Source organism: Bidens hawaiensis, unplaced genomic scaffold, assembly GCF_021521415.1.
Source record: "Bidens hawaiensis isolate Kalapana, Puna unplaced genomic scaffold, B.hawaiensis_p1.1 tig00028325_1, whole genome shotgun sequence".
In the NCBI taxonomy this organism is placed as follows: domain Eukaryota; kingdom Viridiplantae; phylum Streptophyta; class Magnoliopsida; order Asterales; family Asteraceae; genus Bidens; species Bidens hawaiensis.
The window spans coordinates 36,036-108,124 of record NW_027494627.1 but is presented as its reverse complement, the minus strand read 5'-3'; the positions used below and the strand labels follow the sequence as shown (position 1 = coordinate 108,124).

At 37.7% G+C, this 72,089-nt stretch overlaps 3 protein-coding genes across 3 annotated transcripts; 2 read left to right on the top strand and 1 right to left on the bottom strand.

The window, feature by feature from the left end:
• Positions 1-14,471: 14,471 nt before the first annotated feature.
• On the top strand, positions 14,472-16,013 carry LOC143576869 (putative protein phosphatase 2C 65). Its single transcript, XM_077060870.1, has 5 exons — positions 14,472-14,660; positions 14,734-15,066; positions 15,258-15,372; positions 15,452-15,675; positions 15,759-16,013. The coding sequence occupies exons 1-5, from the start codon at positions 14,472-14,474 to the stop codon at positions 16,011-16,013; spliced, it is 1,116 nt and encodes a 371-aa protein (XP_076916985.1).
• Positions 16,014-42,372: 26,359 nt separating this feature from the next.
• On the bottom strand, positions 42,373-43,006 carry LOC143576868 (uncharacterized). Its single transcript, XM_077060869.1, has 2 exons — positions 42,779-43,006; positions 42,373-42,690 (listed from the first exon to the last, which is right to left on the bottom strand). Exons 1-2 carry the CDS (start codon positions 43,004-43,006, stop codon positions 42,373-42,375), a joined length of 546 nt encoding a protein of 181 aa, XP_076916984.1.
• A 3,898-nt stretch (positions 43,007-46,904) lies between these two features.
• LOC143576867 (uncharacterized) lies at positions 46,905-47,637 on the top strand. Its single transcript, XM_077060868.1, has 2 exons — positions 46,905-47,063; positions 47,176-47,637. Exons 1-2 carry the CDS (start codon positions 46,905-46,907, stop codon positions 47,635-47,637), a joined length of 621 nt encoding a protein of 206 aa, XP_076916983.1.
• The last annotated feature ends 24,452 nt before the right edge of the window (positions 47,638-72,089 follow it).

The following is a 72,089-nucleotide window of genomic DNA, read 5'->3' as shown; positions in this document are numbered from 1 at the left end:
ACTCTGTCCTTTGTTCCTTCCCGCCTAAGGTTGTCTGCGCAGTTCCACGCGCCAGACTCCTTACAAGGAAGCCTGCGTGAAGACCATCTGTTGCTGCGACACGCGAGGCGAACTGTCCCCGCAGCGCGCTAAGGATTATAGTTCTTCCCGCGACGCGCTAAGAGATATAGTTCTTCCCGCGGCGCGCTAAGGATTGTGGTTCTTCCCGCGGCGCGCTAAGGTTGGTTCTGTCTGCCTTCGCGCTCGCGCACTCTTGACCTTCTGTATCAGCCTTCTCGCGCTGAACCCTTGAGTCTTTTCTTCTGTTTAATCTAGCCGTTTACTTTTGTGTTGTCTTATCTTCTGAGCTTTTGACCTAACCTGTCTTATGTCTGAAAAGCCACTTTTGGCGCAGCATGCGCACCAACCCCATTGGTTGACAGAAAAAGTGACTGACATTATCTTTTGAGATCTGCTTTTCCATGCTTGACCAGTACCTTTATCTGACCCTCCCATGCCTTTTTACTGTTCCCTGTCAGCTTTTCCTTTGTCCCCTGCAGCTGCCATATCTTTTGATATCTTTTGCTTTTGGAATCTTTTACTTTTTGAGATCTTTTCCCCTTTTCTAGGGATTGTGTTCCCTAGGGTTTCCCTATAAATAATAATGCTATTTTCTTAACACTACACACACAAACACTTAAATCTTCTCCTTGCTCTATGCTGTTGTCCTTCAGCCGTCTCCTCCCTTTGCATTCGTCTTCTCTCCTGTTCTGCCCTGTCTTCCGGTAATATATAATTTATAATATATTATAATTTGTTAAAGTTACTTATTAATAATGCTAACATATATTCAAGACCTAAAACCAATCATTAAAACGATAATCTTTATTTATAGGTTAACTTGTGCTTGTTTAAAGTTGGTTCTTGCATTTATCTTTCAACGCATCTTTATCAAGTGAGTAATCTCGTACCTAATCCCTTTTTATTTTTAATGTTTTGGGATGTTCATGTGTTCATACAAACTTAGAGTCTTAAACTTGTTTATGAACTTTAGTCGCGCAGTATCCCATGTGTTGAGGACGTTTACTTGGCTGTTTATTTGTATGTGTGTATCATTAACCGCTTTGTTCGGCCTATTCCGAAGTTTTCATGGATCCATTAGATGAACACGGGAGACCTATCGTTTACGGTTTTCTTTGTTTACACTTGCACAGATGTTTTCTTGTTTTTGTGCTCATTTGGGAGCACGGATTGAACTATGAACTATGATCTATTTAGGCTTGGTCACAATCTGATTACACCCTTGTTAAACACCAGACATACACGTGTTGCGCGCAGTGATTATTGTTATCTATTATTATCTATTAAACTTGATTTCTCACCAACACGCAAGTGTTTGACGTTTATTTTAACACATGTTCAGGTTTGCTGTAGCTACATTTGGAGCTTGTGGACACGTAGGACGTTTTTACTTTTGGACCTAGATTAAAATGTATCAAGACAAGTTATTGTTGTTCGAATATTTTGCCTTATAATATATTGATTTATGTTGATTTATGATTATCTTGTGTTCACGTTGCGCGTGCGCGAATAAAATGTATTTATTAAATATTGACACCAAATAGTGTCACGAGTAATGAAACAATATGTGGCGCCCCGATGTATAATCCGCCTTTGGTCGGGGTGTTACAGATTGGTATCAGAGCTCGTTGACTTTAGGATAGGTGGTTAGACGTAACGGCCTAGAATACCTAAGAGTCCCTTCTCGCGCATGAGAGAAATCTCATGTTTGCGCGTTTATTGTTAATTACTCGTTATTTATAAATATGCTTGCGCAAACGCAGCGTATGGTTTTATGTTTTATTTCGATTTTTTTATTGGTTTTACTTACATATTCGCTTGTTGGGATTGAAAATCCGAAAAGTCATGGTGATACATGAATAGTTGATTTTCAAATTCTATTTACGATTATGTTCTGAGATTGGAGACTTGAAAAGTCATGGTGATACATGAATTGTCAACCTCCAATACTCATTTTCTTGTATATTTTATATTGAGGATTGAAAAGTCATGGTGATACATGAATCGTCAATCTCCAATACCCGTTTACTCGTTATTTTAAATGGAGAATTCGGAAAGTCATGGTGATACATGAATTGTCGATTCTCGATTCGAATTTGTTACCTGTATTAAGTTTGCATTCAAATTCATGTTTTACTTTAACTGTTGATGGTATCTAACCCCGCGAAACCAAGCTTTATAAGATTATACTATGCGCTAAGACATTAACCAAAATTAAAACTTTTATAGAATGCCTCCGCTATCAGCTCGCCATCTTAGGAGGAAAGAAGCCGCGCGCAGACGTTCGCTGCAACGTTCCCAGGAAATGGCCGCCGCAATAGCCCAAGCTTTGAGCCAAAACAATACCAACACCTCCGGTTACAACATTAAGTCCTTTAATGCGGGTAACCCTCCGAAATTCACAGGACTTGAAGGAGCCACCGTGATGCTCCAATGGCTCGAGAAAATTGAAAACACTTTCCTCCATACCCAATGCCCTCCTGACAGACGAACCCTATATGCTTCCAGTGTCCTGGAATCTAGAGCGCTTACATGGTGGAATGGAGTAGCTCATGCGAGTGGCGCAGAAGCTGCTTCTAGCATGCCCTGGGAGGAATTCAAAGAAATTCTGACGCGAGAATTCTGCCCTCCCAACGAAGTTAAGCGCCTGGAGGAAGAATTTTGGAATCTCAAGCAGTACAGTGGCGAAGCGCGCGAGTACGCGACGCGCTTCCATGAACTAAGTTTGCTTGTCCCTCACCTAGTTACCCCTTATCGCCGAGCCATCGAGAAGTTCCTTGGGGGTCTCCCCATGGAAATTCAAGATTCTGTATGGGCCAGAAACCCAGTAACCCTCCCTGACGCCATTGAGTTGGCCGCTGTGCTCAGCGACAACCATGTCAGAGCAGGAACCCTGTTCCTGCGGGGAACTGAGAAGACCAAACTCACCAAAACTGTCCCTGAACCCGCAGAAACCAAACCAGAACCCTCAAACCATAACCCCAAACGTAGGCGCAGACAAGTTTACGCGCTTACCAACCCACCCATAGTCCAGCAATCCACCTACCAACCTCCAGTATACGCCCCTACCCCACTGTCAGCCTACCCAACTCCCCCTATAGTCCACAACTATGCCCTAACCAATCCCGCACTCCCTGCCCCGCCAACTAAGAAACCTTACACAGGAACTCAACCCTTTTGCCCAACCTGTAGACTTCATCACCCAACCCAAACCCCGTGTCGACAATGTAACCGATGTGGCCGCGTTGGTCACTCTGCCGAGTTCTGTAGAGTTCCTCCCGTCAACCCAATCGCACAAACACCACCAACCTACCCGCAAAACCCGCAACCAGCATACCCAAACCCACGGCCTAGGTCGTGCTTTAACTGCGGTGATCCCAGTCATTTCCGGAACGCGTGCCCGAGGCTACAAGTACAAATTACGCAAGCGAATCCGGTGAACCAAATCTCGAACCAAGCGACGCGCGGACGAGCTTTTAACATAACCGCGCACCAAGCGCAAGCGAATAATGACGTAGTTAATGGTACATTTTTGCTTAACGGACAATATGCATCTATACTTTTTGATACTGGCGCCGATAGAAGTTTTATTTCTCGCGCGTTTGAGCAGAAGCTTGCGCGACCGCGCAACGATTTAAAAGAAAATTTTTCAGTTGAATTGGCTAATGGCGAAACTGTTTTAATAAACTCTGTGATCAAGGATTGCATGCTTAACCTTAATGAAAACGATTTTCTAATCGACCTCATCCCCATGCCTCTTGGAAGTTTTGATGTTATTATTGGTATGGACTGGCTCTCGAAGAATCGCGCAGAAGTTATTTGCGCCAAGAAGTTGATTCGCATTCCTCGAGAAAATGGTGATCTTCATATCTACGGCGAGAAATCCTCCAACGGTCTTAAGCTTATGTCTTGCGCCGAAGCCCAAAGACTCATGCGGAAGAAATGTGTTGCATTCTTAGCACATGTGGTCAAACCTGATGAAGGAAAGAAGCTTCGCGAAATCCCTGTTGTGCGTGACTTCCCTGAAGTTTTTCCCGATGATCTTCCTGGTATCCCTCCCGCTCGTGAAGTCGAGTTTCGTGTTGATCTTGTCCCTGGTGCTTCCCCCGTAGCCAAATCTCCTTATCGTCTTGCACCCGCTGAAATGCAAGAATTGGCAAGTCAACTTCAAGAGTTGACCGCTAAAGGATTCATTCGCCCTAGCTCTTCGCCCTGGGGTGCTCCGGTGTTGTTCGTTAAAAAGAAAGATGGTACGTTTCGCATGTGTATCGATTACCGCGAGTTGAACAAACTCACCATTAAGAACCGGTATCCCTTACCGCGTATTGACGACCTCTTTGATCAACTCCAAGGTGCCTCTTGTTTCTCCAAGATCGATCTCCGTTCTGGTTATCATCAGTTGCGTATCCGCAATGAAGATATTCCCAAGACTGCTTTTCGAACTCGTTATGGCCACTTTGAATTCTTGGTCATGTCCTTCGGTTTAACCAACGCACCCGCCGTTTTCATGGATCTAATGAATCGGGTGTGTAGGCCTTTCTTGGACCGATTTGTGATCGTATTTATCGATGATGTTCTGGTGTATTCTAAGACCAAGGCCGAGCATGAGCAACATCTTCGGTTGGTGTTGCAAAAGCTTAGAGCCGAGCAGCTCTTTGCCAAGCTTTCCAAGTTTGAATTTTGGTCTGATGAAGTACAGTTTCTTGGTCATGTTGTAAACAAGATGGGTATTCATGTCGACCCATCCAAGATTGAAGCAATCAAGAACTGGATTACGCCATCTACTCCTACCGAAATCCGTTCCTTTTTGGGCTTAGCTGGTTACTACCGGCGATTTATTTCGAACTTCTCAAAGATCACATTGCCTTTAACAGCTCTAACGCACAAAGGTAAACCGTATATTTGGGGCTCGAAGCAAGAAGAAGCCTTTCTGACGCTCAAGCGATTATTGTGTGAAGCTCCTGTTCTTGCGCTACCTGAGGGTAATGATGATTTTGTCGTGTATTGCGATGCATCCAACCAAGGTCTCGGTTGTGTTCTTATGCAACGAGGCAAGGTTATCGCTTACGCATCAAGGCAACTCAAGGTTCATGAAAAGAATTATACAACTCACGACCTCGAACTAGGCGCAGTTGTATTTGCCTTGAAGATCTGGAGACACTACCTTTATGGTACTAAGTGTATCCTTTACACCGACCATAAAAGCCTTCAGCATATCTTTGATCAAAAGGAACTTAACATGAGACAACGCCGATGGAACGAACTCATCAGCGATTACGATTGTGAGATCCGGTATCATCCTGGTAAGGCTAATGTGGTAGCCGATGCGCTCAGCCGCAAACCCTGCCAGCTTAACTGTATCTTGCCGCGCACGCAGCTTCACTTTGCGCCGATTCAAAGCAATCTTGAATCACGCATTCGTGACGCGCAGCGCGCATCCATCAGCAATGGTAACCTTCGCGCCAAGTTAGCGTGTGGCGCGGAAGCGCACTTTGCCCCCAATCTGAGTGAAATTCTCTGCTATCTCAATCGCATCTGGATTCCCAAGGATGAGAATCTTCGCTCTGTCCTACTGAGTGAAGCGCATAAATCTCGGTATTCTATTCATCCTGGCGCTGATAAGATGTACAAGGATTTGCGCATTACTTATTGGTGGCCCGGTATGAAAAAGGATATTGCTATGTTCGTGGCTAAATGCCTGACTTGTTCCAAGGTAAAAGCTGAACACCAACGCCCATCTGGTTTGCTCGAACAACCAGAAATTCCTACGTGGAAATGGGAATGTATAGCGATGGAATTTATTACCAAGTTACCTTTGACAGCAAGCAAACATGATAGCATTTGGGTAATAGTGGATCGGTTGACTAAGTCTGCTCACTTTCTGCCCATTCGTGAAAACTACCGTGTTGAGCAACTCGCGCAGCTTTATGTCAAGGAAATTGTCTGCCGTCATGGCACTCCTTTGAGTATCATATCCGATCGCGATGGCCGTTTTATATCCCGCTTTTGGAAATCTCTCCAATCTGCGTTAGGAACTCGCTTGGACATGAGTACTGCATATCATCCTCAGACTGACGGACAGTCTGAGCGAACTATTCAAACCCTTGAGGATATGCTACGATCTAGTGTTCTTGATTTTGGAGGTAATTGGGATTCACACCTACCTCTGGTCGAGTTCTCTTATAATAACATCTATCATTCCAGTATTGGTATGGCCCCATTTGAAGCACTTTACGGTCGTAAGTGCCGCTCCCCGATTTGTTGGAGCGAAGTGGGTGAAGCTCAAATCACAGGACCCGAACTTGTTCAAGAGACAACCGATAAAATCGCCAAGATCCGTGATCATCTGCTGACTGCCAGAAGCCGACAGAAGAGTTACGCAGATCGCAGGCGAAAGCCTCTCGAATTTCAAGTTGGTGATCTTGTTCTCCTCAAAGTGTCGCCCTAGAAGGGTGTTGTCCGCTTTGGGAAGAAAGGTAAGCTTGCTCCTCGTTATGTTGGTCCATTCGAGATTCTCGCGCGTGTGGGAAAAGTTGCCAACAGACTAGACCTGCCGCCCGCGTTCAGCAATGTGCATCCAACGTTCCATGTTTCCAATCTCAAGAAATGTTTAGCTGACGAGAACCTTCACATACCACTTGATGAAGTTCAAGTTGATGAATCTATGCATTTCGTTGAGAAGCCTGTTGAGATTATGGATCGCGAGGTTAAGCAAACCAAGCGCAGTCGTATCCCTATCGTGAAAGTTCGCTGGGAGTCCAAGCGCGGAGCCGAGTTTACATGGGAAAGGGAAGATCAAATGAAGATCAAGTACCCGTACCTGTTCTCTGCGCAACCTACTTCGAGATAAATTTCGGGACGAAATTTCTTAAAGTAGGGGAGACTGTGACATCGGCCCCGATCCGACCCGACCCAGGTACCCGTTTCTCTAATCCGATCTCTCTGTTATGATTTAATATTTATTTATACTTATATTTTACTTTTTAATAATAATAATATTTTCCTTCCCGCCTCTTTCTCTCTCTCTTCCTTTCCGCCGTCTCGTCCCTCTTCTTCTCTTTCTTTCCGCCTCCTTGAACCCTCTTAACTCTGTCCTTTGTTCCTTCCCGCCTAAGGTTGTCTGCGCAGTTCCACGCGCCAGACTCCTTACAAGGAAGCCTGCGTGAAGACCATCTGTTGCTGCGACACGCGAGGCGAACTGTCCCCGCAGCGCGCTAAGGATTATAGTTCTTCCCGCGGCGCGCTAAGAGATATAGTTCTTCCCGCGGCGCGCTAAGGATTGTGGTTCTTCCCGCGGCGCGCTAAGGTTGGTTCTGTCTGCCTTCGCGCTCGCGCACTCTTGACCTTCTGTATCAGCCTTCTCGCGCTGAACCCTTGAGTCTTTTCTTCTGTTTAATCTAGCCGTTTACTTTTGTGTTGTCTTATCTTCTGAGCTTTTGACCTAACCTGTCTTATGTCTGAAAAGCCACTTTTGGCGCAGCATGCGCACCAACCCCATTGGTTGACAGAAAAAGTGACTGACATTATCTTGTGAGATCTGCTTTTCCATGCTTGACCAGTACCTTTATCTGACCCTCCCATGCCTTTTTACTGTTCCCTGTCAGCTTTTCCTTTGTCCCCTGCAGCTGCCATATCTTTTGATATCTTTTGCTTTTGGAATCTTTTACTTTTTGAGATCTTTTCCCCTTTTCTAGGGATTGTGTTCCCTAGGGTTTCCCTATAAATAATAATGCTATTTTCTTAACACTACACACACAAACACTTAAATCTTCTCCTTGCTCTCTGCTGTTGTCCTTCAGCCGTCTCCTCCCTTTGCATTCGTCTTCTCTCATGTTCTGCCCTGTCTTCCGGTAATATATAATTTATAATATATTATAATTTGTTAAAGTTACTTATTAATAATGCTAACATATATTCAAGACCTAAAACCAATCATTAAAACGATAATCTTTATTTATAGGTTAACTTGTGCTTGTTTAAAGTTGGTTCTTGCATTTATCTTTCAACGCATCTTTATCAAGTGAGTAATCTCGTACCTAATCCCTTTTTATTTTTAATGTTTTGGGATGTTCATGTGTTCATACAAACTTAGAGTCTTAAACTTGTTTATGAACTTTAGTCGCGCAGTATCCCATGTGTTGAGAACGTTTACTTGGCTGTTTATTTGTATGTGTGTATCATTAACCGCTTTGTTCGGCCTATTCCGAAGTTTTCATGGATCCATTAGATGAACACGGGAGACCTATCGTTTACGGTTTTCTTTGTTTACACTTGCACAGATGTTTTCTTGTTTTTGTGCTCATTTGGGAGCACGGATTGAACTATGAACTATGATCTATTTAGGCTTGGTCACAATCTGATTACACCCTTGTTAAACACCAGACATACACGTGTTGCGCGCAGTGATTATTGTTATCTATTATTATCTATTAAACTTGATTTCTCACCAACACGCAAGTGTTTGACGTTTATTTTAACACATGTTCAGGTTTGTTGTAGCTACATTTGGAGCTTGTGGACAAGTAGGACGTTTTTACTTTTGGACCTAGATTAAAATGTATCAAGACAAGTTATTGTTGTTCGAATATTTTGCCTTATAATATATTGATTTATGTTGATTTATGATTATCTTGTGTTCACGTTGCGCGTAGCGCGAATAAAATGTATTTATTAAATATTGACACCAAATAGTGTCACGAGTAATGAAACAATATGTGGCGCCCCGATGTATAATCCGCCTTTGGTCGGGGTGTTACAACCCATCTTCTTGCAGAAGTGCATGTTATATTGTTAGATGGTCGTAAACACTTCCCATGGTGCCTTCTGCCACAAATCTTGCAAACCAAGCGGGTGTATGCAAACCTTTCTTCCCTCTTCCTCTCGACATTTCTCATTTTTCCTTCAACAATCTGTTTTCCGTCATCCTTTTAACTTTCATCCCTCTTCTCGATCATACCATCCACTAAATATCTAGCTAACTCTATTACAGATTATGTTGTTGATGGCATGTGAGAACGAACCAAATCAACATTTCAATTGGCAGCCCAAAAATATAACGAGACACTTTGTTAAATTCAGGAGTGACTAGATGAGGAACAATCCTACAGTTGACGAGAAATTTGGTATTGTATTCTTTGAGATTTGTTCCAATGACCTTGTGGTTCCACAACTTCTTTGAATTTGAACTACCTCGTGGATTGGACAAAATTTCTTCAAAATCATGAATTTAAATGTTTTCCATACTAGATTAAACAAATTTTCTCTACCCTTAACCTCAATAAGGGTATACCACCACTCTAACGCTCTTGGGAGGAATACTGAATATTCTCTCTTTTGGTACACTTGCTGAAAACTGCAATGGATTTCATTTCCTCCAACAAACGGAGAGTCGCAATTTCTTCTTTATCTCCATAAAGTTCCTTTAGGTTATAAACCTTAAAGATTTTGAAATCACATTCTTCTTGAATTTTTAATTTCTTTTTTTTATCCATAATCTCATTTTCGGCAGTCAAACTATGATAACTTTCTTCTTCTTTCTTTTCCAATTATTTATTTGTATCTGTTTTTGATTACACTGTTTCACTTTTACTTCGACTAAGTCTTTTGTTGGAATGAGAAGCACTCCTACTTGGATCATTTTTAATTAAATCTATAAGCGGATTCACAGCTTCCTCAATTATATCATGAATACCAAGTACATATTCACTTGGTATTGATCGGATGATATCTTCAACCAAATTTTCTTTATTGTTAGTTTGGATTTCAGGGTTTATGTTGGCTTTCTCTTTTCCATACATACTACAAATAGGTAAAACAAAGTTTTAGATAAAAGAAACACACCGTCTCTATATTACATTATTTATAGTACAAGAAAGAAAACACAACAACATACAACGATCCTTAACAACTATTTTATTCTTAATCCATAATCCATTTCTTAACAGATTCTTCATTTTATCACATTTCTTGATAATTTTCACTCCCACTTTCTTCTTTTCAACTTTATCATTCCTCAGTTCATCCATCACTGCATTTGGTGGGTTTGGATAACCCATGGGTGTAGATGAAGTTGGGAAGAGATACACATTTTCCCCTAGGTAGAGATGTTGGTCGGCAACACAAGCTTGCATTTCCTCATCGGGAATATTGTTGGTATAGAACTTCTCGATAAAACAAGCTTGTTCACGAATCTCGTTGGCTTGTTTGGAAATTGTGGTATTGGTCCTATATATGGTGGGAAGTGAGGATTTTCATTTTACCTCGGGTTCTTGACTCAAACTTGCCATAGTTTATGGGGCTTGGTATTGATAATTCGGTGGTGGAAATCCAAAATGCCACTTTCTTTGATCGGAGTGACAATCCATCCAACTTGATGAATCAGAACATCCAACTTGATGAATCAGAACTGGTTTCTGTTTGAACCTAGTCTGAATTTCAATTTCCTCTAAAGGGTGGTATGGCGGGATTTCTGACGGATGATATTGTGGAATGTTGTCTGTAGTTACGTCACAAATTTCGATTAGTATTTGTTGGCTTCCCGGGAGACACACTGGTATACTCCCAAAGGGTTGCATCGGAACTGTCAGTTGCTCCTGACCAAATCCTTGTTATTTCTGACTAAACTTAGTTACCTGCAATATGGGGGAAAATGCCTCAACTATATGCTTGTGAAATGTTTGAGTCTAAAAGCAATTAAACTATAGTTACAAAACAAATAGAGTTTTCTGTACAAGCTTAGCAGAAAGTATTTCATTTCTGGAATTGTACCACTGCCCTACACATACAAAAGTTCCCTGAGCCACGTAGCCCCTGTTGAATAACTGGTTATGATTGTTAGCCCACGACCATGTAGCCTTTGCATGTTTAGGCTAGACAATTATGTTTGGATCCATATGCATGTGTAACATTTTAGAGATCACGTAATCTCATGTAAATGTTTGGCTGACTCTATAAGACAAACAACCTGTTTATTTTGTAGTGTATAAATATGTCTTGATTGTTTGTAAAGGTTTAACGTATTCACCTATACCGTCGGTGTTCGTTTGAAAACCGTGTTAATATGAATGAGAATGATGTTAACCTATAAATATATAGGTTTGTATAAATATATGGATTGTGTTTCTTGATTAAGTAATAGACCTTTAGGTCTAATTTAACCTTGATAAAATCGTTGCATATATATTTGAAAAAAATTGATTTATTGTCACGTTTGATATAACAAGCTTTGGCCTAATAGGTTCTAACACATTGGTGAGTTACTCCAGGTATATAAAAAAGTCCCGCGGTTGATTGGGATTTGTACGAAATACTTTCCTTAAGCAAAAAACTCACTACTAGTGATATCCCCTTCCAGTTACTACATGCCCGTCAAAATATAGTTTTGTTTACATTACAATCTTCATGAAGTTCCGTATATGAAAATATTTATGAATGCTTTAAAAATCCTTTCAGGGTTAAAGGCCTTGACTGATATCTACGATATAACTTAAATAACTTCAACATAGCTCCTACCTTAACGGTTATTCAGGAATGACTATAATAAGAAAAAGAGTGACAACTTGTTGGTAGTATCTTGGTATAACAAAGAAACGCTTGAAAACCTAGCAGCGCTCTGGGACTTCGATACTTGCATGGATTACGAGAAAACAACCTGTCGGTTTGTCATAGCAATCAGGCACGCTTCCCAAGGCTATGTGTGTGTTTTTTAAAGGTGTGTTTGGTGATGAGAGTGGCTCAACCCATAAGCCCCCTTATATAGCCAAATTTTGGCTTGGATTGCATAACGCGATGGAGCTTTTTATAGTGGCCATCGCGTATCGCATGGCCTGTCAAAACTTGCCACATGTTGACTCGTGGTTAGACACGTGTACTCGGTTGCTTAGCAGGGTCATCGCATAACGCGATGATCCTATGGGTTTGGCCATCGCGTAGTGTGATGCCGCCCAAGTATCGATTTTAGTGAAGATCCATAGCGTAAAGCGATGGGTCTGTGCTTTGTCCCGTCGCGTATCGCCATGGATTAGAATTTCCATTTTAAGTCCCTAAACTTTTAAAATTGGTGTTTTTGGCTAATTCTTAAGTTGGAAATTTTCGAGGTGTTTCATTCATATCCAGTTCATTTAGAACTAGATTTAAAATATTAGTTTCTTGAGTTGTTAATTACACACAGTTAATTTTATTTCTATTTTAATTTGCTTTCAAATCTTTGTGTATATCAGTGATGAATTATCATATGTTAACATGCAACTTTTTGAACTTTCTTTTATACTTCATCATCTCTCCTCACCGTCCATAATTCCACAAAACATTTTTCTCTTCATTTTCTGTAAGTAAGAATACTTTAACAATTCAATTTAATGGCACACAGTATAAATTTTTGATCTGATTCTACCTAAATCGAAGCGGCATTTGAGATTTTAGCCAACCAAATCAAGTTTGCGATTGAGCTTTTGGTCATCCAGATCGGTCATCGGTTTTCACCAATTAACCGAGTTCGGAAACTGACGCATAATCGAGACCAATTATCTACTATAGATCCTGTCTTCAGTTCACGATTATAAAAATTTCAGGTTTTCTGTCTAGGCCGAATGTTACGCTGGTAAGGTCGGGTTTTCTCAACATATTTAAAAAAACACTTAATGTTGTGACTTGTGAGTAATTCACCTAAAAGTGTAATGAAGATGTGTCTTTTCATGATTAGGGGTGTTCGGATATCCGAACTTCAGATATCCGGTCCTTTTGGATAGTGGATTTCACTATCCGAATCCGAATCAGAAATTTCTGATATCCGAAGTTCAGATATCCGATCGCATAGTGATTCGGATATCTAAAACCTTAGAATAAAATAAAACAAAAACACTTTCTTATAGATTTGGGCAAAAAAACACAGGGTTGTAGGATTATTATTGAGAAATTTGGGATGGAATAATTTGATGCATAAGATCGATGTAATACTTTGTTCAAAAATCACTAAATCAAACTACCCTTGATACAAATTTGTATAACAAAATAAAAGGTACAATAAATCACCCTTGATGGCTATAGATATGCACAATTTCACTATATATGGAGAAGGAACCATTGATTTATTATTTGTAGTAGTCAAAGATTGATGATTGGTATCTGGGTTTCTCAGAAAGAAGCTGGAAGCGACTAATGGATATGAAGTGGACGAATGCCTGATATGAGAAAGGTTTTTAGGGTTTTCAATATATATTTACTTAAAATGTTAAATTTAATATTTCGGATAGTTAGGATATCCGAGCTTTCCGAAAAAATTGAAGATTGCTATCTGAATCCGAATCGGAATTTTTGGATATCCGGGATTCGGATATCCGAAATTTCGGATAATTCGGATGTGGATTTTCAGATAGTTCGGATACGGATTAGAATTTTTTTGAACACCCCTAGTCATGATTGGTTCCATATATCAATATTTATGGAAATAATTATTTTATCAAGAGACAACTTTATTGAATAGTAGTCTAGTTTCAAGAGTTTTTCAATTAAGTCACTCATATTTTATTTTATCTCAACTAGGTCACGCAACTTTCAATTTTATCTTAATTAGGCCGGTCAACTTTCAGTGTGTCTCAATTATGTTACTCAACTTTGAATTTTAGCTCAATTATATCACTCAACTTTTAATAAATGTTTTAATACTATCTTTTTACCTTCATATTGTATGTTCATAAATAATTAAAACGTCATTAATACCTACATTTTTTATCAGAAAATATATCACTTACGATAATATAGTAGTTGCCCCTCTCGTTTTAAAACACAAATTCAAAGTTAAGTAACCTAATTGAGACAAACTGAAAACAAAACATTATATAAGTTACTTAATTGAAACAAACTTGAAACTTGGTTACGATTATATAGTGTTTCCCTTTTATCAATGTTCAATACTCTTTGGTCAAACTGGTTTCGTGTGCCTTATCATGCGTAGTAATTTCCCAAAATATGTAAATTTGAGAGAAATGATTTTGATTATTACAAATGTAAGGATAAATTATGCATACGTACCTCAACACGCTTTTCCAATTAATGGATGTATCCTTGTGATTGACAAATTTAGTGATCCTATTAATTAATAACTAATAATTGATAATTAAAATATGAGGTTCCTAGACAGAGAGAGGACAAAAGAGAAACATGAAGATCCATCAAAAGAATTACCAAAGTAGGGCCATTAGCATTGCCTTGAATGACCTTGTTCTTTTGCCAAGGGTCATCATAGCAAGATCTCAATTTTGACATTCATTTGGCATTTGGCTACAACCATTCCAACTTTCTTGGAACAAAAGAATATCTTCATGTTCTATACACATTTGAATTACGTTTCTTGATTATTTTTAAAAATTTTATGTTCATCGATACGGAGAATGGGTGCATGTTGTTCGTGCCAAATGGGTGTGAGACATCGAGGGGGTGTCTCTTATGACCATTGTTCTGGACATAAAGATAACAATGGCCAAGTGATCGCCATTGGTAATCGTGGGGCTCGTATAAGGTTACAAGGGTCTACCAAATTTGTATCCATGTTCACTAGACAAGGCCGAAAAGGGACCAATCAAGACGCTATGACCGTTTGGGAAGTAAGAAGATTTTAAGCCTTATATTTTGGATCACAAAACTTCTAAATTATTAATATTTTGATGTGCTTTTTAGGACTTTGGTGGCAATAGCGGAGTGTTCTATTGTGGTGTATTTGATGGACATGGTCCATCAGGTCACAAGGTATCACGTTATGTACGTGATACATTGCCATCAAAACTCTCGTGGTTGTTTATAGATTCACATGTTCATCGGAAAACTTATTTGAGACACGATCACGGTTCTGATGATAAGGTGATCAATGTCAGTGATAGCAAAGATCCCGTTTTATCTTCATGGAAAACAAGTATAGCAAAATCCTTTAAAGAAATGGATCACGATCTAGAAGCAAATTCGCATATAAATAGTTATACTAGCGGCACAACATGTGTATCCGTTCTCAAACATGTATGAATCATTACAAAAGTATACGCATTAGTTTTTCGTTGCAAATTTTGTCGCTGATACCTGCTTTTAGTTTAGAAAATTTTAAAATTTTTAAGGTTTCTTCTCATTGTGAAAATGTTAAGAAAATGATTTTTATTTAACTGAGTTGTTATAAGTTTCTAATATACTGACTTAACTATTGGTGTTTACAGGGTGACAACTTAATAATTGCAAACTTAGGAGATTCTCGAGCACTTCTTTGCACGAGACACGGTGATGAACTGCATCCGATCCAGCTCACAGTAGATTTGAAACCGCGGATTCAAAGTAAGATCTTCTATTGTTTGATTGCAATGGTTACTTGCATGAAAACATTATATATTACACGATTATGCATGTTAACTAGGTGAATATGAAAGAATAAAGAGATGTGGCGGGAGAGTACGAGCAATGGGATACGAACCAAGCATATATCGGCTATGGATGCCTGATCAAGATTGCCCAGGACTTGCAATGTCACGTGCTTTCGGGGATTTCTGTTTGAAAGATTATGGACTTATATCCGTCCCGAATGTATATTATCATAAACTTACAGACCAAGATGAATTTGTAGTCTTAGCAACTGATGGAGTAAGATTTGTTAGTCAACTTTCTATTTTAGATATCATATATACTTTTGAAAAATGTTTTAAGTATGTTTTGGCTTGATTTAGGTGTGGGATGTGCTTAAAAATGATGAAGTGGTAAACATTGTTGGGTCAGTAAAAAAGAGATCAATGGCTGCAAGATTTGTAGTTGATTATGCAGTGCAAGCTTGGAGACACAAGCATCCGAGTTTGAAAACTGATGATTGTGCAGTTGTTATATTATTTTTCAAGAAACGACCATCGCTAGCCAAGTCGGCGCCGGAAGCAGAAGCAGCTAATCTAAGTTCAGGTCCTGACTTGGATTTTGTTAATGGAAAATAATGCATTTTGACATGTATATATTAAACGACATTCTTTTGAGTTTCGAGTTTGCATACATCCATTAGAAAAAAAAGAAAGAAAGATAACTTTCATAGTAAAGTGTCTACAAGGTGTTACCTAGTAAAGATTCTGATACAATAACTTTGAAAATACAACCTAATGTATTAAAGTGTCTTTAATATGTTAATCTAGTGAAGATTCATCATTCATTCATTTATAGTTCTCACACAACAACTTGAAAAACAATATTTCATAAGATGATTAAACTACTTTTAATGGAAATTAGCCTTCACTTGCTCATAGAGAAATAGCCGGAAAAAAGCACCTTCGAGAGCCAACATTGGAGTTTGTCATTTCCCAGCCTAGGCCTTCCTTATTGCATTCAACATATCACCAACAAAAAATGACAGTAAGTAAAACTGTTAAATGATGAAGGATTAATCTTGAATATTAATAAAGTTAAGGGTTTATTATGTCATATTTATTTTACTTAATTGAATTGTAGTAGGTTTACGAAAGGTAATTTCTTTAAGAGCAAGTTTAGTGGATCTATATATTTGGTCTAGATTATTAATAATATGAGAGTGTTAAGAGAGAGTCAAGAGAGTCTTTTCTCATTCTATGTTCGTGAAGTAAAGTTCGTTTGTTGTGTTCGTTTGATTATATGAAAAGAGTCATGGGTTGTCACCTCAATATCGTGTGTTCGTTTGTTTGATAAATTCGTTTGATTCAATTGTTTGATCCGTCTGGACCAACAATTGGTATCAAAGCTACGGCTCGTATTCACAGAAGGTTTCATATTAATTCAGTTTGTTCGGCTTAGAGGATTGTTATTAAGTTTGCTCGGTTATTCATAATAGAAGCAAGAAGGAAAAGGTTGTTGCACTTATTTCAATATATAGTGTCCCTGGCTATTATTTTGTGGTTCAAAAGAATTACAATTTTTGTTTTGGGTTGCTTGTCGTGACTTCCAACTAAGGAAAACAAATCAAGTATTGGAGCTGTCATCTTTTTTTTATTTATTTGTTGGTTTTAGTACCCCGGCTTAGACGGAAACGTCTGAGTGTAACGTACAGATTGCTCAAAACACATGTGACACTATTAAGTGACAATCTTATCATTAATTAATTTAAACGTCAAGTACACAAGTTTGTAGCAAGAAATACAAGGAAAATACAATAACAATCTAACAACTTGTAGCATACATATAAAAGAATGTCAACTAAATACCCTAAGTTATAATGTCTTTGTCATTTCATCTTCTAATAAGTGTACCTGTAGCATACATATAAAAGAATGTCAACTAAATGAATAGTTAATGAGTTCACACAAGTTTTGATATAAATACATAAAAATCTACAATTCCATGAACAAGTGTAAATAAGCAAGTAAGGTCCTTTACAGTTGGGATTGTGCACCAACGTACTAGGATAATAACGCAAGTAAGTGTCTTTTCCGTTGGTAATAACCAACGTACTCGGAACGGGGGTCCCTATTTCACTCATAACATCGAGGTCATGAGTGCATAGGGGGGCGTATGATCATACTTAATGAGGAAACCATGAGCACGTAATCTTTGAGCAAGTAAGAAAATAAACACAAAAGTCCATGTAACGAATTGTAGTTTGTAAATAATGAATTAACGAAATTGTAATGTTGATAGGATATATATGCTATCCCCAAAAGTAGTAAAAGAAGAAAAAGGGGGTGTGAGAAACTCACCTTTGAGATTGAAGATAACTTGAAATAATAACCAAAAACGCGTTTAAGGAAATTGAAACGATCGAACATCACGAACTATAAATAAAAAGGAAATACAAAATTTAAAGACTAACTAATAATATTAGTTTTAGAAATTAGGCATTATTTTAATATATATATATATATGTATATATATATATGTATGTATATATTTCATTAACTTATAACAAATGGGGACTTGGGGATTTTAATGAGGTTAACAAAAATAAATAAAGTTTATAAAAACATTTGATGTTTATTAGTCGAAAAATGATTTGTAGATACAAAATTATAAATATTTAATATAAGATTAAATAACAATATTAATAGTAATTTATGATTAAACATTTTTTTTTTCAAGTAACATAATTAATTAATTTACTAATTAATTAATTAAATGTTTTTCATGAAATTATTTTATACATATTATGAATATTAGTTTATGTTTAAATACAATAAACAAGATTATTTAACTCAATTGTAAATTTAAAGATATGAAGTAAGTTATATCTATTGTACAATAATTTAAATAAAAGAAATTTTTATAAATCATCATATTTAGAAGAAAGTATATAACTTTATGATGATCAACAAATCATAAGATTTAGATAAATATATATTCATGCTTTTTCTTGCAAAATAACTAGGTTTGATCTAGGATTTAGAAAAAAATCAAAGTGTTTATATTGGATATCCATGATGATTCTTAAAACCAAAATATAAGATTTTTATTATAAAAGTAACATGATCATGAAGAACAAATTATGAACATTCAACATTAAATCAAAACAAAAACAATAAAATGCATGGAATCATAAAACTTACTTGTTAATGCTTTCAATCTTAAGAAGATAGTGGATTGAGGAGTGAAAATAATGGAGGATTTGCCCTCCTTTTATAGTGAAATTATGGAGTTGTTATGTCTTATGGAATTTATGAAAATTAATCATATTTAATATAATTAAAAACAAAAATTAAAATGGTTTAAAAGGTTTTCAAAGTGTTTAACTCTTTTAATAAATTTTATTTAATTAAAACATTCATTAGTTTTTTATTAGTTAAGTAACATAATATGAAAATATGATAATAATAATAATAATAATAATAATAATAATAATAATAATAATAAAAATTAGTAGTAGTAGTAGTTAAATAATAATTCTAGTAAATTGCATGAGACATGTATATAGATATTTGATCTTGATTATGATTGTTTTAAATGAGTATGTAATAGTACAAGGGTGGTGAAAAGTATAATTGCATAGAAATGATCACATAAAATAAATCAACGAAAATTGAGATTAATTAATAATATTATAAAGATATAAAAATTTAAATAGAAACAAAACCGAAAATTTAAAACGGGCCGGGTTTTCGGTTTTGAAAATTAACGAATGTTACAGGATTCACAACTTTTAGAAATTTCGTACCGAAATTAAAATAAAATAAAATTTTAAAAGAACAAAACAACTAGTACATGTAGTTGTTAAAAGTTTAAACATTTTTATATAAACATATTTAGATAAAAAAAATAACTCTGATCTTTGAATGAACCGAAAGACGCCACAAATGGGAAATATGACAAGGACACTTATATATATGGATGTACCAGCGGGGTATCCACCATGGCCTTATCATATTGCATTTGTCCCGTTTTTCTAAAATCATTCCAAGTTTTGAGTTATCGCACACAACAGTCATTACTATGAATTCCATGCGAGGACTTTGATAATTACGTGTGCACCCGCAATTACTTAGTTCGTCGCATGGTCCACATGATTTGTCCTATTGTGTGGTTTTGCAAGACATCAATAAAAGAGAACTTTTAATGTACAAAAACTTTATAATTCAAAATCACATATTTGATAAATGAGATATTGGGGATCGAAATAAAAAAAATAAATGAAACTTTCGAAGTCAGTAATACCGCTATAACTGTAAACATTGAGGTTCAAGAATAATAAAATCGATAAGTAAGACTTTTGATGCTTGAAATAATACCACAAAAATCAGGAGAACTTAGCTTATCAATAAAAGCACGGATAAAACATCAAAGTCATGACCATCACAATAATTAATTGTAAATAATGGGGTTGAGAATAACATGACAATTAAATGTAGCATTGAGCTAACAAAATATCAACACGTAAATCGAAGCATTGACATAAAATAGATAAATGAAACTTTAATATCGAAATATCAAAATAGTTTGAGTTTTTGGAGTCAAACAACGTAAAACATCAATTTGAAACTTCGCTTAACGAATGAAAATTTCCCTTAAAACAGAAACTATTGAATAACAACAAGATTAACCAAGCATATATTTGAAACTTCGAAATCAAAGTAAAACATTAGCCTCAGATTGATGAGACACCAAGAAAATAATTCGGTGAAACATTGGACGAAAAGAGAAGTAAACAAATAATCAAAACAATTCGTGTAAAAGTAATATAAATTCAACATGTACCTAAACATATTTGAAATCCCAACTTCCACTAAACGGTTAAGTTTATAAGAAATCAGTCATAAAATGCGAGATTGAAATAATATTAAGTAAGTTCAGCAATGCAACAATGAATGACAACAAAAATGGCTCAGCAATCACAAATAGCCAAACACAGTTATAAACTTCATGAATAATCCTCGAAAATATTTTATACATAAAATTGATTTGGTTATACTCAACTAGGATGATATATATATATATATATATATATGAAAAAAAATTAAAAATAAAAATAAAAAAAAGGCGAAACTTGTGATACTTGTCTTCTCGACGGTAGGTTTGAGGTATGAAGGTTATGGTGAAGGTGGTGCCATGATTTTTCAACTGGAATGGTTGGCGTCAACGAAGGGGAAGAGGAAAATGAAGACTTTAAAATTCGTTTAAGTTAATGGAAATCGAAAGAAATGTGATGCTTTTATAATAATAACTTTTGAAAAACTTATAAATATAATAATAAAAATTTCTTAGCTAGTGCTAAAGTTTATGACACTTTATGAAATTTCTAATGTAAAATAAAGGTTTCCCATGGCGGGGTCCTATGAAAACTTTAAAGAGAATCACCAACTAAAAATGACTCGTTTTGTTAGAACTGTTATGATGATAATATAATAGACTCAAGGCTTAGGATTTGTTTGAAACAACGATTTTACTTTATTTAACATTTTCATTTAACCTTGAAAAATTAGATATATAATAAGAATTATAGTGGTAATAATAATACTAGTGACCATAATAGTAGTAATGAAATAATAATGATAATAGTGATATTTATAATAATAATAATAATAATAACAATAATGATAATAATATTAATAATAATAATTATGATAATGATAATGATAATAATAACCATATCTTTGACTTAAAGTCTTTTTGAAGGACATCAACTTGATTTAAGTACTTGTTAATTAACTATTTTTAAAATAATTTGAGGATTTGAAATTACAAGTATAAGATATTCGTAAAAATATATATATATATTGAATGCGGAGAAACGTCATGATATTTTTTTAAACAATAGAAATAAGTATGTTTGATGAGTACGAAGGGGCTAAGTAGGGGTGTAAGGCTACGAGTGAGCTCCAAGTGGTCAGAGGATGCGGTTTAAGATATTGCATGACGAAAAAAAGTTAGGACTTTTTTGAGTATTGCGGGGGTACTCAGGTCACTGCAATGATAGCATGCATGAAGTACGAGCATAAGACATATAGTTGGGATAAATGGTTGTGTAGCAGGTTGTGGGAATATGTATAGGTTTTTGGTAAGAGGTGGTGGCTGAAATTATCACACTTGTATGTTAATGGAGTGGTGGGATTCACACATGTTATATAAAGGGTGTGTCCCTGTGCCAAGCTTTATGTTGGGGTACGTTTCAGTGTCCAAAAGTTGTGTTGGGGTTTGGATCGGTTCAAGCATAGTTATTGGATCTACTGTCATGGTTAATATGGGTTTTGGGTCATGGTTGGGATCAGGTGGCCAATAGTGCGATAATATGAGTTGTCACTTCGCGAGTTGGGTTTTGAGGGCGACGTCGAGGAAAACAAGAAGACATGCTGCGAAACGTGAATGATTTGCATGACATGAGACGTAAGTATGAAATTCGTTTTATAGACTTAAAGAAACATCAAAATCAATCTATATAAATCTTTAAAGAAAACAAGTAAAGATATAAAATCACATGAAACAAAATTCGAAATAGAAACTGAAACAATCATTTCCATAAAAAAATCTAACAATTTTTTGAATAACAACATGGAAAACATATCAAACTTAGTATAAGTAATGAAGTCGAATTGAAATCCTACACCATGATAGTAAATGAATATAATAACATAATCGAACTGAAATTCGACTATTCGTGTACCACCATGACTTTTCGAAGTTCCAATTTTATATCGTAATAATAATGAATATATATAGGGAAAATAATCAAATTGAAACTCGACAATTCATGTATCACCATGACTTTCGAAGTTTAAATTTTAAATCGTATTAAAGCATATTTAAAGAGGACATGGTCACGTTTGAAAACATAAAGTTGTGATTCATATGGCGTTGAAAATGGTATGCTTTGGCTTAATAGAGTTCATGCCCTTTCCTAACTCTCCAGGTAAGCAACCGGGTCCCGCGTCTGATTGGGATTTATGCGCATTGCTTATCCTTAGGTTTAAATAACCTTGGTGTTAAGAGTTTCGGAAAACAAGCAGGGACCCTTTACAGTTTACTACATACCCGCCATAAAGAACCATCTTTAAGAAGAAGAAATATCGGAACACCACAATAAAAAACGATAAATGTTTGAAAAATCTTTGTTTTTAGGCATAAGACTTGGACTTATGTGTTCTTTGTGTACATGAGGCGAAGTATAACAACATTTGTGTACATGAGGCATAAACAAATCAATAATAACCAAATAATGTGCATTGAACAATCAGTTAGGGACCACATAATTTATAATCATGCAACCCTAAATAAATAAAATATAACCAACTAGAACACTATGTCTAATATCCTATCTTATAGTCACGGCTCTGATACCGATCTGTAACACCCGGGCTTAAGCGGAAACGCCTGAGTGTGACGTACAGATTGCTCAAAACACATGTGACACTATTAAGTAACAACATTATCATTAATTAATTTAAACGTCAAGTACACAAGTTTGTAGCAAGAAATACAAGGAAAATACAATAACAATCTAACAACTTGTCCTTTTATTTAAAATACCCTAAGTTCTAATGTCTTTGTCATTTCATCCTCTAATAAGTGTACCTCTAGCATACATATAAACGAATGTCAACAAAATGAATAGTTGGTGAGTTCACACAAGTTTTGATATAAATACATAAAAATCTACAATTCCATGAACAGGCGTAAATGAGCAAGTAAGGTCCTTTCCAGTTGGGATTGTGCACCAACGTACTCGGATAATAACGCAAGTAAGTGTCTTTTCCGTTGGTAATAATCAACGTACTCGGATCGGGGGTCCCTATTCCACTTATAACATCGAGGTCCTGAGTGCATAGGGGGGCGTATGATCATACTTAATGAGGAAACCATGAGCACATAATCTTTGAGCGAGTATGCAAATAAACACACAAGTCCATGTAACGAATTGTAGTTTGTAAATAATGAATAAACGAAATTGCAATGTTGATAGGATATATATGTTACCCCCAAAAGTAGTAAAAGAACAAAAAGGGGGTATGAGAAACTCACATTTGAGATTGAAGATAACTTGAAATAATAACCAAAAACGCGTTTAAGGAAATTGAAACGATCGAACATCATGAACTATAAATAAAAGGAAATACAAATTTAAATACTAACTATTGGGATTATAAAAGTTAAATAATATTAGTTTTAGAAATTATGCATTATTTTAATATATATATATATATAAATATTTCATTAACTTATGACAAATGAGGACTTAAGGATTTTAATGAGGTTAACAAAAATAAATAAAGTTTATAAAAAACATTTGATGTTTATTAATTGAAGAATAATTTGTTGATACATAATTATAACTAATTAATATAAGATTAAATAACAATATTAATAATAATTTATGATTAAACGTTTTTTTTTCAAGTAACATAATTAATTAATTTACTAATTTATTTACTTAAATGTTTTGCATGAAATTCTTTTATAGAAATTATAAATATTAGTTTATGTTTAAATATAATAAACAATAATTAATTTACTCAATTATTAATTTAAAGATATGAAGTATGTTATTTCTATTGTAAAATATTTTAAATAAAAGAAATTTTTATAAATCATCATATTTAGAAGAAAGTATATATGTTTATGATGATCAACAAATCATAAGATTTGGATAAATATATATTCATGCTTGTTCTTGTAAAATAACTAGGTTTGATCCAGGATTTAGAAAAAATCAAAGTGTTTATATTGGATATTCATGATGATTCTTAAAAACAAAATATAAGATTTTTATGATAAAAGAAACATGATCATGAAGAACAAATTATGAACATTCAACATTAAATCAAAACAAAAACTATAAAATGCATGGAATCATAAAACTTACTTGTTAATGCTTTCAATCTTAAGAAAATAGTGGATTGAGGTGTGAAAATAATGGAGGATTTGTCCTCATTTTGTAGTGAATATATGGAGTTGTTATGTCTTATGAAATTTATGAAAATACATCATATTTAATATAATTAAAAACAAAAATTAAAATGGTTTAAAAGGTTTTCAAAGTGTTTAACTCTTTTAATAAATTTTATTTAATTAAAAATTCATTAGTTTTTTTATTAGTTAAATAACATAATATGAAAATATGATGATGATGATGATGATGATGATAATAATAATAAAATTAAAATTTGTAGTAGTAGTTAAATAATAATTTTAGTAAATTGCATGGGACATGTACATAAATATTTTATCTTAAATATGAATGTTTTAAATGAGTGTGTAATACTACAAGGGTGGTGAAATGTATAATTACATCGAAATGATCACATAAAATACATCAACGAAAATTGAGATTAATTAATAATATTATAAAGATATAAAAATTTAAATAGAAACAAACCCGAAAATTTAAAACGGGTTGGGTTTTCGGTTTTAAAAATTAACGAATGTTACAGTTTGCGTCAAAACAAATCATAATCATATATGTTTTTAGCCTCCATAGTTAAGAAGGCTATTTGATTTTAAGTTAGGATCTTTTCTTGTGTTGAACGAGGAAAAAAAATCAAAGCAGAAGGAAAGTTAATTATTTTGTGTTGGATTTTTTCTCTATTTCTATCAATATATTATTATATATTGCAATTAAGTTTTGATTGTTACATGGCCTGTAATAAAGAAGCAGAGAGTTCGAGAACAATGAAAGAATCGATTGGTAGTTTTGTGTTACAAGCACCGAAGTTAACTTCAACCAACTATGCGTCATGGTCGGTTATGGTTAAAGTTATTTTAGGTTAGAACGGTTTGCATGATGCGAATGATAAGGAAAAGGGGACAAGAATTGAAGATAGAAAGAAGTTTATGGCCTTGAGTGTTATCTTTCAAACCCTGCCTGAAGATGTGATGCTTCAGATGGCCAAGTATTCAGAAGCGTTAAGAGTTCGTTATCTTGGTGCAAAAAGAACTCAAAAGGCTCGTGTTAAAATGCTAAGAACCGAGTTAGATGGATTGAAGATGGGGGAGAGAGAAAGTATTGATGATTATGCAGCGAATTTGGGTGGAGTAGAATCAAAGTACAAGAGCTTGGGAGCGGTACGTGAAGAAAAGGATTTGGTAAGAAAATTCTTGAACTCTATGTCGGATAAATATTTACCCGTTGTTTCTTCCATGGAGCTACTCGTAGACATCAAAACAATGGCGTTTGAAGATGTGGTTGGACGTTTAAAGGCATACGAAGAAAGAAAAAGTTCAAGAATGTGAATGGAAGTTCATCCCAAAGTCAGAGTCAGCTCATGTTCACCTAAACCGAAAAGAAAGTTGAAAACTACCAAGGACACGGTAGAGGCCGTGGAAGATACAACAGATGGGGAAGAGTGAACCAAATATGGAATGGTGAGCGTAAGAATGATTAACGGGGTGAATACCGAAAAAGAACCCTGGAGAATGGGAAGATAGAAGGAAGTATGTAACATGCTACAACTGTGATAAGATTGGGCACTACTCGAATGAATGTAAGGAACCAAGCAAAGGGAATGATGAAGTGAATTTGACAAAGAAAGAAGATGATGTTGATCATTCTTTGATAACGGCAGTTTGTTCAATAAAGAAAGTAAGTTTGAATGAAGAAAGGGTTATCCTTGGTGTGTTTGAAAAAGATGAAAAGAATGAAGGAACATGGTACTTAGACATTGGTGCAAGTCATCATATGTCATGAAATAAAGAGTTTTTTACTACCTTGGATGAAGGAGTTTCGGGTCAAGTGAAGTTTGGTGATGGATCTGAGATCGAAATCAAAGCTATAGGAAATGTGATTGTGGTAAGTAAGACTGGTGAAAAGAAAACGTTTTGTAATGTTTTTTATATCCTTATATTGAAGACCAATCTTCTTAGCTCGGGAAAGTTGGATGAAGAAGGATGTAAGATTGAAATAGCCAATGGGATATTGAAGCTATATGGTCAGAAAGAGATTGTTGATAAAGGTTCAGAGAAATCTAAAAATGACATACAATATCAAGCTTCAAGTATGTTGTAAACATAATAGCTTTGAACTTGAAAAAAAGAAAGTTTTGATGTGAAACCGATTATGAAAGTGAAGGATACTCGGTTCGGAAAATCTCGAATGATTTGTTTGGAGTTCGTGAGAGTATTGGTCAAGAACGAGTTGATGAGAAGAATCGATTCGAGAAAGAAATGACAATGTGGTTTCAAAGTTAAGTATAGAAGGAACTAATGATAAGTTTGAAGAATCGGTGAAGCAAGTATGCAATAGTCAGTTGAAAAGGAGGAACAAATGCAAGAAGAAATACAATCCATGATTAAGGGGGTGAATGAAGGATTAATATTGAATATTAATAAAATTAAGGGTTTATTATGTTACATTTATTTTTACTTAATTGAATTGTAGTAGGTTTAGGAAAGATAATGTCTTGGAGAGCAAGTTTAGTGGGTCTATATATAGGGTCTAGATTATTAATTTTATGAGAGAGTTAAGAGAGTGTCAAGAGAGTCTTTACTCATTGTATGTTAATGAAGTTTGTATGTTAGTGAAGTGAAGTTCTTTTGTTATGTTCGTTTGATTATATGAAAAGAGTTTTGGGTTGTCACCCTAATATTATGTGTTCGTTTGTTTGATAAGTTCGTTTGATTCAATTGTTTGATCCGTCTGGGCCATCAAATGATTCTCAATGAAGCTTGAGTACTAAAATGAATGTCAAATTAGGAACGGACAATCATTTAGTACATGTAAAACGGGTCAGGCCACCCAACCATGCACCTTTTGTCCAACTTTATATAAACCGTTCATGATTTAAACATCTTTAAAGAAACTATAAAATTGAAATCAGCTAGTTTACAAAACAATCCAACTCGGGTTGGATCGTTTACAAACCAAGCCGAGCTCAGTTCGGCTCGTTTACAAACCGAGCCAGCCTGAGTTGTGTCAAACTATTTTATTTTTTTATTTATTTACATATATATAAACTAGGAGAATCCCGCGCGATGTAGCGAATACGACAATTTACAGTGTGACACACGTTTATAGTTAATCAATCATCTCACGATATATTATATATCAGTTATCTACCCACACACTCCAACAAGAACGCAATCGATATCGATTTAATTTGTTAAGTTGAAAAAACCAAAAAAAAAAAAAATGATTCCGACAATGCCTCTTTTTTTTTTTTTTTTTAACTGAAAGTAACAATTTCATTTCATGGTAGACACCTGTTTCACAATGCCTTCAAGGGCGTTTGTTATACAATACTTCCGCAAGCAACTCACGAGTGACCAAATTTTGTCACTAACTTGAACACTACCCGAACCCGAAAGATGTGTCAGACAGATGAACTCGAACACGGTTCGCATATTCACTGTTTGACTCGAACATGGCCCGCTTGACCCATTACTTTGTTTTTATTCTTTTCACACGCTAATACTTTAAATCTATCACTTTACAATGAAAGATACAAATTTATACAAAAACTCATGGTAAATATTACTTTTATGAATTTGTTGAAAACTCTGTCTACGTTTTGAGCTCTTTATACAAAGACATTTAAAGTAAACAAAACAAAAAACTAAAGGGTTAAACGGGCCAACCCACGAATCCGTTAGGGTGGTGTAGAACCTGGCCCGTTTAGCTCAACACCTGTTTCACATGATATAAGACGCTCTGGTTGTTTTGAACTTCTCTTCCTAAGTCAATGTTAACATTAGACTTCTTGGCTGCCTTTCCGATTAGAATCTGCATCAAAACATGTATTCATATGAAAACAAATTTTGTCACTAACTTGAACACTACCCGAAACCCGAAAGACGTGTTAGATAGGTGAACTCGAACACGGTTCGCATATTCACTGTTTGACTCGAACATGACCCGCTTGACCCATTACTTTTTTTTATTCTTTTCACATGTTAATACTTTAAATCTATAAGTTTACAATAAAAGATGCAAATTTATACAAAAACTCATGGTAAATATTACTTTTATAAATTTTTTGAAAACTCTGTCTACATTTTGAGCTCTTTATACAGAAACCTTTAATTAAAACAAAAAAAAAAACTAAAGGGTTAAACGGGCCAACCCATGAATCCGTCAGGGTGACCTGAACCTGACCCGTTTAGCTCAACACCTGTTTCACATGATATAAGACGCTTTGGTGTTTTGACCTTCTCTTCCTAAGTCAATGTCAACATTAGACTTCTTGGCTGCCGTTCCAATTAAAATCTGTATCAAAACATGTATTCATATGAAACAAAACATAAATCACAACATAGATGCATGAACATAACGAAGATAACTTAGTAAAAAATAAAATAAAATTGAAAATGCCCTTAAAATATGCTAATATACTTTTATGCAGTTTTGAGAGAAAGAACTTACTAATGAAAGTAATATGTGACTTTTTTTAACTTGATGCAAACCAGTTTTAATACCAATATGGTTTGGCCGGAAAACAGGTTGGAGCACTTAGTTAAATGTTACACGTCATATTTAAGTATCGCTAAAGAGAATATTTGTTAATTAATCTGTTATTAGAGAGATTACATGGTTTAAACCTCATATGGTTATTACTAAGATCACAAAACATTATAATAAAGTGCTAAGAACATGAACATTGACCTTTAATTCCTTGAATGGCACCATTCACTACACACTAAGCTGAAACATCATCGACATGCTTGGTCGTTGTTTCTCTTCCAAACACTCTGTCTGCAAGAAGGATAATTAGCTCATTAAAAATCATCCAAATTTTCAACAAATCTAACTAGCAACCATCATATTATTATTATTATTATTATTATTATTATTATTATTATTAAAGATAAACAATGAGTAACAAATCAACACAAAACCTCAAACCAAAGTATCGAACTAATAAATAGATGATACAAATTAATGTATACTAAACAAATAGCTTAAAACAACTTGGATTGTCAATATTTTCTCGACCCTAATAGATGGGGCCCGCTCATCAATTCGACACCTTAAAAAAGTAATTGTCCGTCAATCTTGGTATTTATAACAAACAAAATAACATTACCGACACTTGAATGTGATCGGTATTGGTTAACTTTGCAAAGTTACTGGCACTAAACCTTAGAAATACATTAGTAGACACCCAATTAAACTATATCCTAAAAATAATTAGTAACCGCCCAAAAAATGAGTCTTTAAGAAAAGAGACTAAATCTTGAACATAAATTAATAACAGTCCAAAAAATAACACACTTGAAGTTCGGTCGGTATCAATTAACGTCGTTACGATACCGTCACCAAATCCTAAACATAAATTAGTAAGTCACAAAAAAGGAAAAAAAATCCTTTTTGAAATGCATTTTAATAAACACATTAGTTGACTCACAAATCAGATGACTCTAGCTAATTGTTAGTAAAAAAGTTTTTACACCCAGAAGCAATCACACAAATATATAAGAACTAACATTTAAAAAGTTCGCATTTGACATCCAAAGGTCTAATACCCAAAACTCATACGACCGATTGCGATCTCCTGAATCATGAAGGGTGACACCGTTGCTAATGTTGTATCCAGGTACAGCAGACCAGTGGGCATCTTTGGCATGTTCTCATTGACTGCCATAAGCATGTTATTACAACTTCCGTTAGCACTTAGCCTTTTCTTAAGATTTGACAACCACTACTTATATCAGAACTGAAATGACCCAATACCCAACCCGACCCAATAAATGAAGAAAAACTAACAAGATGCATTCCATGGTGTAAAACCCCGTTACCGGTGCCCTACATTTGGTGTTGGATTTACTCATAAACACAGTTCTAAATATCAGAGTTAATTAAAACTTTCGTGGTATAATATAAAACGTCAACCATTCTTTACAATTAACCATAATTTGTCTTTTTAAACATAACATAAATTATAACATTCCAAACATCATGACAATCTTCAGATGCCAGCCTCTTCAACCTGCCATGTGTCCATCTCAAACCAGCTGTCTCAATCTGTTAACTTGCGTGCATACTAAAAGTCAGCTACGCTGAGTGAGTTCTAGTTAATCACACATTATACCATACATATGATTACCTTCAATTATGCATCCGAAGACACATAATAATTACTTTACTATTCTACTCTCATTACATAAGTTCATACATACGTTCATACTTTATTACTTTCATACTATATAAATTACTGTCCTTTTCTATCTCGGATATTATTATGGTCCGATTTCTTCTTTTTCTATCTCAGTATTATTAGGGTCTGATCCCTCTTTCCTTTGTCTATCTCATATATTATTAGGGTCTGATCCCTTTCTTGTCTATCTCAGAAATTATTAGGGTCTGATCCCTTTTTACTTCTCTATCTCAGATAATATTAGTGTCTGATCCCTTTATTCTCTATCTCAGATATTATTAGGGTCTGATCCCTGTTTCTTCATCCTCGTGCATACTGTCTTTACATACCCATATCATGCATATACTTTCTTTGTTCATTCATACACATTCATACATTATACATATATCTATCATTCACATTCAATTATCATATACATACCTCCCTTGTCAACATGTGCCATATCCGAAGATCGTTCACTTATCGGCAAGCTTTCATTCACATTTAAGACATACATACATAATATATAAATCATACATGGCATACACTTACCATTTAAGGTAAGTGTATTAACTATCACATCGAGTATGCACACAGCCCCGAAAACATAATAAGGAAGTGTGGCTAGAACTCACATGAATGCGGTTACATTCACCGTTAATAGTTATTCCCTTCTTGAGCTGTGGACGTCTAACTAATTATCATCTGATTCGTCCTTTTATTCGTTAACTTATCATAACGAAATGGGCAAGTAACGAATCACTTGATTCGTTATCTTAGCATAACGAACTGGGTGATCTAATTCGTTATTTTGTCTTAACGAATGGTTGAACTAATTCGTTACCTCTTTATAGCGAATTGCTCAATCTTATCCAGACTTTGACTCGGGGGTCAAAGTCAAAATCGCCAAGAACACAAATAGTCAACGTTTCTTAGATCTGCAATCAAACCTTCATTTCTTGACGAAACCTCAAGATTTTGGTATCAATGGATTCGGAATCCCAGCGCCAACAAACCCTAACCATCAAATCATTCATACATCGCGTTTTAGGGGGTGCGATTTAGGCATCTATACTACGGTTTCTTTAGGTTAGCAATTAACCTATCAATCGTTAATGTTTTTAGTAAGGTCTGATGTATCGGGCTCGTTTTTACCATTTAAACACAGATCTAAGATTTCTAGATAGAAACCGATCCTAAACGAACAAGTTCTAGATATAAACGTACCTTAAACGAGTCAAACTACGAACACGAGTTGGTCTTTGATGTAGGTTCGGTTCATCACAACGTTCTAGCACCAAAAATCTCGGGTTTTCAACTTCGGATCTAGGCTCGGGTTAAAGGATGGTCTTGTGTGTGTTTTTGACGGTGTAGGCTATGGTGTAGAGAATATATAAAAATGGAAATGTTTAGGGTTTAAGGGGTATTTATACTCCCTTAAGCCCATGGACCTAAGGCTCATTCCATCTTTTATTCTATCTTCTAAATTCCAAGCCCAATCGTGTACAATTTATTATCTAAACCGACAAACGACACGATATAAAATAAATGAAATTTATTATTATTATAATCAAAAGTAGGATGTTATAAGTCTTCCCTCCTTAAAGAGGTTTCGTGTTCGAAACCTAACTATTACATAAACAAATTCGGGTAAAACTTGCGCATCTCATCCTCAGCTTCCCAAGTAGCATCTGAACCCTTGCGATGCTTCCATATCACTTTCACTAAAGGTATAACCTTGTGACAGAGTTGCTTTTCCTTGCAGTCAACTATCTCAATCGGTTGCTCGATGTAATTCAACTGTTCATCAACCTCAATGTCCATTAATGGCATATGAGACGTGTCATCAGCTAGATATTTTCTCAGATGAGAAACATGGAAGGTTGAATGAATTCCTTCTAACTCTTCTGGCAAATCCAGCTTATAAGCCACTTCACCTACACGATCTATAATCTTAAACGGTCCAATGTACCTCGGACTCAATTTCCCCCTCTTTCTAAAACGGATAATTCCTTTCCAAGGCGAGACCTTAAGCATCACATTGTCACCAACGTTAAACTCAATCGGCCGTCGCCGCTTATCAGCATAACACTTTTGTCTGTCTTGAGCAGCTTTCATTCTCGCTTTAATCTGATCAAACTTTGAAGATGTTTCTTGAACCACTTCTAAACTTCTCATCTCCTTCTGACCGATCTCTCCCCAACATACCGGGGTTCTACATCGTCTACCGTAAAGCATCTCAAACGGTGGCATACCAATACTGGAATGGTAGCTATTGTTATAGGAGAACTCTGCTAGATGCAGATGATCACCCCAACTTCCTCCAAAGTCTAAAACACAAGCACGTAGCATATCCTCAAGGGTTTGGATCGTCCTTTCAGACTGTCCATCTGTTTGAGGATGATACGCCATACTGATGTTCAATCTTGTTCCCATGGCTTCATGGAACTTCTTCCAAAACCTAGAAGTAAAACGAGTATCTCTATCAGATACAATCGACAGCGGCACTCCATAAACGAGTATCTCTTTTATGAACAAGCTTGCTAACGTTTCCGACGAGATAGCCTCTCGTATAGGCAGAAAGTGAGCACTCTTGGTCAAACGGTCCACAATCACTCAAATGGTATCATGATGCTTAGCTGTACGAGGTAGCTTAGTTATGAAATCCATGGTGATGTGTTCCCATTTCCATTCTGGTATTTCAAGCGGTTGCATTTTCCCATAGGGCTTTTGATGTTCGGCTTTGACTTGTAAACAACTTAAGTACTTACTAACATAATCCACCACATCATTTTTCATTCCTGGCCACCAATAATCTCTTTTCAAATCTTGGTACATCTTCGTAGCTCCTGGATGAATCGAATATCTTGACTTATGAGCCTCAACTAAGATCCGATCTCTAAGATCTCCATGGCGTGGAATCCACATAAGGTCAAACCTAGTCTTAACACCATGAGTGTTTTCCATCAACTCGTCTTTCTGACCAAAAATCCTTTCTTTCTTCACTAGCCCTTCATCTACCAGCACTTCTGACTGTATTTTGATGATTTCTTCAAACAGACTTGAATTCATAATCAACTGGTATGACTTTACTGTTGCAATGACTTCCTCGTTCTTACGACTTAGCGCGTCGGCGACCACATTAGCTTTACCAGGATTGTATTTAATATCACAGTCGTAATCCTTTATCAGTTCTAACCACCTCCTCTGTCTCATGTTCAGCTCTTTCTGCTCAAAGAAGTACTTTAAACTATTATAACCCGTATAAATAGTACACTTAGTACCATACAGGTAATGCCTCCATATCTTAAGAGCATGCACTACTGCTGCTAGCTCTAAATCATGCGTCGGATAAGTACTCTCATGGACTTTCAACTGTCTAGACGCGTAAGCTATCACCTTTCCTCGTTGCATCAACACGCAACCTAGCCCACGATGCGAAGCATCAGTATAAACAACCAAATCCTCGTCACCATCGAGTAAAGCAAGGATTGGAGCTTGCGTGAGTTTCTTATTTAACTCCTGAAAAGCCTCTTCTTGAAACTTACCCCAACCGAATACTATCGACTTTCGGGTCATACCGGTCAACGGTGCGGCTATCTTGGAGAAACCTTCGATGAATCTCCTATAGTAGCCAGCTAACCCTAGGAAGCTTCGTATATCAGTCGGATTCTGTGGAGTCTTCCAATTTGTTATCGCTTCAATCTTAGCTGGGTCCACGGTAATCCCTTCAGGATTAATCACGTGACCTAGAAATTGCACTTCTAGCAACCAGAACGCGCATTTCGAAAACTTAGCATACAACTTCTCTTTCTTCAGAGTCTAAAATACCTGATTCTCAGCATGATCAAACTCGCTCTTTGAATAAATCAAGATATCATCGATGAAGATAATAACTGACTTATCCAACATCGGCCGACACACCCTATTCATCATGTCCATAAATGCCGCGGGAGCATTCGTTAGACCGAATGACATTACGAGGAACTTGTAGTGTCCATACCGCGTCTGAAACGCTGTCTTACGGATGTCTGACTCCTTAACTTTCAGTTGATGATAGCCCGATCGGAGATCTATCCGTGAGAACCAACTTGAACCTTGTAGTTGGTCAAACAGATCATCAATCCTTGGTAAAGGATATCTATTCTTTACCGTAAGCTTAGTCAACTCGCGGTAGTCTATGCACATTCTCATACTTCCATCCTTCTTCTTCACGAATAACACTAGTGCGCCCCACGGGGAAACACTTGGTCTAATAAAACCTTTATCAAGGAGTTCTTGCAGTTGGGACATCAGTTCTTTCATCTCGGATGGTGCTAGACTGTAAGGCGCCTTTGCGATGGGCTGGGCTCCTGGTACTAAATCTATCTGAAATTCTATCTCTCGCTCTGGTGGCAACCCCGGAAGATCCTCAGGGAATACTTCTGGGTAGTCGCGCACAATAGGAGCATCTTTCATTTCTTTTGTCTCGGCCGTAGCGTTGACAACATACGCCAGGTAGGCACCACATCCTCGCCTTAACAAACCCTCGGCTTTTATCATCGATATGACATTAAGCCCAGAACTTTCCTTATCACCATAAACCGTCACCGCACTACCATCCAAGGACTTTAACCTTATTATCCTACTCTTACACGCTATCTGAGCTTCATACTCAGACAACCAATTCATTCCCAAAACTACATCGAACCCTCCTAAGGTCATAACATACAAAGTAACAGGGAACTCATGTCCCTCTAACTCTATCTTACAGTTCTTAACCATTCTCATTATTTTAACCAAGGTGTCACTAGCGGTTTCTACTATAAAAGTTTCAGACACTCGACAACATTTCATTTTAGCTAATTTACTAAATGGCGTGGCTACGAAACTTTTGTTTGCACCTAAATCAAACAATACAGAAGCGGATATACCGTTTACAAGAAACGTACCTGTGACGACATCTGGAATCTGTTTGGCTTGTTCTTGGGTTAACATGTAAGCTCTGGTCCTCGGCCTAGTCTGATTAGCATCATTCTTTCCGCTTCCTCCAGCTCCCCCATCAGTGCATTCCTTAGCAAAATGGCCCGGCTTACCGCACATGTAACATGCGTGTTTTGCAGTACCATCCGGAGCATAATGCCCCACCTTTCCGCACTTATAGCAGGCATTCGACCCTAGCCTGCATTCTCCTCCATGAGCCTTACCACACTTATGACAAACATCAGATCATTTACCCCACTTGCAGTCACCACCGTGCATCTTTCCGCAGGTCTTACACGACCTCTTCTCCCAAACTCTCGGCTGCTTGTTCTTAGGGTTCCACATTTGAGTACCGGGTCGTTTAACAGGATTGACCCACTTCTTATCATTCTTCTTTTCTTCCAACACAACATCATCCGCAGCCAGATCTGCATAAACCATCTCTGCGAGCTCGACGGCATAGTCAAAGGTAGCAGGTTTACTCGTCCTGACTAGCGTGCGAACTCTCTGTGGCAATCCTCTCACATAGCACTTGATCCTTTTAGCCTCATTGTTAACCATATCGGGTACCAACCTACACATTCGGTTGAACTCGGTGGTATACTTACGATGTGTCATCGTTCCAGCTTTCAGGTTCAGGAACTTCATCTCCCCCCTTTCAACTTCGGCGTCAGCACATAATCTCTTCATCACTAACTCCTTCAGATCCTCCCACTTTAGAGCTTTAATCTCACCCCGAGTCTTCCTCTGCTCCACACTCTCCCACCAATACATAGCTTCATCCTCAATGATTGGGTGGCATAACCGACGGCTTGGTCGGGACGGCACTCGCTGATTCGGATAATTTTATCCATGGCGGTTATCCATTGGAGGGTAGCGATTGTGTCTCCCAAACCAGTCAGTTTTGGTTGGTCACAACCCTTGAAGGACTTATAGTTGCACCCACCTCGGCCCCTCTTCCTATCATCAACCTTCACAGACCTTACCACACTCGAAGCCTCCCTCTCTACTTCATTATCTTTCCTACTGCCTCCTCCCGCTCCTTCAGCAGTTCTTTCACGGCCTCCAGCAGACCCCTATGGGTTCAAATTCTTAACTGCAGTGGCTACAGCTTGTACAATAGCTGCTTGGATTAAGGGATCGAGTTAAACCCCTTCATTGTTTTCAGGTTTTCTTCCAGCTGCGCTTCCTTCAGCTCCGGTGTTAGAAGCTGTTTCTACCGATGGTCGTTGGACACGACGAGGCCTGCCACGACGTCTAGTGCGGCCTCCTGCTCCAACAACTGCCCTAGATCCAGCCATCGTATTCTGGAAAGGAAAACACAAATGTCATCACTCAAGGAACTATTTAGTACAAGGTTAGTAAGGCTACCAGGTAATAACAGTGGCCAGTTGTGATTAGCTGATCACGTTACTTTCCGTGTCCTATACACTTCCCCTTATGAGTCTATTTGTGCTGGTTATACCTTAAACAATTAATCAATCAAACAATCAATTAATCCTATCCCTAACATTCACGTATCCTTTCTTTAGCAATTAAGCTAGCATTAACATACATTATTTAACCATACACTTTACCTTTACTGAGCTTGCTTGAGCGACACATGGCTATCTTGAACTGGCATCTTCTTTCTTTTCTTACTAAAATCTCATTCTTTGTTCGAGTCTAAGCATGTAGGATGCCTAAATCTCTCGAACTTTGCTCTGATACCAACTTGTAAGGCCCCGTTACCGGTGCCCTACTTTTGGTGTTGGATTTACTCATAAACACAGTTCTAAATATCAGAGTTATTTAAAACTTTCGCGGAATAATATACAACATCAACCATTCATTACAATTAACCATAATTTGTCTTTTTAAACATAGCATAAATTATAACATTCCAAACATCATGACAATCTTCAGATGCCAGCCTCTTCAACCTGCCATGTGTCCATCTCAAACCAGCTGTCTCAATCTGTTAACCTGCGTGCATACTAAAAGTCAGCTATGCTGAGTGAGTTCTAGTTAATCACACATTATACCATACATACTATTACCTTCAATTAAGCATCCGAAGACACATAATAATTACTTTACTATTCTACTCTCATTACATAAGTTCATACATACGTTCATACTTTATTACTTTCATACTATATAAATTACTGTCTTTTTCTATCTCGAATATTATTAGGGTCCGATCCCTTCCTTTCCTATCTCAGATATTATTAGGGTCTGATCCCTCTTTCCTTTGTCTATCTCATATATTATTAGGGTCTGATCCCTTTCTTGTCTATCTCAGAAATTATTAGGGTCTGATCCCTTTTTACTTCTCTATCTCAGATAATATTAGGGTCTGATCCCTTTCTTCTCTATCTCAGATATTATTAGGGTCTGATCCCTGTTTCTTCATCTTCGTGTATACTGTCTTTACATACCCATATCATGCATACACTTTCTTTGTTCATTCATACACATTCATACATTATACATATATCTATCATTCACATTCAACTATTATATACATACCTCCCTTGTCTAAACGTGCCATATACGAAGATCGTTCACGTATCGGCAAGCTTTCATTCGCATTTAAGATATACATACATAACATATAAATCATACATGGCATACACTTACCATTTAAGGTAAGTGTATTAACTATCACATCGAGTATGCACACAGCCCCGAAAACGTAATAAGGAAATGGGGCTAGAACTCACCTGAATGCGGTTATGTTCACCGTTAATAGTTATTCCCTTCTTGAGCTGTGCACGGCTAACTGTATAATATTTACATGTATCAATTAACTATTACTACTCATATCGTATTTCTATCTTTATGTAACCCACAACGGAGCCCCTGGCTGGGGTCGAGCTGATCTAGCATAATTTTATTTCCATTAACTATCTTAACACATTTTCCATTAAGATTTTAATTTATTATTTAATTCGCTATCTCCTTCGCCATAACGAATTAAGCCTAATTCGTTAGCTAATTCGTTAATTTCATGATCTAGTTCGTTGATTGATTCGTCATCTAATTATCATCTGATTCGTCCTCTGATTCGTTAACCTATCATAACGAAATGGGCAACTAACGAATCACTTGATTCGTTATCTTAGCATAACGAACTGGGTGATCTAATTCATTATTTTGTCTTAACGAATGGTTGAACTAATTCGTTACCTCTTTATAACGAATTGCTCAATCTTATCCAGACTTTGACTCGGGGGTCAGTGTCAAAATCGCCAAGAACACAAATAGTCAACGTTTCTTAGATCTGCAATTAAACCTTCATTTCTTGACGAAACCTCACGATTTTGGTATCAATGGATTCGGAATCCCAGCGCCAGCAAACCCTAACTATCAAATCATTCATACATCGCGTTTTAGGGGGTGTGATTTAGGCATCTATACTACGGTTTCTTTAGGTTAGCAATTAACCTATCAATCGTTAATGGTTTTTAGTAAGGTCTGATGTACTGGGCTCGTTTTTACCATTTAAACACAGATCTAAGATTTCTAGATAGAAACCGAACCTAAACGAACAAGTTCTAGATATAAACGTACCTTAAACGAGTTGAACTACGAACACGAGCTGGTCTTTGATTTAGGTTCGGTTCGTCACAACGTTCTAGCACCAAAAATCTCGGGTTTTCAACTTTGGATCTAGGCTTGGGTTAAAGGATGGTCTTGTGTGTGTTTTTGATGGTGTAGGCTATGGTGTAGAGAATGGATAAAAATGGAAAGGTTTAGGGTTTAAGGGGTATTTATACTCCCTTAAGCCCATGGATCTAAGGCCCATTCCATCTTTTATTCTATCTTCTAAAGTCCAAGCCCAACCGTGTACAGTTTATTATCTAAACCGACAAACGACACGATATAAAATAAACGAAATTTATTTTATTATTATAATCAAAAGTAGGATGTTACAGATGGAGATTTAGCAGTCGCAACCCTTGACATTCTGGAACACCAAAAGAATCCTTCAACTCAATACCTTTAGGCTTTAACACTTGTTTTATCCCAAACTGACCTGATGTAGCAGTTGCAACGTGCAAGTTTGTGTACTAGTCATATTAATTTAGCACATTAAACTGAAATAATTGATAAATAAATAGGTGATTCTTCTTACATTTGCATCGTCAAACAGATAGAAAATATCCATTTTTTGATCACTCTAACTTGTATTGGCTCTGGATCTTTATATACCTCAATGGTGCAGGAATGCAGATTCGTTTGTACGATATCAATAGACAGCTGCAAACTGATATAAGCAACCAAAATGTACATTGTTCAAGGCTTTATGAGTATTATTAAATCAAATAACTAACATTAAAATAAGATAACTCTGATATCACTAAAATAACAGCCATTATGCATATTGGATATATACCAACCCATTGTGATTTTACCCTTCAGCTAAACATCTCGTTACATTCGGTGGCATTCTTCTTAGCCATTAGATTTCCTCCTGCAGCCGTGTTGAAACGAAGTTGGGTTTCGTAGTTCAACGCATTATAAAATTTCTCCACGAGATCCCATGGTGTGAGACCATTCTGTGAGCAACAAGACAGCAGGTTCTGGAAACGCTCCTTAGCATGACAATATTGTTCACCCGGCTCCATGTGAAAATAACGAATCTGATCACGAAGAATAGCCGCTTTAGTAGGTGGGAAGTATTTCTTGATAAAGTCTTAACGCAGTGCTTCCCAAGTAGTGAACGTGCCAGATGGCTAAGTGTCAAGCCGAAGAGCTACTTTTCCTGCAAGTGAAAAAGGAAAGAGATGTAAGAAAATAGCATCTTCAGTAGCACCTTGTGAATTAAAATGTTTTAAGACGCGGTAGAGCCGGTTTATGTGTGCTGGTGCATCCTCTTCATCACGCCCACGAAATTTATTAGTTTGAACTAGATTATTCATGACATATGACGGAATTTACCACGAGTTGGGATTGTTAATCTCGGCAATGATGATGCATGATTGGTTTCCAATTAAGCCATAGAAGGCTTGTGCAGCAACTGTTCTAGCGTCAGCCATTTGGACTTCTGGTCGACTTCTCAGACTCTCTAGTGGTGAACTATGTGGTGATGACTTTGGTGTAGAATCAGTTTCTAACGGTTGTTACTCTGCTGACGAACTAGCCTCGGTCTTCAACGGAGAAAATTCAAGATTAGCCAGTGGTGGTCCTTGCGAACGAAGATGTGGCACAAACGAAAATAAAACAAATAGACTCCTACGACTCAAACGAAAATAAAACAAATAGCATGTATGTAGCAAGTAAGTCTAATCAAAGCTAATAACGCGATCACCAAGAGTCCCCGTCAGCGGCGCCAAAAACTTGATGTGCTAAAAGTGGTCAAATAAAAACACGCTAATCTAGACACTAAGTAATACTCTTGACTCTTAAACTTGACTTAAACTACTAATCGGAAAGTGTACGGTCGACTCTAGTACAACTAAGTAAGTCTGGATATCGAACCCACGAGACTCTTTAAATTACGTAACTAGCAAATTAGACTCGACTAAAAGACACGACTATTTATTAATATTGTTTAAGGGGGGTTTCTAAACTAAATAATATTAATCTATAAACTAAACCCTATTTAATTAAAATGTAGTAAACTTTTAAAATACTTATTTTAATTCAGATAAGTAAAGTAACTACCTAGGCTAGAATCCCTTAAGTTATGGGTATTAGTTAACTAGGAAACTTAAGTTATGGAACTGGGATCGTAAGATAAACCCTTGACAGAAAACCCGAACATGACCCTTGATCGTTCAAGAAGAAACCTATGAGTTTCTTACAAGTTTTAAGACACACTAGTTATATGTATTAAACTTCCTTGCGGTTTTCTAATTGTCTATGCTTTAGTATCTTTATGGTGAAATCCTACCTTACAGCGCGAAAATCAAAGATAACTAAGTAGACTCAATTGACTTAATAGACTAAGTTGACAATCAAACCTAGATGGACTCCTTACGAAGGACTAAATCTAGCAATTCTGACTAACTAAGATCTATCAATAACTATCACGTTACAACTTTCTAAGCTAGCAGCTCACTTTTATTTATTTAATTAGTTTTATTGTTTCTATGATCTTATTCGAATTGAATAACAAACTAGTCAAGAATACACATTAAATGACCTAAAAAAACCCTATTTTATGAAACAATTAAGAAGGGCAATGTGAAACAATAAATCTAAGTAAATAAAACCAAGTAATCATACACATCGATTTCATCAAACTCAACAATTTACTTAAAACATAAAATCCATAACGACTGAAATCCTAATCAAAATCAAACCAAACAAAGGTTCATCACGACCTAGGTAGTTTATAAAGTTTAGTCTAGCATCATGTAATCAAAATCAAAAAAAGTAAATAAATAAGAAAACATGGTGACAATATAATAAAGAACGGGAAATCAGGATGATAAAACTCGTAATCTTCACTCGCGAACGTATATTTCTTCACCGGTGTTATTTTGCCTTCAAAACCACCAAGAAACTCAAATAATAGCTCTCGTATACTCCAAATTCGTCTAGTGGCAGCAGGGTATTGTTCAGGTTAAGATCAGGGATGTTTTTATACTAAAACAGGGCCAACGCTGAACAAAAACGAAAAAAAAATATTGATCAGGTACATCTAGGCGTTGCATGGTAACGGGGTGGCATAAGGACCATCCGGTGAGATTAGAAGGAAACTCACCCTGTCATCTTAAAGCATATTAACGTTCTTACCTTCTAAATATGGTTTGAAGCGATGTCCATTCACAACTTGTTTAACTTGATTATGCATGTCTTCAATCTGAACATCACCAAACCTCCCTACTCTTTTGATGACATAAGGACCCATCCACTTGCTTTTGAGCTTCATGAGAAACGATTTGAGTCTTGAGTTTTAAAGCCTCACCTTTTGCCCAACTACAAATATTCTCTTCCTTATCTTAGCATCATGCACCCTTTTTAGTTTTTCTTTATAAGCTGAGGCATATTCATACGCTTCATCCCGGATTTCCTCTAATTCTCTCAACTTCAATTTCCTCAACTCGTCGGCTTCATTATAATCCATATTCACATTCTTAATTGCCCATAATGCCCGATGACCCAACTCCAGTAGCAAATGACAACCCTTTCCATACACCAACCGATAAGGAGTGGTACCAATTGGTGTCTTGTAGGCAGTGCGATATGCCCACAATGCATTATCCAACTTAACCTACCAATCTTTCATATCGACCCGAACCGTCTTTATTAAAATTTCCTTAATTTATCGATTGATAAGGCGTTGCAATTCAGTGATTGACACTGTAACGTTTTAACAACTTGCCAAACGTGAAGTTCTTGAAATGCGATCCACCAGCACTTATAATTACTCTTGGAATTCCAAATCTTGAGATATTGTTGGATTGTACAAACTTACACACCACAGAATGATCATTTGTTCCTGTTGCAACCGCTTCAACCCACTTTGATACATAATCGAACACAACAAGAATGTATAAATATCCATACGAGTTCGGAAACGGGCCCATGAAGTTTGTGCCCCAAACATCAAAAATGTCAACCACCAAGATGGGGTGTAAAGGCATGTCTGTAACATCCTGGTTTTGATAAGATTTATAAAATAAGTTTCGTTTATTTAATAGTGTGTCGTTATCAATTTAAATAAATAAACTAATAGAAGGTGGGCTTGGACTTTAGAAGATGAAATAAGAAAATGGAATGGGCCTTAGGTCTATGGGCTTAAGGGAGTATAAATACCCCTTAAACCCTAAACCTTTCCATTTTTATCTATCTCTACACCATAGCCTACACCATCAAAAACACACACTAACACTATCCTAAAACCCGAACCAAGATCCGAAGGCGAAAACCCGAGCTTGTTGGTGTTGGAACGTCGTGACAAGCCAAACCGTGTTCGTAATCGACTCGTTTAAGGTACATTTATAATTAGAAATCGTTTATTTAGGTCCAGATTCATTTAGATAATCTTAGATCTGTATACATATGGTAAAAACGAACCAAACGTGATGATTCTTGCTGAAAACCATTAATATTAATAGGTTAATTGCTAACCTAAAGAACCCGTAACATATATGCCTAAATCGCAGCCCATAAACATGAATATTTGGACGAACAAAGGGTTAGGGTTTGTAGGCGTTGTAATTCCGAATCCATTGATACCTAAATCATGTTATTTGGTTAAGAAACGAAGGTTTAATTGCAGATCTAAGATATGTTGACTACATGGTGTTCTTGATGATTTTGACTTTGACCTCTGAGTCAAAGTCTAGATAAGATTGGTGTAACTCGTTAGGAGAAGGTAACGAATTAATTAACCCAATTCCGTTATGGCAAGATAACGAATTAGTTCACCAATTCGTTTTGTCCAAATAATGAATCAGTTTATCCAGTTCGTTATGATCAGATAACGAATCAAGTTATTCGTTACCCACCTAATTGGTTAGGATAACGAATTAGGCTAGCTAACTAGGATAACGAACCAGATAACGAATCAGGTGATTCATCACGCACCAATTCGCTATGTTAAGATAACGAACTAGACTAACGAATCAGATCACGAAAAGTAATGAATTAGTTAACGAATCAGGTCACGGAAGATAACGAATCAGTTAACCCCAGCCAGGGGCTCTGCCCCTTGTACCCCGCTAGGGGCTGCCACCCCTAGAACCACGCTGCCAAGGGCGCTGCCCCCGGACCCCCATTCGTTGAGGGTAATAATTGAACTAGAAAGACGATATGGGTAGTGATAGTTAATTGATACGTGTAATTGTTATACAGTTAGTCGTGCACAGCTTAAGAAAGGGATTACAATAAACGGTGAACGTAACTGCGTTCAGTTGAGTTTCTAGCCCCATTCCATGTTATGGTTTCAGGGCTGTGTGCATACTCGATGTGATTAGTTAATACACTTATCCTAAGTGATAAGTGTATGCCATATATGTATTATGTGAAACGTACAAATGATTTCTTGTCGGTATGTGAACGATCTTCGGATATTGCATGTACTGCCAGGTAATGGTTTGATGATATATATGTTGTAGATGAAGAATATATGATGTATGTATGTATGAAACTTACAATTATGTATATAGAAAAGTATGGTATGGAGGTATGGAAGAAAGGGTGACCGAACCCTAATAGTATCCGAGGATGGAGGGTACCGAACCACAATAATATCCGAGGATGGAGGGTACCGGACCCTAGTAATATCCGAGGATGAAGGGATACCGGACCCTAATAATATCCGAGGATGGAGGGTACCGGAACCTAATAATATCCGAGGTATGTAGGGTGAAATGCCCTTTAAAATGTATGGTTAGCTATAAATGTGTATAGACGAATGATGAACAGGATATGTATGTAATGCGTACTTTCGGGCACGTATATGTGTATGTAAAGTAAGTTTGTGATTAACTAGAACTCCCTCAGCGTAGCAGACTTTTAGTATGCACTCAGGTTAACAGATTGAGACAGCTGGTTTGAGATGGACACATCCTAGGATTGAAGAGGCTGGCATCTGAAGATTGTCATGATTTTGAATGTTATATTTATGTTATGTTTTAAAAGACAAATTTTGGGTATTTGTAACGAATGGTTGATGTTTTATATTATTCCGCGAAAGTTTTAATTAACTCTGATATTTAGAACCGCGTTTATGAGTAAATTCAACGTCAAAAGTGAGGCACCGGTAACGGGGCCTTACAATTTCATTCCTTTTTAATAAACCCCCCATTCTTTTTGACAATTTAAGCAATGTCGAGCATATTAATTAGCATCTTTAAAAGGTGTTGGCTAATAAAACCTGCATGTAAGTAGTTTATACCCCATTTTAGAGCCACTAAAATGGCGCCCACATGCCGTCGAATGAGCGTGTTTCAAAATCTATTGCACTTCATTCTTGGGTACACATCTTCTAAGAACTTTATCCGCTCCAACCTTGAAAAGGTCCGATTCATCCCAAATGTATTGCTTGACTTGGGCAATGAATTGTTGTCTCCGTTTCCGGACGCACCCGTCGCTAAAAAGTTAACATAATAAGCATACCACGATGCGGTTAAAACAACAAGTAATTGTTCATCCGGAAATCTTTCATTATTTCCACCGGATCATCAACATCTTTAAGTGGAATCCGAGACAAGTGATCCACCACTACGTTCTCACAACCTTTCTTGTCACGGATTTCAAGATCAAACTCTTGTAACAATAACACCCATGGAATCAAGCGCGGTTTTGCGTCTTTCTTTTCCATCAAATATCAAACCGCTCTATGATCCGAATACACCACAACTTTACTTCCCAAAATATCCCAACGGAACTTATCTAAGGAATACACCACCACAAGCAATTCCTTTTCGGTAGTGGTGTAATTCAATTGTGCCTCGGATAAGGTTTTGCTCGCATAATAAATTACCACTGGCTTTTTATCCATTCTTTGACACTATACCACTCCAACCGTGCTATCATTAGCATCACCCATAATTTCGAAAGGATTTGACCAATCCGGTGATTGCAAAATGGGTGCTTGCACTAACTTTTCCTTCAAACTGGTAAAAGCTTGCAAACATTCATTAGTATATTAAAAGGGGACATCCTTCAATAAGAGATTACGTAAAGGTTTTGAAATTGCACTAAAACCATTAATGAATCTCATATAAAAACCGACATGTCCCAAAAATGATCTCACCCCTTTGACATTTTCCGGGGGTGGCAAGGATGAAATTACTTTTATTTTTTGCTTGATCAACTTCCATTCCCTGACTTGAAACCACATTACCCAACACAATGCCCTCTTGCACCATGAAATGACTTTTCTCCCAACTTAACCAAGTTTTTGTCAACACATCATTTTAAAACTTTTTATAAATCATTGAGACACGACTCTAAAGTTGAGCCAAAAATGGAAAGGTCATCCATAAAAACCTCACGTGAATCCCCGACCATATCTAAAAAAAATACTCATTATACATCTTTGAAAAGTGACCGAGGCATTACGCAATCCAAATGGCATCCATCTAAAGGCAACAGTACCATACGGACAAGTGAAAGTGGTTTTGTGTTGGTCATCCGGGTGGATTGCGATTTGATTATACCCCGAATACCCATACAAAAAAAATAATATTTTGGACCAGAAAGATTTTCAATTATTTGGTCAATAAACGGTATCGAAAAATGGTCTTTTGAGGTGGCGGAATTTAATTGCACACTCGCCACCTCGTTACCGGTCGGCTGGCAATTTGTTCAACATTATCATCTTCTATTACCTGGATGCCGATCCACTTTATCAATTTGACAGGTAGTGCCCAAGAAAGTCGGCATCCATGTTGGAGCGGATCAAGTTCTTAGAAGATGTGTACCCAAGAATGAAGTTCAATAGATTTTGAAACACGCTCATTCGGCACAAACCTCATGGGCCCGTTTCCGAACTCGTATGGATATTTATACATTCTTGTTGCGGTCGATTATGCATCAAAGTGGGTTGAAGCGGTTGCAACAGGAACTAATGATCACTCTGTGGTGTGTAAGTTTGTACAATCCAACAATATCTCAAGATTTGGAGTTCCAAGAGTAATTATAAGTGATGGTGGATCGCATTTCAAGAACTTCACGTTTGGCAAGTTGATAAAACGTTACAGTGTCAATCACCGAATTGCAACGCCTTACTAATCGATAAATTAAGGCAATTTTAAAAAAGACTGTTCGGGTCGATAGGAAAGATTGGTCGGGTAAGTTGGATGACGCATCGTGGGCATATCGCACCGCCTACAAGACACCAATTGGTACCACTCCTTATCGGTTGGTGTACGGAAAGGGTTGTCATTTGCTAATGGAGTTGGGTCATCGGGCATTATGGGCAATTAAGAACGTGAATATGGATTATAATGAAGCCGGTGAGTTAAGGAAATTAAAGTTGAGCGAATTAGAGGAAATTCGGGATGAAGCGTATGAATATGCCTCAGCTTATAAAGAAAAACTAAAAAGGGTGCATGATGCTAAGATAAGGAAGAGAACATTTGTAGTTGGGCAAAAGGTGTGGCTTTACAAATCAAGACTCAAATTGTTTCCCATGAAGCTCAAAAGCAAGTGGATGGGTCCTTATGCCATCAAAAGAGTAGGGAGGTTTGGTGATGTTTCAGATTGAGGACAGGCAAAATCAAGTTAAACAAGTTATGAATAGACATCCCTTCAAACCATATTTAGAAGGGAAGAACGTTAATATGCTTTAAGATGACAAAGTGAGTTTCCTTCTAAGCTCACCGGAATCCCACTACGTAAAGGCCCAGGTTTGTTGTATAGTTTAGTTTAGTTTTTGTTCAAATTTGGTTTTAAAAAATTACCTTTCTCTCTTTACAGTATGTCCGACTCAAGTGTGGGGAAACTCTTATGAATTTCTTTACCGTGTCGGGGACTACTCGGATTTTTCATGGGGGGGGTAGGGTAATTTTTGTTTTTTGTAGGTAATTTTTAGTTTTATCTAATGTTTGTAAAAAAAATAGGTTTGACCGTGGACCACGGTCCAGACGGTAGCCCACGGTCTACTTGGACGTGGACTACGGTGGCAAAACACACCACGGTACGGTGTGTTCTGCCCAGTTTGATGTAACTTGACAATGGCCCAAGGTGGGAACCGTGGACCAAGGTTAGGACCTGATTGTCTGATGCATACAAGTGGACCGTGGACCACGTTGTCCATCATGGCCCATGGTGTGGTCAAGTGCAGCAGGTTTGGGCTACCTTTGTTAAGGGGTTGTTTGGCATACATCTGAATGAGTAAGTGCTGAATGGGTAAGAGGTCTGAATGAGTAAGATGATCTAAACCAATAAGAGCTGTATGAAATGTATCTGTTTGTTCAGACATCTGAATAACTGTTCAAAATTACTATTTTACCCCTTTCCGTAAATTTTCTATTAATTTCATTCAAAAAATCTAAAGATATTAAACAAACTGGATTTATATTCATTAAAGAAAAAAATTACAAGTATTTAAACAAAAAACTATAATTTAAAATCTGTAACCATTATATATTTAGAACTTAAAATATTTAGAAATTAACTATTTATTGTATATATTAAAAACAAATCTCAACATCGATTTTATTGTATAACTCCATTTTTCAACCAGCAAACTCAACAGCCCTCAAATCTCATTTTTTCAACCACCTACTCCAACAGCCAAAATCAAATCTCAACATCGCCGACGCCTAAACCGTATCCGGATCTCCACCGGAGAACCTCCATCTCCATGTCTCCACACGTTTATTAATCTTCAAGTTTGTCTCTACGTTCTACGATCGCCGACACCGGCACCGGATCTCAACTGCCGACACCGGCACCGGATCTACACCACCGACATCGGTACCGGATCAACACAGGAGAACCTCCAAGTTTGTCTCTATGTTCACGATCCTAATAGTATCCGGTATGAATCAATTAAAATTATGGAACACCAATTTCTTGATTGAAATCGCTATTTGGTACTGGGTTCCAGATCGAAATTCGTTATGTGACTATGGGATGAACTATGGAGGGTAATTTGGTCTATTTCCATTCAGATTCCATTACATGCTGAACCATTCAGAGGAAAAACATCTGACCGAATCAGACCCAAGGTTTGAACCAAACGCTCTGAATCTGAGCGATTAAGACATTTACCTCTTATTGATTCAGATTCAGACTCTACCAAACAGCCCCTAAGAAAAATAAAAGTTTATTTTAACACATTCTCAGCCAAAAATTACAACCACTTCCATATTTTACCTTTACTTCTCCTTCATCACTTTCTCTTCAAACCTTAACCTCTGTCACCATAACTTTCTCAAACAATCATCAAACTCTAAAATTCTTAACCATATTTTGAGTAGATTTTTGTGAGGATTAACAATATCAAGTCTATTTCCACTAATTTCTAAGTCTTAATCCGATTTTTTAGAATCTGGGTGCCGAATTTCTTAATAAATTTTGGGGATTTTATCCTTTTGTGAAGAAAGTAGTAGTTTATCATCCTATTCAACAACCAAGGTATGTTCTTTTTCAATTATATGTATACATTGAAAAAATTGTTAAGGTAGAATTGATTTGAACTATACCCACATGCTTGTTTGGTTAATTAGTGTAATGGATACACTTTGTGGTTGTGGATAGTAGAAAATCAAGTGTTTAGTTAAGTCTTGAGATATTGGTTAATTGAACAATGGGCTGAATATCCAAAACCATATTAACAAGCAAGTGTGGGGATGTACTTATTGAATTAACTTATTTGTTTTTGGTGATTTATGTGTGTAGATGGGCAGAACCTCAGACAAAGGAAAAGTGAAAGCCACATCTTCCAGTGTCGAGCGGCTCAGGCCAAAAGGCAAAGAATGCAAGAAGAGCAAGAGCAAGTGCATGTGCAAAATCCCAAACCATGTTGGAGGGGTGAGGTGTTGTCAAGCTACTCTTTAGAATGGCAACCTGAGTTATTTAGAGATAAATTGAGCACCTTGAACAAGAGAAGTGAGGTGTTTATGTGTGAAAAAGAGGTGAATGATCTAGGCTTTGAAGCGTTTGGTGTGTTAGATAAATTTGAAGTACTAGGGTGGAAGCTGCTCTTAAGTGCTACGATGAAGAACGTAAAACATTGTATGACAGAGAAATTGGAGAATTGGTATCGAATTTGAGGTGTCCAACTTTTAAAAAGGGCACCGACATGAAATTGATTGGCATGGTGGGTGGAAATCAAGTGGTGATGTCTTTCAAAACTTTTAACCAGATTGACCTATTTGATAACAAGCTTGCTAACTCGTATGCATAGCAAACGGTAAAAGACTTTTTGAGGAACCTGAAAAACATACGCAATGGCATACTATGTTAGCGGAAGTTCTTAAAGGTGCAGGGGTATGAATCCACTGATTAAGAGGAATGATTTGAAGATTGAAGCGAAGTTGCTGATAACAATTTGTTTAACCAATGTGGTGCCCTGTCGGGAAGATATTTCGATTGTGAAGAATAGCGATATTCCCATTTTTTATTCGTTGATGTGTGGAAAACCACTAATTTCTTTCGAGTACTTGGTTATGTAAAATACATGGATTAGTCAAGGGAGCAACAAGCGGAAATTAATACCGCATTGTCGACTTATCACAGCAATACTGAAGCTACATGGGGTTATTCATGAAGATGATGTTGGGATGACAATAACGTTCAAGGAGCACAAGTTAAAGGATTTCAGAGCGGGTTCGACATATACCCAAGGGGATAGATATCATCAGCTCATAAGTGACAATGTGAGATGGAGAGTGTTAAGAGAGGATGTGGATGCTGAGTCGGGTGAAGAAGAGGATGATGAAGTAGAGGAAATGGGTGAGCCGGATGACATGGAAACCGGCGGTGTTAGTAGTTCCCAACACGGGGGATGGAATTATTCATCGTGTTATGCTTCGTATGATGGTAATTAGGCCCATATGGAGTCAATCAATGAGGTTGTAGAAAGGCATAGGCCTTTGACCTACAGTAATTGGTCGGAGGAGTCTCGGGCCCTGTTTGACCATCAAACTTTCATGGGGGAACATGCCAAGCGTGCAGAGAAGGAAAGAAATGATCGGTTGGAGATGTGGCACCGCGCTCAATCTTATGGGCGAGAGTAAGAAATAAACATGCGGTATCTAGATGATCAAAACAGAAGAATGCATGATCAATGGCATGCGGGTGAACCTGTTGTACCGGATCCACCAAGCTTGGATTACACAACTTTACCATCATTATCCCGAACCACCTCTCCATCACTCGATATGGGTGGACCCGATGCACTAAATGGCACCACCACCACCTCCACCATCAGGAAAAGGGAATTAGCAGAGGCAGCGGGGCGTTTAACTATGGTGACTTTTCGAATTTTATGGTGCCCAACTTCGGGCCGCCCCAACCGGCTTACTATTGATCGAGCTCCCATCATGTCAGGTGAACCCCGTTTCGTAAATTATTTGTATAGTTGTTTATCTTTTGTGTTATTCATATATGGGTGGATGGGAGGAGGATAAAACACTTGTGATTAAGTGTTTGGGCATGAAGGGGAGTGGTGTTTTAATTAGTATTGTCTTTGTTTTTATTTTCTCAAAACCATATATTGGGGACAATCTATACCAAGTGTTGGGATGGAGGAATTTTTCGTTTAAAAAAAAATCAAAAAACTAAAATAAAATAATTAAAATAAAAAAATATATAAATAAAATAAAATCTTTTAAAAATAAAAGAAAACCAGAAAGTGGTAAGATGGCATGGTAAGGCTTTGGTCCCTTTTCATGGTCACAATTCACTAAAGGACAAGTTTTCCTAGTTGTTTTAAAAACAAGGTTATGTAGTATTCCAGTCAATGTTAGCATGATTTTGGTACAATAACATGCATAACATGTCCATATACACTTGTGTAAGGAGAAAGTGAAGATTGGTGATAGATTTGATATTCTCCGTTAGAACTTGTGCGATCAATGCATTTCGAGACTTTAGCTTGGCATGAGTGCAAAAGTGATACAGGCAATTAGGTTAAAGCCTAATCTGGATGAGTGTGAGTGTGAGTTTTAGGGGTTGGGCCTCCTACATTACACATATGAGCAGGGTAAATGAGAGGGGCGGTGGGGGGGGGGGTTGGTTTCCTTAGAAAACATTATTGGACTTATTCTTTTTATTCAATCAACCCCGATGTTAATTTGCGAGACGATCCGGCGTAGTAGGTATTTCTTTGTATTTGAATTTGTTTTAGTACTAATCAATATGAAATATTAAGTATTATTTTTATTTGCAACGTTAAAAACAGAAAAAAAAAAGTTGAGATTCAATGTTCAAAGTATTGTGTATTGAGTGTGAAAAAAGAAAGTTAGAGGTATATATAACTGTTTATTTCATTGTTTACTTAGTTTTTATGTAATAAGCCGGACCGAATAGCCTGAGCTACTTTCAACATTCCCCTTCCATATCCTTACACCTAGCCCCGTTTTAAGCCCTCTTGATTTGCATTTGTGTCAAAACATTTATATAGGCGGAGATTTGACGATGGTACAAGCGTATGCGACGAGGATCGGTTATGATTGAAAATGTATGATTGATCAAAAAGAAGAGAGTTAATGTGTGAATGAGTGTTATGTGAGGGTAAAAACCGAAATCATATTAGGTTTGATTAGAATTCTATGGTTTAAATTTAATATCAAGTATAGTAAAGAGGGAAAAGGGTATGACTCGGAACCTTGACTAAACCGGAATTGTGGTATGTATGGTGGTTGTAAGTTAAAAAAAATAAAAATTTGTTGTTTGAGGTGTTGCTTGGGGGAAAGCAACGGTTAAGTGTGGGAATGTGACGGGTGTATCGAAGTATGACCCGTAATTGAGCTTAAGTGGTAATAAACTTATGTAGTAAGTGTTAACTTCATGGAACTAGATAACTACGGTTGCATGGTCAAATGCAGGTTAAAAGGAGGTTCTCGAGCAACTACGGCGTGCAAGGAGGTAACCGAAGGAACCAGAAAGGCGAGAGGGATAAATGGTCACATATTGAACCCTATCACCCTTACTCACCACTCTACATCGCTCTCTTTCTCTCTATTTACACGGCGCGCGCACACACACACACTCTTCACACACACAAATTCAAAATTATCATAAACACACATACTTACAATCAAGAACTATGAAGGTTTGATCAAAAACACGGAAGATCAAGTAGCTAGGAAGAAGATTAGGAAGAAAAACCACCACATTCACACCCACTACACCTTCATTCTTATCTTCAAATCTTCAAGAACACAAGTAAGTATTGTTATAGGTTGATTTCTAGGATTAAATACATTAGATTAGATGATCTTGAGTAAGATTTAAGCTTAAAAGTTTGAAATTATGGATGAAGATGTATGTATGTATGTATAAACCGTATGTATGTATGTATGTATGTATGTATGTATGTATGTATGTATGTATGTATGTATGTATGTGCGTGTTGGAAGAAGGATTAAACCCACATACACATGCATACATTCATCTTGAAAGATCATACATTTATTGTTATGTTTGATTATAAGCATTGTTGGATTACTTGATAATTGGTATAATCTTGGATGAACTTGATGTTCGGGTTTGATGATAGAATCAAATTTTAGTTAATTGTTGATCATTAGTTTGCTGATATGGACTTAAATCTTTTAATGATTGATGTTAAAGATGAATATGATAAGGTGTTGTTTGTAGTTCGAAATTTGGGGATTTTTGGATTCTTGGATTAATTAGACATTTTGGATGGATTATTGAATCACGAAAGTGATATGAATATTATTGAGAATTTTTGAAAGATATAATTACCATGTTAAAAGAACGGTATGAAAGGCCGCCACTGTTGCTTATGGTAATGGATTATGATAAAAGAATGGTCGTTTTGATATGAATTCGCTTATGTTGTTGAGTTACTCGATAAATTGGTATAATGTTGTTTATCACGATTTTCATGATATATATATATATATATATATATATATATATTAATTTTCAATAAAGAGAACTCACCAACATTTGTGTTGACGTTTATTTTAATATGCTTTTCAGGTAAGTGATGGTTTCGAGGAGACAAGGAAAAGAGAGCGGGCTGTGTGTATGAATAATGTAGGAACTGGGATTTTAATAAACCGTGCGGTAGCACGTGTATAACTCTGATAATGTAACGAATATTTTATTAAATATAAAATAATCTTTTATTAAATATTCTTGTTCTATTATTATTGGCTAACGACATCTTCCACGACCCGAACGACTCAAGTTAAAGTCTCCGCTGTCATAATTAAGATTTTCGGGATGTGACAGAAGTTGGTATCAGAGCCAATAGTTATAGATAATTAGAAAATATAAGATTTTCTAAACTATAACCATATATTCAAGCACACGCTCTTTCCCGTCTCGCGAAGATGAATAGTAAGAATATATTATTAAGTAATTATTACTAACTTGGTTTAATATGCTTTTCAGATGGCGCCACCTCTTGTTATCATGACTGACTTAGAGACCATGATGACGGGGCACAAGCGTCCCCGATCGAGTTTTTACCCATGGTTTCTTCGGGTTATCCAGGTTCGAGTTCAGGACTACACCCCTTAGGGTGTATTCCCGAAAACGAACCTGAGCTAATCATGAAGCAAACACCTCTGCTATGATTCCACCCTTGACTGAGGCCCCACCACCATCACCGCCTCCCTCACAGGAGCCGGTGGTCGTGCAAGGTCCCTCAGACGGCGATCGCATCACCTCCCTCGAAGGGAGTGTAGCGGCTTATGAGATCATCATCCAGGATCTCGTGACCGTGTCATGGCGGTTGTAACAACCCCAAAAATAGGGTTAGAATTTTTTTTAAGGAAACTTATCGTTAGATACCGAGTGGAATGTTGATCGAACAGTCGAAGAGAACTGTACGTCGATGGGCTTGGCCCGAGCGGCCAAGATTGTTGCTAATTGGCTCGGCCCAATAATTTTGTAGAACTCGACAAAATATGGATAAGCTCAAAAATAATACCATAATATAAAACATGGGCTCGGCCCAAATTACTCAAACGAAATAGAGACTCACATAACTCAAACGAACCCTAACTCAATAACTCCAAAAAATAACATGATTCATTCCACAATTATTGAATCATACCGGGTATACAACATAGTTAAACCAAACATCAATTAGTTCCTTATATTACCATCCGCTTCACAAAACAAAATGAGACGAAACCGATAAACATGATTTGTGACATGTTATATAAATTACCTACACCCATGTTTATATGTAAATACATAAACCGGTCTTACTAAAACTATAAGTAATTATGTAATAATAATCATAATAATAATAATAATAATAATAATAATAATAATAATAATAATAATAATAATAATAACAAATCAACCAATATAATGGAAGAAATTATAATATATTCAAAATCCTTGCCTCCCAATGGAAATCTCTTTCTCTCTGCCCCTATCAAAGCCATCTACAGCCCTACCACCAATCAATCTTCTTCTCCAATCACTCTTCATGCAAAATTGATTCCCTGCTTCAAAGATATCATCTCTTTCACCTTAATATTATCAATCTTTACAATTATAAGCATCACTCAAACTCTTTGCGGTGCTTTCCCCGCTTGAAAAACTGATCCAGCAGACACACAACAAGAAACCTGGTAGTTTGTTATCATAATGTACAATCCATAATTCATTTTGTTATAATCATATGATTGGTTCGGATGTTATAAAATTCCCAACCTGAAACTCCTCCCTTGCTGTCTAATTACCTCAGAACCAGAAGCATTTGTGTGCTCATGCTCGTCATCTCCACTTAATCAATATTACTCTTCAATGTATACACTCAAACTCACTCTCTGCTCCCTATCTAGGAGGGACCGAACCAGCGTAAATCACATGGAAAACCGGGTAATCACTAATGTAATATTGTTCAACTTATTCTTATCTTATTACTCTGATATTCTAATAAACCGGTAACCAACCACAGCCCCGAAGCTTCTGTTTTGCTCATGGATTGAGTTCAAGAATCTATCCTACTCGTGAAACCCTAAAGAGTTCGAGGTATTGCAGCTCGTATTTGTTGTATTTTCGTGTTGATTTCAAGCTTTGAAACCGTGTTAAACCTGTGGGAAACTCAACCAGTAAACTAAACGAAAACATATTAATATGTAACCTAACACTATAATGGAAAACATGTTAAAATCTGTTAGGTCCCCGATTTCAGTTGGATCTTACTCAAATCATGCCATAACTCACACAAATAGATGTTTCGACAAGAGAGTTAATGACGGGTTTCTATATTTAGAAAGATTACCGTTTGTTTAAGGCGGAATCAATTACAAACAGGGTAGTTGCAATTAATAATTAAAGGTGACTAACACACTCCGGATTCACTCAAAAGATTTTCATTTATAAAACATTCATCATACAAAGGTAATCGATTTAGGGTTTCTTGAGGGAAAGTTTTATCCGTACTATCCTAAGACAGCCGTCACACTCAATAATATTCTTTCTGAATTAATGAGTTTGTCTGCCTTAGGAGGCGTGCCCTAAATTATTCCTTTTATAGGCCTGACACCTCCTTTACAGCTGTCATTCCTTCTAGAAACCCCAAATGTAAATACATATTCAAATTACATAATCAGAAATATTCTAAGTGTAAAACAAGTCTTCCGGGTAGGTGTTGGTGCACATTTTGTGGCCGTCGCTTGGCGAATAGTTTAGAATGTTTATGTTGTATGCTGTACACCTAGGTAGTGGTTCACGCTGAAAGTGATCCATTTGAAAGAGCATTTTCAAATGGATACTCATTCGATCGAATGAGTTTCTGATTCGATCGAATGAGTCTGCCATTCGATCGAATAGGACTCATTCGATCGAATGAGTCTGCCATTCGATCGAATAGGACTCATTCGATCGAATGAGTCCTGACCGAATGGCAGCGGGTATAAATACCAGCTTTCAGTCGTGAACAGGTAAGGTTTTCGAGGTTTTTGCGTGCCCGGAGCCCAGGTGCTGTCCGGATGAGGGGGGAGGCCATGCTCGACCTCCCCCTGCCATAGATCGTGATTTCTCTGTTTAAACAAGCATGTAACCGTTCGCGTTTATCAATAAAGTGTTTGTTTTTATCTTTGATCTGTGGTTGAAACCTTCCGTCCCGAACCTGCTCGGATCGTTACCGGTCCTAACAAAGTGGCATCAGAGCCTTTGGTTCTTGATTCTCGGTAGATTCGTGGTAAAAATCGCGTTTTTAGAGTCAAATTCGTTATTTTTACGTAAAATTTCCGGTAAAATCTTGGTTTTTGGTCTTGTGTTCATCGGTTTTGTGTCAAAAACAGTTAATATTGTCATATTTTGGTTTTTGATCAAAGGATTTCGTGTTAAAATTCGGGTTTTCGTCAAGAACGTTCTTCGCGTTCTTCGTGTTCTTCGAGTTTTTGGTTGTTTTGATCCGTTTTTGGGTTGGAATTAAGTTGTGTTTATGTTATAAGTTTAAAAATAGTCATAAAGTGGTCCTCGATCGTCAAGATTTCTTGTTTTTGTTTCAAAATCCGAATTTTCGTCAAAATCTTCTAATTTTGGAAAATCCAGATTTCCCGATCGAATCAGTCTATTTTTGGAACCCATTCGATCGAATAGCCCTCCTATTCGATCGAACAAGTTTAAACGTTGACCGAACCAGCTTTTCCCGCCTCAACATACGCTCCCTTCGTTCGATCGAATAAGTCCCAATCATTCGATCGAACCAGTACCCAACCGATCGACTTAGTCACCCATTTGATCAACCCATTCGATCAGTGTCAAATTCGATTGTCATAACCCATCCGATCGACTAAGTCAACATCAGAACCGAACCAAGACCCCATTCGATCGAACTAGTTCCCAATCGATCGAACAAGATACACAACCCGTTTCGTTCGAACCAGATACTTATCCGACCGAACCTAACACCCTATTCGATCGAAAAAGTTCCCATTCGATCGAATCAGCCTCATAACACCAGAACCTTAACCCAAACAGACATTCGATCGAGTCAGCTCACACCCGATCGAATAGACCACTCATCCGATCGAATACAACACATTCGATCAGCAGACTGTTTTTTCAACACTTAGCAAATTTTAAGTGTTTTTCAGTCTTCTAGGAGTTAAGCAAACATGTCTTCAAGTACAAGCACAACCAAGAGGATCCAGTCAATCCTCGAAAGTGACTCGGAATCGGGAAGCTATAACAAGCCTCCTAAGCTAATGGCGTTAAACGAGTTCAACACTTGGAAGACTAGATTCCAGATTCACATAACCGGTGTGAATCCTGGATTATGGGAAGCTGTTCAAACAGCTTGGGTTCATCCGACCAACGACGATGGTGAAGCTTTAAGCTATTTCAGGCTGTCTGATGAACAGAAGACAGCATTTGAAGCTGAAAAGAAGGCTTTCTCACTACTATCACAAGCCCTTTCCAGCGATTTGTTTCACCAGTTCAACCAATTCACTACAGCGTCAACACTATGGAACGCCTTGGTTGAAAGATGTGAAGGGTCGGATTCACTGAGAGATATTCACGCTAGGGAACTAAAGCGTGAATTCGATTTGTTTGGTCCGGAATCAGGAGAAGATATCGAGTCACTGCTGTCGAGATTTTATCATCTCATGTCTGAGCTCAAGGCCTACAACGTTAGAACTACTGGCACTGAGAAAGTGAGATGTCTAGCACAAGGTCTCCCACCCAGTTGGAGCACCTTTCTAACGGTGATGAGAAGAAGTCACCAACTCGAAACAATTCTTCTCTCTGATTTCATTAAAGAGATCAGACAAGAGGATGCTGAACTGAGAGCCTCCTCAAGAAAGCCAAGATCAACACCTGACAAATCGTTATACATGTCAAAATCTCCGTTGTCAGATGTAAATGATCATGCACCGATCAAGACTGCTTTCGTCTCCTCAGTGTCGAATTCAAAGGGGACTGAAACAAGATCGTCTGTTCCACCACCGTCAACTCCCGGTAATGCAAGTACAAACTCCGGAACCAAGCCCATGGAAAAAGCAACGTTAAATACAGAGGGCTTGGGAGCTGTAACTGTTGAGGTTGCCAAAGAACACATGGCAACTCTGGGTACGATTATAGAGTCATACAGTTTGATGGTAGCTGGAAAGTTGGGAAATAGTCATCTGGACAGCGATGACTACGAACAATTGGATGAAGACGACATGGAACGCATAGATATTATGTGGGCACTTGGCAGTGCGTTCCGAAGGGCCAAGAAATGGACAAAGAAAACCGGTCAGGCCCTCACTATCAACAACAAATCCAAGTTCGGCTTTGACAAAAACAAAGTCAAATGTTACAACTGTGGTGAACTTGGTCACTTCGCCAAGGAGTGTTCGAAGCCCAGACGGGAAGGTCATCAATACCCTTTCCGAACCACTTCTTCAACATCCACTCCTACTGCTGCTGCTGCAAATGTCAATCTTGAGAGACAACTGGTCCCTCAAAACCCAACAGCAACAAACAACATCAACAATGAAACTGCTCTTGCAGTTCAAGGAGATGAGGGTGAAACTTGGAACTTCAACATAAATATGGCTGATCTAGATGGAGACTCAGATTCTGGGTCTGTGGTTTCCTCGAAAAACGAAGCATATATAGTCGAGGAACCAGCTACTGAAGTTCAAGTAGTAGATGCAGAGGCTGAAGTGGTAGTTACGGAGATGAAAGAGGATCATGAGAACGAGTCAAACACTCCTCAAACATCTCAAAGTTCAACAATTCACAAGGAGACTGCTAAGGATGAAGAAGTCAAAGAAGCAGAAATTAAAGTAACTTCTCCATCGTTTTTGGGTAGAGCGGGGAAACTATGCTCCGCGTTCATGGCAGACACTTCATCAAATGCCAAGGTAAGTTCTAACCCATCAACTCCCAAACCAGAAAATGTTAAATGTTTAAAATGTGAATTGTATGAACAAGAAATTCAATCTCTAAAAGAGAGAATTGAAGATCTCGAGGCTTACAAACAAGCAGCCTCAAGATCTTTAATGGAACTGACTGACGCGCTTGCACAGAATAAGGCTTGGAAGCAGAAAGAGTCTGCTTTTAAAGAAAAGATTGATGGCCTTAAGCGTCAGAACAAGGAACTTGAAATATGTGTTCTTAATCAACAAGATTCTATCAATTTTCACATAAATAAGAATAATGTTTTGAAAAAAGAATTGGAAAACTTGAAAGCTGATTTTGAATCATTAAATTTCAAATTAAAAAGTTATTCAAATTCATCTTATTTATTAGAACACATTATTCCCGAGTTCCGAGGCAAAAAGGAAAAAGGAGTGGGATACAACATTGTCCCACCCCCGATCCTGAATCAATTTGCAAGCACACCAGGAGCTGTGCCGGATGATGAATCAAATGATTATATACCCGAGGACACAAACCAAATCTCTAAGTCTAAGGGTAAAGAAGTCATTGACCCGGCTCCTGAGTCCAAACAAAATGTTGATGCCACAGACTTAGGTTCTACAACTAAATCGGGCCCACCACCATCTAAGTCAAAGGCAACAACAACAAGAAGTTCTCAGAAGAAAAAGTTTAATCCTAAATCTGAGAAAGTCTATGTGGAACATAGTACCCAGTTTGTAAAGGAGGGTAACGTTAATGAAAAACATAATTTCCCAAAACACCCTCCTAGACAAACTCCACCCCAAAATGTCAAATCCAGGGGGTACTATGATAACAGACAAAACCAGAGTTATTTCTCTCCACCAAGTCAAAGGGGGAGAAACTACTGTTTTTCGTGTGGAGAGGTAGGGCATATAGCAAGATTTTGCTATAAGTACACGGATCCTAAGCAGTACATATCGACTCCGGATCCGAGGTATGTCAAGTCACCTCCTAGGAGGAGACCGACCATTGACATTCAAGGTCAAGAACGGTTTCACACACCGAGGTCGGTTTCTCCTCGGAAACCTCAGCCAATCTCACCACACCAATCCTCAAACCCATCAGTTTCAAAGGTTTCCACTTCGACAAGTGAAACCCAGTCTTCAACCAGCTATCTCAAACATGTTGAGAAGAAGACTGACTTTTGGAAACCAAAGAAAACTAACACTGTTGATAACAACGTCAAATCTGAAAACAGTGTTAATGAGGGTAAATGGATTGAATTGTTCATTCGTGATGAAGATGGAAAACCCAAGACCTTAAGGGCTTGGGTTTCCAATGATATTTAAACCTTTTGTCTTTGTGTGCAGGTTGCTCTATATGATCCAAGATTCAACATGTGGATCATAGACTCAGGAGCTTCCAGGCACATGACTGGAAACATGAATCTTCTTTCAAATGTCAGACAAATAAAAGGAGGTGCAGTTTCCTTTGCAGGAAATCAAGGAGGTTTTATCACGGCCCAAGGAATTGTGTCTAATGGGCGAGTTTCGTTTGAGAAAGTTAATTTCATCAAAGAGTTGGAGAACAACCTGTTGTCCATAAGTCAAATCTGCGACAAAGGTTTCAAAGTAATGTTTGATGAACGAGACTGCCACATCTTGTCTAAGGACGTCAACTTTCCTGAAGACAAAGTTCTAATGTCAGCCGCACGCCAGAGTGATCTCTACATTCTGGATATGGCTAAGGCAGGGTCATCATCTCCAACTGCAACATGTTTTGTGTCCAAGGCATCCGAACGTGATACTGTCATTTGGCATAAACGGATGGGACACATAAACGTCAGGAACATGAACAAGCTGGTGCACAATAGAATGGTTGAGGGAGTCAATCTAAGAAGTTTTCATCTCCCTGATTCATGCGTTCAGTGTAAAGCCGGAAAACAACGAAAAAGGTCCCACAAGTCTAAGAGTTTCCACTCCATTGATATGCCGTTGGAACTTCTACATATGGATCTTTTTGGCCCAATCAGCGTCAAAAGTATTGCTGGGCACTCATACTGTCTAGTGGTCACTGATGAATATTCAAGATTCTCATGGGTGTTTTTCCTAAAAGCGAAGTCTGAAACTTTTGGGTGTATTAGTCTGCTAGTCACGACTCTTGAGTCGCAATACAAGCTGAAGGTTCGAAGAATTCGGTCAGATAACGGTACAGAGTTTAAGAACGCAAACGTTGATACTTACTGCAAAGAAAAAGGCATCGTTCAAGAATTCAGTGCTCCGTATGTTCCACAAATGAACGGGGTTGCTGAAAGGAAAAACCGTACGTTAATCGAGACAGCAAGAACCATGTTAGCTGACTCAGTGTTGCCAGTCACGTTTTGGAATGAGGCAATTGCCAACGCCTGTTTCACACTGAATCGGGTTGGCATTGTCAAGCGCCACGGCAAGACTAGTTTCGAGCTTCTTCAACGTCGAAGGCCTAACTTAGAGCACCTGGAACCATTTGGGGCTCTTTGCACGTTACTCAAAAGGCAAGTTGATAACAAGTTCGAGGAGAAGATTATTAAGGGTTACTTTCTGGGTTATAGCGTTCCTCTCAAAAGGGTCTACAACCGATCAACAAAATTGGTTGAAGAATGGTACCACGTCGATGTTCAACGCTACACAGAACCAGCCAAAGGGACAGGTGAAGACTGGTTGTTTGACTTTGACAAATGGGTCAAGTCATTCAATCTGAATGATGTTGCTATTCAAATGATGTATGAGGCGCAAAATGCACCTCCTGATGAATCACAGCAACGCTCATCTCATCCTGGTCCGTCAACGTCTTCTTCCACAGAGTCAACAGAACAAGTTCTTGAGTCATCTGATTCCGAATCTGAAGATGAAACACCAACAGACTTTGTACGACCGGCACCGACACATGTTATTTCACAACCGTCCTCGTCAAATCAAGATGTGTCTATCACAGATCCGCCTCTAACGTCTACTTCAGAGGCAGCACCACAAATCGCTCCAGTTCCTGAGCTGAACACAAACAACATGGAACAAACCGCTCCAGTTCCTGAGCCGAACTTAACTAACTTGGAACAAAATGTTGTCGTTCCTGACAATCCGGTTGTTAGGACTGAACATGATCATCCACAAGACAACATTATAGGGGACATTCAACAGGGTGTCAAAACTCGTCGACAGCTGAATTTTGGTCTCTACACAGAAATGATGGAGTCAGGATTAGTTGCTCTTAATGCCCATGAATGCTTCTTAGCACAAGAAGAACCACACAGCACCACCGATGCGCTGAAAGATCCCAACTGGGTCACAGCCATGCAAGAGGAATTATTGCAGTTTAAAAGACTTGGTGTGTGGAAGCTGGTGGATCTCCCCAAAGGTCAGAAGAAAATTGGCACTAAGTGGGTACTAAAATGTAAACGTGACGATCGTGGAGTGATTGTTCGCAACAAAGCCCGGCTGGTGGTCCAAGGGTTTAGGCAAATCGAAGGCCTAGACTACAATGAGGTATATGCTCCGGTTGCTCGTTTGGAGGCAATCCGGATGTTCTTGGCGTATGCATCTTTCAAGAAATTCAAAGTATATCAGATGGACGTCAAGAGTGCCTTTTTGTACGGTCACATCGAAGAGACCGTATATGTGGCACAACCTCCAGGTTTTGAAGACCCATATCACAAGGACAAAGCCTATCTGCTCAACAAGGCTTTGTACGGTCTTCACCAAGCCCCGAGAGCTTGGTATAAAGAACTATCCAAACACCTTCTGAACAACGGGTTTAGAAGGGGAACCATTGACTGCACGCTATTCACAAAAGAAAAAGAAGGAGATCTAATTATGGTACAAGTGTACGTGGACGACATCATCTTCGGGTCCACGAATAAAACACTTTGTAAGGAGTTCGAACAAGTGATGAAAGAAAAATTTGAAATGAGCTCCATGGGTGAGATGAAGTTCTTCTTAGGACTTCAAGTTGATCAAAAAGATTCCGGTATCTTCATTCACCAGACAAAATACGTCAATGACATCTTGAAACGGTTTGAGATGTTGAGTTCTTCTTCACAGAGAACTCCTTTAGAGGTTAATCACGGGATTAATCCTGACGAGAAGGGTGAATTGATCAATCCAACTCACTATAGAGGGATCATCGGATCTCTAATGTACCTGACTGCTTCTCGGCCAGACATAATGTTTGCTACGTGTCTCTGTGCACGTTACCAGTCAAAGCCGAAGGTCTCCCATCTGATTGCAGTCAAAAGAATTTTGCGTTATCTGAAGGGTACTCCAGATTGGGGTCTTTGGTATCCTTATGATGACAACTTTGATCTTCATGCGTATAGTGATTCGGATTATGGTGGTTGTAAACTCGATTACAAATCAACAACAGCAGGATGTCAGTTCTTTGGAAGTCGTTTAGTAACGTGGCAATGCAAAAAGCAGACGTCAGTCTCCACTTCAACAGCTGAGGCGGAATATATTGCGGCTGCCAGTTGCTGTTCTCAAGTTATTTGGATTCAGCAACAAATGCGTGACTACGGTATTGAATGCTCTACTACTCCCATATATATTGATAATTCTGCTGCAATTTCAATTACCAAAAATCCGGTTCATTTTAGCAAAACGAAGCACATCGAAATTCGATATCACTTCCTTCGTGACTGCTACGAAAAGAAGTTAATCGATGTGATAAAAATCCCCACTCAGGAACAACGCGCTGATCTCTTCACTAAAGCATTTGATAAACCACGGTTTTTATATTTACTAGAGATCAACGGCGTTAAACGTATATCAGATGATGTTCCTGAAGATATCATTTAAATTGTTTTCATTTTTCTTTTCTTAAAAATTTAAAAAAAAAAATCCAAAAAGATTTTGTTTTTTATAAATTCTAGGGGGAGAAAAGGTTCAAGAAAAACCAAAAACAATATAAAATACAAAAACCCAAAAACATTAAAAAATTTTTCAAAATTTTGAGAAGTTGATCTTGTTACAAGAAAGGTGATAGTACACAGACGCTATCATACTGAGACATCAAAAAGATTTGCTATTTCTGTACAGCTTATTTTCATTTTTCTTATATTAAATTTTTATACATCACTATCGCTTAAAATTATGTCGGTTACCTCAGTTTGATGGACACATTTTCGGATGTGTTTTGGTCCTTATTTCTACTAGTAGATTATGAGGATAGCCATTAACCAGATGACTGAAAGTGATCGGGGCGGGTTTTGATGGTTTTTATTCTTTCGCTGAAAAATAGTCGGTTATACTTAGTTAGAAGGACACATACTCGTATGTGGTCGGTCCAGTTGATCCATTGGATCTTCAGGATAGCCGTTTACCTGAAGACTTTGACTTGATCGGGGCGAAATAATTTAAACGTTTTTTTAAAGACATTCATTTATATTCAGAAAATGAGAAATTGATCCAACCTTGGAAAATGATAGATATACTGATTCTGTGTGCTTAACTAGTGAAGTTATTAGGCTTAAAAGGCTTTAGAACAGTCATTGTGTGTCATGGTAGCTTTTTATGGTGCGTAAAAGTAGATGTGATACAAACTAAATCTACTCGATTTTACGTGGAAACTCCTTAAGAGTTTTGTTTGTCTTCATATATATCTTTCCGAATGATAGGCAGAAAAGCGATTACCCAGTCATACACGAGCCCATAAGTGTTCTGATTCCCGTAAAGATAGTGCATGAAGAAACTGCAGTGATCCAGATTCGGGACTTGCAATTGTTTTACTACTCTGAAGTCTATGTAACATTCACAAAAAAAAAAAAAAAAAAAAAAAAAAAAAAAAAAAAAAAAAAAAAAATGATTCTTTATGAGTTATTGAAACATTCTAGAGTTAACAATGTCAAGACTTCTCAATCATGGAGTAAGAAAGAAAACGGGAAGCAGATGAAGACACTATGGGTCAAAGTCAATTCGGGGTGACTTGGGGAAAGCCAAATACGCTTTGAGAATAGATAGGAGGCATCATAATCTCTGAGTTGTTATTCACTTAAATTTTGAGACATAATTGAACCTAACTCGTATCACAGAAACGATGAAAACCATTTTAAGTTATTTTCATGCTCATAACCTGTTTCTTTATGTCATAATACAGCTCAACACGGATCTATGTGACAGTCACTTAATTAGTATGATTCCTGTTCGGATCTTTCTCACAAAAAGAATATTCATTATGTCTTGTTCAACTTCGTATATTAAAAAAAAAAAAAAAAAAAAAAATCTCAAAAAGTCTCAGTAGATAGTCATATACGTCTGTATGATTTCTTATTATAGATCCTTCTCAACCAAAAATAATGTGTTTTAAATTTTTGTACAGATGTTTATTTCAGTTTGAATATTATAAAAAGAAACAAGACAAAAATTCAAAAAACATTTTTAATTTGAATTAATTTTTCTTTAATTTTATTCTGCTTTAATGTCGATGAGAAATCATTGTGACAGGTAGTCTGATCCCTGTCCTTCCCTGTAAATAAATAATTAAGATTTTATTTTTGGTTATTTTATTTTATTCTTAATGTTTGAAAGTCGATGAGAAATCATTGTGACAGGTAGTCTGATTCCTGTCTGTTCCTACTAAATGTTTATTCAGTGTGTAGGAATGAAAGAAAAACTCATGCAGGTTGCTAAACGTTTATCTGCGCAACCAAGTGTGTAATGAGAGAAGGAAGAAGTTGCAATAAAACCGAAGTTGGTTGGACCTGATATTTTCTGTGTGTTTACTAACGTTTTATGATCTTTATGTTCTACAGGAACTGAGCTCACAAAATCGGAAAATTTCTATGCTAACTAACCAAATGTCAAAAGTTTAAGTTTTCTTGCAGGTTCAAAAGCACCGTGATCGATGACGGGGAATAAGAAGTTTAAAAGTCAAATTTTTCTAAAACTTTTCCTCATTCGATCGAACATGTAGCCATTCGATCGAGTCAGTCAATCGAATGTGCCAAATCGATCGGATAAGTTATTGTGAAAAATCAGTTTGAGGGAAGAAATCCATCCGATCGAATTGTGTGTCTCATTCGATCGGATGAGTCAAGCGAACAAGTTTATTCGATCGGATGAGTCAAAAAATCTGTATAAATTGCAGAAGTCATTCGATCGGACATTTTCATCCGAAAAGAATTTGAAATTTCCCTCTCAAAATCGATCGTGCTAAAACCTCTTTTTGATCCGACCAGTTTATTCACTTTTTCGCGTAGATTTCAAAAATGTAAGTTTTATTGATTTTCGTCCGCGTTTCGATAGGTTTTCGGGCCGTTTTTGGTGTCGGAAACGGTCCCGACAATAAAACTGAGTTTTTTTTAGTTTTCGGGTCATGAGGGTCATTGGAAAACATGTAAACAACATCTTTCAATGTTTCGCACATGTTGATTGTGGTTAATCGGTCGAAAAACCGATTCGGGTCTCGTTGAAATCTGGGTTCTGGTTGAAGGAATCGAATGAGTCCATTCGATCGAACCAGTCTAAATCGATCGAATATATGTCTCACTCGATCGGATGATTAGTTCATTCGATCGAATCCTTTATAATTCGATCGAACCAGTCCAGAAGTTAAAAAAAAAAAAAAAAAAAAAAAAAAAAAAAAAAAAAAAAAAAAAATTTTTTTTTTTTTAACAAATTCAGTCTTTTAGATATCTGTCTGTTTTAACATGTCTATGTATACAGATTCAATGGCTGAAGCTGCACAGGTTATTGCTCCGTACAAAACGTCGATCAAACACAACATTGTGGCATTTTTAGATGAAAAATCAAGTCACGGCAAGGACTTTGCGCAGATGATTAAGTTTTTAAAGAGGTCAAGGATCTTCATTCCTATCTCAAGGATCGTTGAGCCGATAATGTCGGTTCAACAGGAGTTTTGGAGAAACGCCACGCACGACAAGTCCGTCGAGCCGTCGGTGATACGCTCCACAGTCCGAGGGCATCAAATTGTTGTTTCTGCCCAGATTCTTAGAGATGTCTGCGGGTTTGCAGATACAGACTCTGACCCGACCACATTACATCCTGCAGCAACGAGAGGATGTTTCGCACGCATGAAGTATGACGGCGATCTCAATGCCGGTCTGCTTCTCAAAGCAAATTTGTGCCCAGAATTCAAATATCTGGCGCACGTGGTGATGCACTGTCTGGGTCCTCAACGTACAAGTTTTGATAAGATAAGGGAGAGCATGCAATTCACCGTGGCAGCACTCGTGATGAACCGCCCCTTCAATTTCTCTCAAATGACATTCAGTCACATGGTGGAAAACATCACCATAAAACAAGGGGCGGGTGAGAAGTTTCTACGGTACCCGAGGTTTGTGCAGATGATAGTTGATGACCAGGCACCGGGGCTGTTGAAAGAGAATGACGGAGATGTGGTAAAGCTAGACCACATGAAGAATGAGACTTTGAACCGTCTCAAGTCGTACAAGGATCGTCCAACAAGGCCCCCACACAAACGTTGTTTTGGGCATGTGGCGAATCCGTTTTATCAGGCTCCACCAAAGAGGAAGTGGAGGAACACCTCAAGTGACTCAGATGTCGAGGACCTTCCGTATCAGAAAACCAGTGATGAATCAGACACTGAAGACGAAGTAGTCCCTGAGGACACCAGGACTGATGCAGAGAAGGAAGCTGATACCTACTTAAATGTTGAAGATTTGGAAACCGGTGAAGAAGTAGTGTTTGAGGAGCAGCCTGCTGATCAACCGACAGGTGAAGAAAGGCCGGCGAAGAGACAAAAGAGGAAGGTTACTCGAAAGTACAGGAATTTATTTCCCAGCCAACCTCGTCCCGCAATGTTACCATCAGTTGGGACCTCTTCTACTGCTCCTCCAGCACAACAAGCTCCTCCTCCAACACCTCAGTCCGCACCGCCACCTCCTCCTCAACCTCAACAGGAGATCTCCCTCCCTCCCAAGGTCGCTTCTGAAATTGCCGACCTGCACAAGGCGATGATGCAGATGTTCATGTTCAGGACACAGCAGGAAGAGCATAACAGAATCAGAGATGAACAAATGGTTCAACTTCAAGCTGACAACGACAGGTTGAAGATTGAGAACACTCAGCTCACTGCTACTGTTGCTGAACAGGGATCTGCTATCACAGAGCTCAAAGAGTCAAATCAAAGCCTGGTAGAGTCCAATAAAAGCCTTGTGGAGTCAAACAGAAACCTTGAAGCTAAGGTGACTGAGCTTAAAGGAGACGTTCTTCGTCTGGAAGGTCCAGCTAATGTTGATGTGGACACCGACGAGCTGAACTCAGATGATGATGAAGGTGAAGGTAACTGAGTGATTTTTGAGTAAATGTAGTGAGGATTTTAATGTTTAAATCTTGTAATCCTTATTTATATTCCATTGTCATATGTAATTGTTTTGTACTTAACGTTTATGATATTACATATGTTTATTTAAAAAAAAAATTTTTTTTTGTTACTGTGTTGTGATTATTAATCAAGCAGGTGATGCTGATACATCAAATGTCCAACCGCTGCAGTCAAAAACAGCAGCGGAGTTTTTCACGTATCTCTTGGACAACCCAGATGAACAGCAAATCTTCTCAAGTGGAGACTTGGAAGAAGGTGAGATTTCGCACAACTTCACGGAAGAAGAGCTAGAGCAAATGTTCGAGTTTTCAAACGAAGAAACAGGCAAAGTTCTGGCCTTGCCTTCAACAGAATCCACATCTGCTGCAGCTGCTTCAACCGACTCACCATCACCGACGGCCGCTGATCCGACACAAGTCGATCCTCCTCACTTCGAAGATGTCGAAATAGAAGACTTGACAAGGGAAGAATATCCTGAATACTACACGTCGCAAACTGACGATATTCCCAACTCATCAAGCTTCTTTCAAAACGTAAACGAGGAGGAAGTGCAGAAGAAGGCTGACGAAAGGTCAAATGCTATGAAACAGCCGTCTGAAGCCGATCAAGCCGAATTTAAAGACAAAACAGAAGAATGCAAGAAAGCGTTCAATGCTATTCTTGAAAAGATCAGGTCTAAACGCCAAGCGAAACCGACCATTCCTCACACAAAGTCATATGATACTAAGGGTCGGAGAACCTCTGGAGAAATCCTAGCTTGGGCGTGTCTGAAAGACCTGAACTGCGTAGCTGTCAAAAGGGAAAAGGGGGTTGAGTACTATCAACGAATCACAGACTTGAAGACTCTTCCAACTTACGATCTTAATCGTCTTAATTACCTGGACATGCTATACGCAAGCTCATCTCCATTCGCATCGTACTATCAGAGTGTATTACGAAAGGAATACAACTCAAAATGGAGATTGATTACACCGCAAAGGCCAAAGCGTTATACAAGTAAAAAGGAGATCGATCCGATCACCAACAGGCCGAAAGTCATTTTGAAGTACATGCCACCACTTACAATGAAGAAGATTCCGCTACGAAAGATGAAGCAGGACTTCTACAAATCGTTCAGGCATTGGTACTACGACGGAAGACTACATGAAGCAGTTATAGTGCTCAACGACAATGGTAATTGGAGCACAATCCGCATTTTTGATCCTATGTGGCTCACCAACTTGTCAAGGGAGGATGTTTTTACTCTATACAAGACAGAAATTCTTTATGCCCCCGATGACATGGAGCAAGCGCTAAAGTACAGAAATGTCATTAGGATCTGTTTTGCCTATGACATACATGCAGGATCTAACTGGAAGGAACAACAGAAGAAATATACACAGGGAACCAGTGATTAATTGTTATATGTTTTGTTTATTTGGTTTCTTTGTAATTCAAAGTTTTATCTTCTGGTTGTAATTGTTTTTGGAGTGATTTTAATATACTTTGGAATATTGTGCTAGATTATGCTTTACTTTCATGTTTGATAATCTACTACAACTGTGCTTAAATGTTAATCTTATATTCCATTTGACAGCATCTCATGATATGTGGAACCTATGGTAAGTCTGACGGACTGCACCATTGGATCGTGAGATAACTCCATGAAGACAGGAGTTTGGTGGATGCAATGAGGGCACCACTAGCTTTGAGAACAGAGAGGGAGAGATAACTCCAAGGGGGAGTTGCAGTCGAGCAAGAAATCTCGATTGGTTAAAACATAAATAGAACTGGCTCCAAGGGGGAGTTTGTTAGGACATGAAATGTCATATATATGTCCCCAGTTCTATCAGGGTAGGTCGGCGTGAGACTAAAGATAGTGAAACCTAGTTAACGTATTGTAAATGTCAAACGAAAACTGGTTCGATCGAACAAAAGGTTGATTCGATCGAACCAGGCTCATTCGATCGAACAAAGCTTCACTCGATCGAATGAGAGACTCATCCGATCGAATGAGTCTTCGATATATAAACGTTACTTAGGGATTTTCAGAAAAGAGAGCACACATAACACACATACACAGCCGACCTGTTCCCCGGAAATCCTCTCTGCCCGTCAACCCCTTCGGTCCTTTCCTCCGCACCTGGTCGTCATATCATCCTAGGAATTGCTACCGTTTGTGTCGTTGATTACCACCGAGTCGCCGTGTTAGTAGGATTCCGCACTCTAACACGTTGCCCCCGAGAATCGTTGGGAAACCGTCTCCCGATCGGTCCTAACAAAGTGGTATCAGAGCCACGGTTACCGCTAGAAAGGTCTAACAACCGATCTAGCAAGCCGAGCTCTTGATTTTCTGCGTTCTGGACGTTAAACTGTTGGTGTGTTCTTCGTGTTCTTCGCGTTTTCTGGGCTGGCGTTGAAGGAGTCGAATCAGTACATTCGATCGAACGAGTTCCCCATTCGATCGAATAGGCCTATTCGATTGACTGATTCGATCGAATCAGTCTTCCCGCTCAAAAGTGTCAAATTCAAACGCAAGTTTTCCCGCCCAGACAGCCTGTTCATTCGATCGAACCAGATGTCTTCATTCGATCGAATCAGTTTGTATTCGATCGAACTGGTTTTCCCGCTCAAAGTGTCAAATTCAAATAGCTGATCGAACCAGTTCTTCATCCGATCGAATATGTGCTTCATCCGATCGAATCTGTGGTTCATTCGACCGAACCAGTTCTCATTCGATCGAACATGTTCCAGACCAAAAAAAAAAAAAAAAAAAAAAAAAAAAAAAAAAAAAAAAAAAAAAAGTCTGGAACGCCTGCTTACACGAAAATTTGCCCAAGCCATTTTTATCAGTCGGGAAGTCTTCTGAAAAAGTTTGGCGAAAATAAA

What these genes read in the sequence shown, in the direction of transcription:
- LOC143576869 (XM_077060870.1), top strand. Translation starts at nt 14,472, where the DNA reads ATGGGTGTGAGACATCGAGGGGGTGTCTCTTATGACCATTGTTCTGGA. An exon ending in ACGCTATGACCGTTTGGGAA is followed by an intron (nt 14,661 to 14,733) that starts GTAAGAAGATTT and finishes TGTGCTTTTTAG; the next exon opens with GACTTTGGTGGCAATAGCGG. An exon ending in TAGTCTTAGCAACTGATGGA is followed by an intron (nt 15,676 to 15,758) that starts GTAAGATTTGTT and finishes GGCTTGATTTAG; the next exon opens with GTGTGGGATGTGCTTAAAAA.
- LOC143576868 (XM_077060869.1), bottom strand. Translation starts at nt 43,006, where the DNA reads ATGGGCCCGTTTCCGAACTCGTATGGATATTTATACATTCTTGTTGTG. An exon ending in AGTTGTTAAAACGTTACAGT is followed by an intron (nt 42,691 to 42,778) that starts GTCAATCACTGA and finishes AAAGATTGGTAG; the next exon opens with GTTAAGTTGGATAATGCATT.
- LOC143576867 (XM_077060868.1), top strand. Translation starts at nt 46,905, where the DNA reads ATGGGCCCGTTTCCGAACTCGTATGGATATTTATACATTCTTGTTGCG. An exon ending in CAAGATTTGGAGTTCCAAGA is followed by an intron (nt 47,064 to 47,175) that starts GTAATTATAAGT and finishes CGATAAATTAAG; the next exon opens with GCAATTTTAAAAAAGACTGT.